Raw genomic sequence first — 72,089 nt, forward strand, 5'->3', positions numbered from 1 at the left:
CTCCTGATAATTACAAGAGCTGGTAATGGCAAGGGCGTATCTTAGGCTTCCTACTCAGTAGAAGCTATGGGAAGAAGTAGAATCATGGAATTATGGAATTGGACAGAAATTTGCGTTTGGTCATTCCAACCCTTTTATGTTTCTGAGAGGAAGATTGAAGCTTGAGAAGATGTGTCTTGCCTAAGATCATGTAGCTTTTATTAGCTCTGCAATTGCTTTGAAATCTATACAGTAAACTTTTCTTCCCAGGGCAGAGCCAGTACTGGAAGCTGGCCTACCTGCACTGTGGTAGTAACATTGGCTGATAATGAACAAGATCAGTTGCTTAGCAGATAAGACTGTACTATGTAAATGCCCAGGGAGAAGCAGGGATTCCGTCCACAGTGAGGATATCCACTCCCACCCATGGCTGTCAGAAGCTAGTAGCCCAGAAGAGACCTTCAAGTTTTCAGGGAAGGATAATAGATGTTTGGGAGAGTTTCCAGAATGGCGGTTTCTGTAACATCTGTAGCCTCAGAACTTAGGAAGAGCAAGCACAAAAAATGTGTTTTTGCAATTGTTTTTTATGGATTTAAGACTTAAGCTGTTTAACAGATTGTCCTGCTTAAAAAATATGATTGCTTTTAGCTGACAAGCTGGGTTTTTATGAACTGATTGATGCCAGCTGCCAGTTGTCAAGGCCAGTGGATGTTCAAAATTGGCAGTCCCCAAAGACCTTGCGTTGATTGGTTTAAAGGAGAGAAAGGAAGATTTGGGGGTGGAGAACATGAAGTTTTATAAAGCTAATATGACATGGTGAGACCTTTTACATGGATAAATTCTTGAGTGGTAAATATGGCAGTTGTTTGAAATTCAGTTTTTTAAATTTTATTGTGAGATCCAAGTCCATAGTTGAGCATATCAACAATGCTGTGAAGACGTTATCTCTTTATTTTATGCTTAAGGAAACTAAAGCAGGAATAGAAAGAGAAATACACTTGCACTTTTCTAGTCTGAGAGACTAGGAAAAAAGTGGTATTAATAGTAACAGAAAAGTCAGGAGGTATGTTTTGGGGAAAGAGAATGAGTAGGATTTAGATATGTTGAATGGAAGTGATTCAGTTCTATCCCTGGCATCTTTTATTTTTATGTAAATGTTTACACCTGCTTCAATTCCATGGACATTTTAGGTGACCATATAAACATATAGAAAAGGAATTTTCAAGATGGTTGGAGGCAGAAGCTGCCAGCGCAGTGGGGGAGGGGAGCAAAGCAGGGTTCAGACCTGGGGTGCGAAGGAGGGCTGCACAGGAGCAGTGGAAGAATGTTTGCAACACTTTCCCAACAGAAGTGGTAGTTCAAGTCGGGAGAGATGGCTGACACTCCAGGGGGATTCTTGGTATTTAAAAGGGCTATTTCAGGGCTAGCATTATTGAAAATCCGGTTCTATTTATGATTTTTATCGTTTTCCAAGTTCATAGGCATGAACTAGAGCCAATCCCTGTCCAGTTCTTTCTTTTTGCATGGTTTCTCGCAAATTCCCCATTGCTTGGAATCACAGCACCCATTTTTATCTGTTGCCACTGCCTAGGTTTATATAGCCAGGAATTTGATTCTACTCTTGTATCTTTAAAAGATGATTCCAGGATGCAACCAGCAGTGTTGCAGGCAATAATAGCCTTGAGCCTTAGGGGAATGTAATGTAGAATTTAGCTTTGGGGAAATGATGCTTTATGCATTTACTACTGCATTTAGAATTCACATCTAAATGACTGATGCCACATATTAGAAAAAAGTCTCTTAGATTTTATGAACTACAATAATGCTTTACGAACTGCTGGCAAATTACGTGTGTGGCAGTGACGGAGTCATAATACAGCGCCTACCATGTTGCTCTGGAACAGGTTCCCAGGAGAAAGGCTTTGGGTGACCATGATGGTGTGTATTTTCAGGAGGACTTCCCACTTCAGTCCCACCCACCACTCACCACACACGTGCTGTGACCACTTATTTCATCACGAGACAGAAATACAGCGATGCTTCTTAACAGTTTATAGGAGAGCAAGTGTTTAAGTGTGACTTTTAAGAAAGAAAACACACTGTAATGATGCCTCTGGAGACCTAAAGAGCTATGTTGAATTCCTGCCAGCACTTTCATTCTCAATCGGTGGATTTAAACACAGTGCTTTCTGTGGATGAGACAGAAATGACATTTTTTTGTTGTTGATTCTTCTTCCATCCTCTTTGCGTTAGGTAGAGTAACATTCTCTGTGCCAATATCAGCATTTCTTGAGCACTCAGTATTTGTTACCGTGTGTTAAAATGAGATAGAACACAATTGTCCTGTGGCTCCTGATCCCCTTTTGTGCATATGCCTCTTCATGGCCTGAACAATCTTTGCTTTGAGTCAATGCAATTGTTCTGATGTGTATATTAATCTGCTTAGATTCATTGTACATTCATGTTTTGCACTCACTAATTAGATTATTGGTCTGTAATAGATTATTCTACAGTATTAGAACATTACTTTGCTTGGGTACACAAAATGCAAAGCAGTATTATTAGGGCAACAATTTTCAGTAGGCTTATTTAGCCAAGTTTGTCTTTTTATAGTTTCATTTCAGTTTTGTCCTCACCCCTAAAAGTTTATAACTGAACTCAGTCATGAAAAGTGACCAAAGCAAATGAGCATGATGTTAAAGCATAGGCCTGGAGTCAGATCCTACCCCTGGAAGATGCCCCCTCTGTGGGTAGTTTTGTTGAATTTTGGCAGTTAACTTAAATGTGCTTTAGTTTCCTCCAATGTAAAATATCCATAAAATAATAAATGTTTCCATGGGTTGGGAAAAATAGTGCCTAGTATAGAGGAAGTACTAAGTGAATATTAACAAAAACAAATAAATGAGAATCTTAAGCATCATCTCGGATTCTCTCTCTGCATGAAGGTGGGATGACCATCCATGTAGGGTGCTGTATCCGTTATCATGAAAGACTGCTCCATCAGTTATCTATTTCTGCATAAAATTCACTCCCAACTTTAGAGGCTTAAAACAACAAAAATGATTTTAAAATAAAAATCTGAGATGGCAGTGTCTGTGGTCAGAAACTCAGGAGGGGCCGAGCCAGGCAGTGTTGGCTTGGGTCTACCACACTGTTGTGCTAAGATTGTGGCTGGGGCCAAGGATCACTTGAAGGCTCCTTCAGTCACTGTCAGGTGGTGAGGATGAGGGCTCTCAAAGTCTGGGCCTGGAATCGTAGGGTCCCTTGGATGTCCCTCTGTCTGCGTAGTCTCTTCTTGTGGCTTTCCCCATATGCCAGCTTCAGGATAGGCAGACTTCTTGAATGTTAGCTCTGATCTCCCAAGTGATGTATCCCAGGAGAGAGAAAAGGCAGGTGGAGACCACTTCACCTTTCATGACCAAGCCTGGGAAGTCGGTGTCTTTTTCAACATAATCTATTGGTTGAAGTAGTTACAAAGGTCACCAGGTTCAAAGCGAGGGAGCGGGGACCTCACTTCCAGGTGAAGGAGTATGGGCATCACACTGTTAAGAGTGTGGGTAGGACTCAGATTGGTGCATTTTTGGAAAAATACCATGTGGACAACTGCGAAGCCTCTGGTTTTGAGATGATTGTGTAACATGGATGGATGACTTTTAAGAATGTGGCCTCCAATTCTCTGCCACTCTGTGCTCATCAAAACCTTAGTTGTGAGAAATACTATTCAGAAAGGATTTTTAAAAAAATCCTGCTTTTTGTCTCTGGTTTAAACCAAATCATCAGGGAACTCTTTGAGTCATTATAGAAATACTTTACCAGGCTTGACCTTTGACCTTAAGTCACTGGCAGGTATTGGAGAAATGGCCTTATAAAAATCACGAATGCACTGAATATAGAAATATTTAATCACCATCACCCCCTCTCCCACCAAGGCTCATTTTCTCAGTTCTTATCCACCCACTTCCCTAGGTCACCTGTGTATATTCCTTGACCTCACACTTTACTTCATATCTAATTCATCACCAAGTTTTGATGTTCATTGTATTTCAAATCTATACCCTTCTTTTCACATATACCTAGGAATGGTCTTGTACAAGGGGAGATCAAAGCTCAATTTGGTTTTAGTCTCTCTTTGGGATTAAAATCAATGAGAGAAATGAAGAAGAAATAGCACATTTTAAGTAGCATTTATCTTTGATTGTTTTCCCAACAAATTTTTTAGGGTCTTGAACCACAGGCATAGTAATCATTGGCCTGTAATAATTACATTTGATGTTGAACTATCTTAGCATCTCTGTTTTTTTTTTCTTCCCTTTGTTTTTTTCTTAACTTTTTTCTTATATTTACATATAAGCTTTATTGATTATGACTATAATTTTTGGACTCTGGTACATAAAGCTGATATAATTAGATTTTCTAGCTCATAGCACAGTGCCATCATTGATCCATGCAAGGTTTTTGTTTTTTTAATATCTGAAATTCAAACCACTTCTATTTAAATTGAAAAAACCCCACAATTATTAAAACTGCATTAGTAGTCAAAACCCTTTGTTATAAAAACTCTAAAAACTATTTCTAGATAAGGCAGAAGTTCTAGGTTAATAAGACCAGATTTGACTTGAGACTATGCTTTAAATTGTAGAGAATGGAAAATAGGTTATTTACAGAAAACATTATCTACATATGTACCCAGGTACAAATTTGGTGACAAAAGAGACTTTAAAAAGCATGTGGAAATCTCAAACGCAGTTCTCAAAGAGCTTATAGTTTTGTTTTCTTGGATTTTAAAACTGCCTTCATCCTCGATCTTGGGAGCCAGATAGTACTTTAAATGTCCCATATCAGCAATTTTATACTCTACAACAAGGGGTACATCTGCAGACATACTGAGTGTTACTATAGAGGGGAGAGTGGAGTAGCTTTCGTAAAGAAGTTCAGATATTTCAGTACAAACGTTAACTGAACTGGCTCATTCATCTCTGGCAACAGCTTCCTCTTCTTTACCAATATTACTTGTTTGTGACAACTTAATATTTCCATTTCCAAGTTCCCCACTGGCAGAGAAATTCACTCCATGTTTTGCACAGGAAATGACAACAGCATCTCCAATATGACTGAGATCTCGGCATGTACCGCAAATTCACCAGAAGGCATCTTTCCTACACAGCTATACCCCTGTTCTGGAATTCCAAGTCGTTCAACATCCAAATCCATTAACTTCATTTCATAGTCTGAAACCTTTTCTTGGTTTGGAGCTTCAAGTACTAGCGCCAAGGTGTCCGCATGATCTTCAGCCCTTGGGGTAATGATGTCTTCGTTGCCAGCACATGTTAGTATCTTGGACATGCTGGTGAGCTTCACACCCATGGCCAGGCTGCGGTCCCAGCGGTACGTGTCGAAACCCTCAGACCGCAGAGTGAGCTGCACCAAAGAGACGTGGGCCGAGTCCCTGCTCTGCAGGTTCACGCTGCTCGAGCTCATGTCCCAACAGGCCTCACTGATGAGGTTCTCAAGCGCCTCCAGCACCTTTTTCAGGATGGAGCCCTGGACCAGGTGCTCTTCGCACGTGGTGGCAGAGTCGCAACGAGCAGCTGGAGGCGAAGTGAAGGAGGAGAAGCCGGCCGAGGCTTCACAGAGGAGCGGGCTACCGCAGCGGTGAGAGCCTGAGACCTAGGAAGATCACAGGAACGCTCCGCTTGCAACCATTTCATACCTCTGGGTCTCTGTGTTTTGTTTGTTATTTTTTTTTTGTTTTTGTTTTTTAATGTGTTATCTCTCTATTTCCATTCTCCACTCTTACTGCCTCGCTCACTCTCACAGATAGTTATTCTAATGCATTCACTGTGTTCTTTGATTTTGGTATACACTCTTACTAAGTGCTTATTGTTGTTTTGTGTACATGCATTTTACAATTACATAAATGATATTCTGCTATAGACCTTGTTCTACTTATTACACTTAAAAATTTCATTTAGGACTGTGTTTAAAATATATCCAGGTTGTTAATAAAAAAGGTTCTTTTCTTTAGCCTCAACTATTCTGATTTTTTCACAAATTAGGACAGAAGTGTGGATTTGTTGTTCTTTGTGTGTAGTTTAAACCTACAGTTAAATTGAAAACTTAAAGTTTATAACAGCTTGAAAAAGTATCAATCTTCTCTTTTCAGGTGTACTGATTTTGTGCTCATCTTTGTATTTCGAGCCTATTGTTAAAAAATAGCTATTCTTTATTCCTAAGAAGTCTTCTACTCTTCCAGACCCTTCATTTAACCCTTCTGACTAAGCAAATATTAAAAAAATGGGTCAAAAGCAGTGTTTCACTTAACACAGGGATCTGACTATTAATATCTGAAACTGATTTTTGGACTGTACTTCACAAATACTCTACAAATTTGGGTCTGGTATTTTAACTGAATATTTTTCTAATTATAGAATTAAAGCATCAGCAATGATGTGTTTATTCATTCTGACTATTTACCACCCTCTTGACAGCTGACATGGGTAAAGGGAGGTCATTTCCCCCTTTGGCTTGTCTTGGTGTGTATTTGCTGGCTTTGATTAGCAGCCCCATTGAGCAATCTGAAATAAATTAGGATCAATGGAATGGAAATCTTAGTCGTTTAAGCAGCACTGTTGTATACACAATGTGTCTGAAGCCCTACATTCCTCTCTTGGCTGCATCTCCTTGTTCCTTGTCCTTCCAAGGTTCTGTTGATAAAGTCCGAAGTACTGGACTCCTTGCAGGAGAGCTGGAAATAAAAGAGAGATCCAGCTTGGGATACAAGGATCATTTTGTTGACCTGCTGAAAGTTTAGGTCTTGGTGGGTTCACACTGAAACAGATTTGAGCCTTAAGTAAAAAATAAAATTTTCTTACTATTCATCTTACTCTTAAAAAATAATTTTTTTTGAGAGAGAGGAAGGCGTGTGTGAAATAGAGAGACATTGATTTGTTTTTCCACTTCTTTATGCACTCATTGGTTGATTCTTGTATGGGCCCTGACTGGAGATCGAACCCGCAACCTTGACATGTTGGGATGCCACTCCGACCACCTGAGCTAGCTGGCCAGGACTACTGTTCATCTTACTCTTAAGTGGTAGAATGTTACATGCATACTCTTGTATCATCCAGACAAATAGGCAGGTATTACTTAAAGACTTCATTGTGGGTAGTATATGGGCAGAATCAAATGGAAACACATTTTTTATTTTTTTATTTTTGGTCTTGTACTTGGCAAAGTTTTACTAAAAATAGGCAGGCAGATGAGCTTAGGTTTAGTACTGTTGACATGGATCCATTGTGTGTGCCCTTCATCTCCTCTCCTTCCTTCCCTGGGCAGTTTTCCATCCCTCCACTCCACCCCAGGCCTTGCTGCCTGGCATCGAACTCTGGATGGCCATCAGTGAGGGATAGGTCAAGTTAGAACTGGTCATGGTGAGGGTATTTGTTGCAAACATGAGAAGCCATAAACGCTGGGATGCTGGCAAACAAGAAGCTGATGGAAAGGAGAGGGGTGCTGTGTGTTCATTAGTGCTCTTCTTACTCAGAAAGCACGAGACCGTTGTCAAGTTAGGAAATGCACCTCCCGCCTCCTCTCTTGCCAGGAAAAACACAACCTTTGGAGAACAGGGGCATAAGAAACTGCTGGCTAAGATTTTTCTGCGCCTGCTGGCACTTGAAGTCCCCATTGCTGTGGTTAGTCTTGCTGCTCATTCTTGGTCTTAGTGCGCGTGACTTTGGCTGATTTATCTGTCATTACTCCAGAGCTACGCCACTCAGGAGGATTTGAGTACAAAAACTTTCTCCTGAGATTACTGAGAGGTCTTTTCCTTTTGAACTGAAGCAGAAATAACCTTTGAAGGCTTTTGAATTTAAACAGTACTCCCACTGTATCATAGCAGTCTCATTTTACCAAAACAACAGCAACTTAGGTCTGAAAGTGTAAGTTTAGGTTGCTTTCATTTGAATTTATATTATTTCACTTTATTTTTTAATAGGTTTTGTGATATCTATGTGAACCATGGGGCTAGTTAGAAATGGGCTCTTTCTCAGGTCAAAATGGGAGACTTTTCCCCCCAGGAAAGGCTATGCAAGAGAATATAAACATTCAAATTCTTAAATAATCAGAATCACCCATTATTAGATTTTTTTTAACCCTGTAATTTAATAAATAGGTGAAAGGACAATAAATGCCTATTGATGATGACTTTATATGAAAGCCTCATAAACTGTAACCTGATGTCAGGGAAGCTCTGCCTCTATTTCTTTTTTTAAAAAGTTTTATTTTTTATTTATTTTTAAAATATTTATCGTTGAGATTATTACAGATGTCCCTCTTTCTCCCCCCATTACCCCCCTCCCCCCCCCCCCCCGTTCCTGCCCTGCCTTAGGCCTTTGCCACCCTATTGTTTATGTCCATAGTAATGCATATATGCATATAAGATTTTTGTTTAATCTCTTCCTGCCCCCCTACCCCCCTTCTGTCTGAGAATCATCAATCTGTTCCATTTCCATGCCTTTTATTTTATTCACCAATTTATTCTATTCATTTTTTTAAAATATATTTTATTGATTTTTTTACAGAGAGGAAGAGAGAGGGATAGAGTTAGAAACATCAATGAGAGAGAAACATCGATCAGCTGCCTCCTGCACACCCCCTACTGGGGATGTGCCCACAACCAAGGTACATGCCCTTGACCAGAATCAAACCTGGGACCCTTGAGTCCGCAGGCCGACGCTCTATCCACTGAGCCAAACCGGTTTCGGCTCTATTCATTTCTTATTCATTTATTTTGGTTTTAAGATTCAATTGCTGATAGGTATGTATTTGTTGCCATTTTTTTGTTAATATTTTTTTATCTTTATCTTTTTATTCTTCCTCCTCTTCTTTAAGAATACCCTTCAACATTTCATATACTACTGGTTTGGTGGTGATTAACTCCTTTAGCTTTTTCTTGTCTGTGAAGCTCTTTATCTGACCTTCAATTCTAAATGATAACTTTGCTGGGTAGCGTAATCTTGGTTGTAGGTCCTTGCTATTCATCACTTTGAATATTTCTTGACACTACCTTCTGGCCTGCAAAGTTTCTGTTGAGAAATCAGCTGACAGTTGTATGGGCATTCCCTTGTAGGTAACTAACTGCTTTTCTCTTACTGTCTTTAAGATTCTCTCTTTGTGTTTAGCCCTTGGCATTTTAATTATGATGTGTATTGGTGTGGTCCTTGTTGGGTTCCTCTTGATTGGGACTCTCTGTGCTTCCTAGACTTGTAAATCTTTTTCTTTCACCAGGTGGGGGAAGTTTTATGTCATTATTTCTTCAAATAGGTTTTCAATATCTTACTCTGTCTCTTCTTCTGGCACCCCCATGATGCAAATGGTTGGTACGCTTGAAGTTGTCCCAGAGGCTCCTTATACTATCTTCATATTTTTGGATTCTTTTTTATTTTTGTTCTTCTAGTTGGGTGTTGTTTGCTCCCTCATATTTCAAATCATTGATTTGATTCTCAGAATCCTCTACTCTACTGTTGAATCCCTGTATATCATTCTTTATTTCAGTCAGTGTATGTTTAATTTCTGACTGGTCCTTTTCCAGGTGTTTGGCATTATCACTAAGATCCTTGAAAGTCTCACTAAGTCCCTTGGAGGTTTCCAGAAGATTCTTGAGTAACCTTATAACTGTGGTTTTGAACTCTATATGACATGTTTCTTTGTCTCCGCATTTTGACTGCTTCCCTGTGTTTGTTTCTATGTATTAGGTAGAGCTATTATATCACCTTGAGTTGGTAGAGAGGCTTTGTGTAGGTATCCTAGTGGCTCAGCCTCCCCAGTCACCTGAGCACAGTCTTGTTGTAGTTGAGACTTGATTGCTGTTTGTGTCACTGGGAGAAATTGACCTCCAGGTCAATTGGCTGTGAGGACCAACTGCGACTACAGTGGGAGAGCTGCTATGCAGGAGACACCCCTATGGAACAGGACTTGCTTTGGTGCTCACTAAGTCTGCCCTTTGAATGTGTCACTTATGGATGTGTAGAGTTGTAATCTGGTATGGTCTGACACTGATCACTGGGTACACTGGCTCTTGGGTCTCCCAGGAGGTGCAAAGTCAGCCACTGCCTGGGGCCACCCAGCAGGAGCTACAGAGAGATCTTCAGATTCCTCCTCTTTGTATTGGGTTTGGAAGTGCCCAGACATGAAGCAAGGCATGCTAGTGATGGTTCTGATGCCAGGTCTTGGGCCTTTTATTATAGGTTTGGGGCTCCCTGACCCAGCTGCAGCTTATTTGAGAGAATTTAGCTTGAGCAGTGACAGGCCATTCATGTGCAAAAGCTGCTACAGGCAGTTTGGGTGTAGCTGTAAATTAGATGAGGTGGGGTCTTAGGGAATCACCAGGGCGGAGCAAACAGAAATGGCTGCCAGTCAGCCCTGTGACCAGGGAGGTCTCAGCACAGGAACAATGATCCCTGCGAGCACCTCCATCTGGGAGAAAGCTGCCCCCAAGTTCTTGTCCCAATGCCAGACAAATTTGTCCCTCAGAGCCTCGCCCTGGTGCTGGAGCTCAGAGGAAGTGGGACTTGGTAAGTTCAGTTCGTGGTGCCGGCCTTTTAAGAGGAACAGCTGGGTCTCCAGCAGCCCCTGTGTCACTGAGCCCCCGTCTGCACTGGTTTTCCCAGCCTGTAGTTATGGGGACTTCTTTTCCCAGCTCTGGGACCCTGAGCTGGGCTTCTGGTGTGGGGCTGGGACTCCTTGCTCCTCAAGGGTGGCCTCCACAGAGAAGATCTCTCTCCTTATTAAAAAAGCGGCACAGGTGGGTGCCGGACCAGCCCGTTCTGCACCTCCTTACCTCCTACCAGTCTCAGTGTGCTTTCTTCCTGACTTTTCTAGTTGTAGGACTTCCATTCAGCCAGCTTTCCAGCAGTTCTGGATGGTGGTTGTTCTGTAGTTTAGTTGTAATTTTGATGTGGTTGTGGGAGGCGGCGAGTACAGGCATTTACCTATGTTGTCATCTTAGTTCCCTACCTGCTTCTAGTTCTTAGTAGCACCAAACTAACTGATCCCCAAAGTATGACCTTAGGGACCATAAGTATCTGATCATCAAATAGAGATGGAATTATATTTCCTGTGCTGCAGTTAATAAATCAGGAAAATAGACAAATGCCTTTATAAACATTTTTGATCCTGAGGGTTGAAATAGAAAGGATTTTTCTATGTAATTGTAACTTGACCAGAAAAATCCAATGACCTAGAACATCTCCTTCCTTGAGAATTCCAATCAATTGTGGTTTTTGAAGTATTTACATGGGGATCATGTTGCATGCACCATGTGGGATCAGACTGAACGGGGTCATGGCCTCATACGCCAGGGAACCTAAGTCTAAAGCTCAGTTTTCCAAAGGTGAGTAAGATTAAACTTCTGCCTTTGGAATCAGACCCATCTGTATAGTAACACCACCAGGATTCAGCTGTCCTTCCCCGCCTCCCAGCCCCAACCCAGCATGGGGGAAATGCCAAATCTAGCTCCAATTTAGGCTCCGTTGGCCTCTTTTCTCCAGGACTCTACATTTTCTCTCACTAGATCACTTTCTATAGAGATATTAAACCCCCAATGAAGACTGTATTAGAAACCCATTACAGGATAATGTCCCAAGAAAATTATTCTTTTGAAGTTTGATTTGAAACTTATGCTCCTCATTGATACAGGCAGCAGGAGCATGGGGAACCCATCTCTGAAAAGGACTTGTTATGAGTTGGGGAAGCAGCTTGAATCCTCAGCATCAATGTATAGACTTAAAAGCAAAGCCAGACAAGAAATGAGATCAAGCCTGGAATTCGGTATCTGTTAGTAATTTCAGAGCCACATGTCTAGAGAGTGACAGCATGCTTGTTCTCTAGCAGTTTTTGTGTTTTTTTTTTTTTTGAAAGACTGATCAGTGTAGAGTTGAAACAGGATTTTAACTTTTGATTCTTATTCTCATTTCAAGATTTTTCTTTTTCCCTAAATTTATCCATGCAGTTACCCCTGTGATATACTTGAGCCAGAGCACAACTAGCTATTTCACATATCATCAGATTCTCTCCTCGGCATGAAGAAACAGCAGAATAGGAGCAAATTCCTTTAGGGACAGAGCATGCTTTGTAGTTTTCTATTTAAAACGCAAATCATCCAGGCAGAACTTGGTTGTCAGTAAAGATGTTTGTTTTCATTGGCAATCAGCATGTTTAGTCTGAGAGTCAGGGACGTGGGGCTCAGAGGTAAGGCCTGAAGGTGCATTGTCTAAGCTGAGAGAGAGCAAAGGCAGCGATGGCTCTGGTCTCTTTCACAGAACCATCTGATGCTTACCCACTCAATTGGACTTGGTTACGAGTGTGAAATGTGCACGTGTTTTTCTCGTATCACAGGCAGAGCTTGAGGTCGAGGTGGTGAGAGGGGATACACAGCAGCTCTTGATTTGGAAGCTGCACTAGAGCTTTTCCAGAGTGGAGAATGGAGTGGATCCACACCCCTCCCCAGAACCCTTCCTGCCTTCTCTTCCCATGTTATCCATCTCCTCCCTTCCACATTTCACCCCTTTCAACAAATATTTGTTCAAACTATGAAACTCAGTTTCCCAACCACTAAATCCCAATCCCAATCTGTTAAGGCTCAGTTTTCTTGTCACTAAAATGGAGATAAAAATATTGTCTATTGCAGTGGTTATAGTGAGGATTAAATGGCATGATCCCAATTCAGCATTCAGTGCCTGGTAGATACAAAGTGCTTAATAGTTATGGTACCTGTTTATTTATGTTTAAAATTTTTATGATGAATATATCTATCTATCAATATATTGCATAATTAACTAAAATTATTATCAGTCTGAAGTATGGTTTTCCATAGAAGTGATTTTTAAATTGGGCACAGGAGGAAGAGGGGTAAGAATTTAGGTGAAACTTCTTTTGACTGGAGTTTTCTCTGGGAAATCTCTCAATGAAGAGGAATGTTAGTGGGGGAAGGTGGGGCACCAGTGCAGTTGTCCTCTGTAGACCAGGGTTGATAAGAGATACTGCTGTGGGACTGAGCACTCTAATAGTAGTGAAGGTGATTGGATTCCAGAATGGCAAAGCCAGGTGCTGACACTTAACTGTCAGAGGCAAGGTGGGCATAAATACCATGATGGACCGGTTGGCAAGAAGGCTAGGGTAGCGACCAGGAGACCTTGACCATTAGGGATCTGTGGAAATAGCTAGTATGCCATACTGTTCCTAGGAGTGAGGTACATGGACAGCCAGCAAGGGCACTGCTAACCTGTATAATAAAACAGGCAAACAGGCAGATTGACAAACTATGGGGTAGCACAGGAATAATGTTAACTACTGCAATAGGAAAAATTCAGTCCTTCACTCACATTCTTAACTTGACCCGTATTTTAGACCCGGAGCCTTTTGGATGAAGGGTGTTATCCTGCACATCAACACACTTTATATTAATGTCTCTCTCTGTCTTACTGACTTACTACTGTTGTTTGCTGGGATCATTTATATAACTCAACTATATAACTTGTACTCAAATCTTTGTTTCAATGGTGCTTCTACGAACCAGCCACTTAAGAAAATGTACCTTCATTGTGTGTGTGTGTGTGTGTGTGTGTGTGTGTGTGTGTGTGTGTACGCGCACACCAGTGAATGTGTGATTATTTGTGTTGAAGGACTGGCGTGAGTTTATGTATCCATGTGTCCTGGGTAAAGCTGATCATCCTATAATGTTGACATAAATAGTTATTATGCACTCACCAAAATTTTCCTAGCTCAAGGATTGCAAAGTCAAATGCACATAGGGAACAGTGAGGTAAGAAAAATGAAGCGGGAGTCAGTGGGAAGTAGTGGGATCTCAAATGAGCCAAAGGGTGTGTATGTCAGTTGATAGCAATCCTTCTGATTCTGCTTTCCTAGACAAATGAGAAGCATGATTTTAATGTAAATTTTTGTGATTTTTAAAAGTTGGCAACTAATTCAAAATTATAAAAATCTTTCTATTGGTCTATTCCTGGGAACCAGCCATTTGCATCCTCGGATGTCATCTAGCTAGACTTTGGGCAGATTCTCTGATACTGTATTTTGGGTAGAGTCAGCTTTTCCTGTAGTTTTCTTTTTATATTACAGCTTAATTTAGAAGTTTTAATTTAATGCAGAAAACAAAATTCATCATCTTATTTTGTTTAATTTAGGGTGTCGCAGCAAGGAAGCCAAATTTAGTAGAAACCGTCATGTAAAAACCCATGGAAGAGTTCACTGTGCATTCTTAGTCTATATGATGTACAGCTGAGAGAACAGATTGACTCATTGCTACCAATACCCTTGGAATATGGTTTAAGAAAGAGTTGATTTAAACCTCAGCTACCAATATGAACTATTGTTATACTATATAATATGTATAAAATTAGGCATTAAAATATTGACTTACTGATGACTGACTGCCTAAATCCAAGGGGTTAATTCAGAGCAGGTTCTTTATTCTGTTTCTCCACTTTTAATTGTGGGTAGGGCTTTAACTGATTTTCTTTCCTACTATGAACTAGGGCATATATCAGAAATTTTTGATTTATAATTTTATAATATTTTTTATAAATGAAAGTATATTTGACCAAGGATCCAGGAATGGCAGGCAACAATAAGCTTCAAAACTAAAATTGTTGCAGTCACTGGGCAATGCCAGGTATCTCTCATAGGATGGACCTACATTCTTCTGCCTGGTTCTCTCTGTACAAGGGCTTTCCAATAGAACAATAATGCAAGCCACATGTATAATTTTAAATTTTCTGGTAGTTACATTAAAAATACTAAAAACAAATACATGAAATTAATTTTAACAATGTTTTATTTAACTCAATATATAAAAAATAACTTCAACTTACAATAAACATAAAAATTATTGATGATATTGTTTGCATTCTTTTTTCATACTAAGTATTTGAAATGTGGGGTGTATTTTACACTTAAAGCATGTCTCAGTTTGGACTAGCCTTATGACACATGCCTAATAGGCGGCCTGCAACTAAGATATTGATCAGCTACATTTAGTTCTCTATATAGTCAGTCACATTTATCCTGTAGGTTGTAAAAATTTATTATTTTATTTTTGCACCAAGGGCATTGCCACTTTGTGTTTTATGTTAAATAATACTATGTGCTATTCAGTGAAAGTATATTTTAAATGAATATTGTGAAGTCCTTAATTAATAAAATTATTTTTTCTTTCCTTCACTGTTATCTGGGATGACAACAGAGGTTACATCTGAATCTGACTCATGGCAATTTTATAATGTTAGCTCATTACTGTTGACTTTTAACAATAGAGTAAATTTCTAGATCCATGCCTTTCATGTTCATAGAAATATCTTTTCTTTCGATTTTCTTTTTTCTCTCTCAATTGAACTTTTGCTCTATTTATATATCACTCTAGATTCCTCTCAAATCCCTTTTTTTCTCCTTAATTAAAACATCATGATGAAGCATAATGGTCTAATATATGTGTATATAAAACTCTAGCCTGGTCCACAGATAAGATTTCAGTTTAATTTCACTTACTTTGAATTCGTCATGTTTAAAATTAAAATCCAATATAGCTCATATATAACAAAGAAGAAAAATAATCCAACTTAATGGTCTCAAAACATTCACATCTAATTCAGAATAGTTAAAGCCTATTAAATTCTAAAGATCTGACAGGCTTCTTAAATTTTTTTCTCTTTCTCAGATTGTATCACCTAATGGGTTTTGTGTGTGTGTGAAGAAAGTAAGTGACACCTGGAATCTACCTTTCACGCAGGACTCAAGGATTTTATTTATTTTTTTATTACTCACACGGCAAGTATAATATGCATGGCCATATGTCTAGTATTTTGTTGCTACTTCAGTTGCTGAAGGAGATGACTGTCACCTTTGAAATACTTTCAAGGAAGGTTTCAGGCTTGATAATAAAAATCCCAGACATTTAGGAAATAGTATTGTAGTCTAAGGCCATGGTCAGCAAACTGCGGCTCGTGAGCCACATGCGGCTCTTTGGCCCCTTGAGTGTGGCTCTTCCACAAAATACCACGGCTTGGGTGAGTCTATTTTGAATAAGTGATGTTAGAAGAAGTTTAAGTTTAAAAAATTTGGCTCTCAAAAGAAATTTCAATCATTGTACTGTTGATATTTGGCTCTGTTGACTAATGAGTTTGCCGACCACTGGTCTAAGGGATGTGGAGAAAACAGAGATGAACCTAAACAAGAAATAGATTATTGTGGTCTAAGTGTCTGGTAGTGTTGATAACTGTTAATAACCTGGTTATTATTATTAGGAAAAGAGTAAAGAGAAGGTGAGATAATATAGGCATGCCATTTATACAGCTTTGCCATAAAGCTACAGTTTAATACGCTCCAAGTCTGTTCCTCACAGATTGATGGGGAAAAGGACTGGATAAGGGCAGTTTAGACACATGCCCAGTAAAATCTGGGTGATGTGGGAAGATACTTACTGATAAGTCACACCTGAGAGCAAGTCAGTGGCCAGAATAGGCATGGCCACTGCTAGGGCACACAATGAGATACTTAACTCAGGAACAAAGCAAGTTCTCTCTCTTGGCCCTTGCTCTCTTGCATTCTCGGTCCTTTTGCTCTCTGGGGACTCCTGTTGCAGGGAGGCGGGGGCACACAATGGACTGATTACAAAATCTGGCCTAATGCTACATCAGACTCAGCTTCACCATAAATGAAAACTCTGGTCATTGTCTCTGCTTTCAGCTCTGTTGGAGCCCCAGCTACATATTTTCCAGGACTGGTTTAAAGACCACGGGACTTTACAAACCAAGAAATATAATTCCATACAAATAAAAATCATTCATTCTCTGGTGCGAGTCTTAGAAAATTCCTTTTCTGAAGATATGGCAAGAATCCCACTCCCACTAGTGACAGAGGAATTCTACCCACCCACTCCTCCGGCAACAGTGTGACTAACTCTCAATTATCCATGGTATTGAGAGGTACATAGGTAATTGACATCTACTCATAATCCAGAAGCCTCGGTTTAATGAGCAGTTTCCATATCCTCTTCAATGAGAACTACTAACAAGGAGCAGAACAGGCTGTGTTTCAGCAGATTTTATTTCTCCTGCTCAGCTTTGGGTGGGGTTGCTAATGAGCAATGTGTTGTCTATAAGGCTGGGAGCCAGAGGGGAAATCAGGAGAAATCAGTGGCTAGTAGAGTCCACAATTGGATAATCAGCCTCAGAATAATATAACCTTGTGTCCACGAGGAAGAGAGAAACAAATAAGCTCCCCTATGATCCTTGATTGTTAAAAAAAATCTGCCTTCTCCTCAGCATCTTCTCATTATAGAAACATGTATTCCATGTATCCCAGTGGGTTGGAAACCAGAAATAGATCCTATGTAGTATCCTGGTGAATTTGAAGAGCCACTTACTCTTGGAGTTAGCAGCACTTGGGTTCTGCACCTTCCGTGTTCACAGCCCACATCATGGCTGGTTTGGTTTGGTTTTGAGACCCCACCATCACCACAATGAGAGTAAGTGATGCAATTTACTGTGAAGGGATTCCCTATTGGGAAGCAACTGGCGCCGGAAAGGCTTTCCTGAGCCTGGATAAAGGCAGTTAAACATTGTTTTTGCCTCAAAACAGGGTGAAATTCCAAAATACCACAGAGAGAGAAAGCCATGTTTTGCATTTAAGGGTAAGGGCAGTACTGCATAATCTGTGTACATTCAAATAAACATTTTCCACATTCGAACAACTGCTCCATAATTAAATGTAAATGCCCCATTCCCGCATAATAAGCCATGCCCGAACACACCAATAATATCCCCATGGAGCCCTCCGACATTCCCTCCTTTTCTCCATCTTAAACTGGATGAGGAACTATAAAAACATTCCTGAAGCAGTCATGCAATTATCTCAGGTCTTTGGCCTCCAGCCTGATAGAAGCGAGACCATGTCTAAATGAACTCAGACTCCAAGCAAGTAAGAGACATAGGCATTCAGGGCACGGAAGAGTAAAATCTGAATATTGAACTGCTTCACAGCCATTCAATGTAAAGTCAATACACTGGGGACTTGAGTTGAAGAATTACCAAAATCTTGAATATAAAGAGCTATTTTTTTTAGGTTTATAAGTAAAACCACACGCGCATTGAAAAACAACAACAACAACCTCTATATCCCCACAAAAGGCTGACTTTCTTGTTAAAACACAAACCATGAAGTGAACTCTGGTATGATACATAGTTTATTTTTGTGAAATTTTAATAAAATGCAAACTATCTTCAATAGAAATGCTTTATTAATCCATGTGTTTTTTGTTCCATTCACTGTTCCTTGAAAATATAATAACTTGTAATTAGAATAATTGATAATACATTTATAATGACCAAATTAAACCTGGAAGTAATTTTTTTCCAAGACTCCCCCCCAAAGAATCAATCATATAACAAAACTTTTAAAAATGGCACATTTCACATTATAGTTGGTTCTTGAGAAAGTGAAGCAGAAATAGACAAGTTTTGAAGGGCACATTTTATCTATTTGACTACTTTGTGGTCTACTGCATCACAGTGTAGAGATTTAAGTGAAGTGGATGGACTACAGAGGATGGACTACAGATGGACTACAGATGAAAAGAGGGGAAGTAGCGATGGAAAGTATAGCTCTTTTAAGAAACTTATTTGTGGAGTTTTTTGTTTTTTTTGGGGGGGGGGTGGGGGGGAGAGTAAAATATCCAGAATTCTTTTTACATTAGAAGAAACTTGCTTTTTTTTGTTTTGTTTTGTTTTGTTTTTTTAAATTTTGGGAAGTAGCTGGCATTAAAGGATAGGTTGAGTAGAGTGGAAATGAAGATTGTGTAAGGATCACTAAGGAAATATGGCAGGACATGAGATTCAAGGCCAAGGTGGGCAAGAAAAGCAAGACTGAGTGACCAAAATGATGCTGCAATGCTGGAAACGGAACATAGTCACTTGATAGTTAAGTGTGAAAAGGGAATCTGGAAGGCTGGTCAACCTTTATCGCTCTGAATGGTCAGAGCTATTCACTCATTGTTTAGTTGAGACATTGGTAGTTAAATGTGAAAAGGGAATCCGGAATGCTTTGGTCAACCTTAATCGCTCTGAATGGTCGGAGCTATTCACTCATTGTTTAGTTGAGACGCATCTCTCACCTGTTAATCATATGTAAATTTTTGCTGATTGTCTATTATTGGAATTTCCTGCCTAAAGGATATGGGTGTATCTCATAACCTCAATAAAAGGGTTAGCTAGGCCAGAGCAGTCCTCCCCCTAGAGGTGGACTCCCACCTGGCCCCCCATTTACCCAAATTAACTCTTTTCCAGTCTCTTCATTTTGATTGCGGCCTTTTCCAGAAACCGGACCTGAACAGGAACCCTGAAAGGGATCCCACACTGCAAGACCATGAAATCTCTGGAGAATGGGGTGTTTGAAGATCCATCTGAGAAAATGAGCAGGGCTGAAGTGAGGTAAGGGCATTAGGATGGTGGTAAAAGTTTAGAGCACATTACAGAGACCTAATTAGAGAAAGAGACAAAACTTTATAACATCAACTCAGGGTCTCTCTGAAACCTCGCCTGGAGGTAGACAGTTGGATTGATCTATGACAAGGGCCTTGTCGGGTAAATGTGGCAGGAGGACAAACATGATAGAACATGAGGATGCTAATTATAAAGATGTGGAGAGAGCTAAATGGGGAAGACAAAGGGAGGATTCAGGGGACTGAGTTCTCCCTGAAGTTCAAGTGGGTTTAGTGGGAGTGAAATGGCAATAGGATTGGCGATTTTCTTCCGAGTAGAACACTGATGTTTAGGAGAAGGAACTGGGTGATGACAAGGGCCAGTGCACAGCCAAGACAGTGGGTTGCTTCCATCCGCGTTCTCTCACAAACATATGGAAAAGATCAGGAAGGAGGAGCTTGACATCATCTGCTTCCGTCAAGGCTCCACGTACAGCACCCTGGAAAAGTGCAGGGAAGGCCCAAGTGGGTCCTGGCTCCGCTGCTATGCAGTTCTCGGTCCCCCTTTGACAAGGTGAGTGCGAAAATATCTGCTACACCTCTGTTTCAGGTATGGTGTGAAGAGCAAGATATGTATGTGCAGGTTCTTTGAAAACTGCAAGATTATATATACATGTTGAGTATTGCTAAGGAACACATTTTTCAAATGTAAAAGTGTCCTCACTGTGAGCTTGGGCAGTTAGGAAACCTTTTAACAAAGAAAATAAAGATCTTAATTACTGGAACTTAATTATTCGATTCTGAAACCCTGCCTGGGAAGTCCTTTGCCTGATCTCTGATTCCCTACTCAAGATCCCCCAAGTGATGGTGAAAGGCTTGTTAGTAACAAAGGGAGATCACCTGAGATTAAAACCCTACTGCCTGTTCACTTGACCCAGAGTATTGCCTCTGCCTGGAAGTTGTCTTCACAGCCCAATTGCTAGACCCTACCCCAGTACATAAAGATGTTGCCTTGGAATTGAACCCAGTTGGTTATGATAGATACGTTGGTCACTTGTATGGAACCCTTTTCAGAGACGGCTTCCCCATGCTCCTGCTGCCTGTAGCAATGTGGAGCATAAGTTTCAAATCAAACTCCTCATTATCTTCCTTAATGTCAGCTTCACAGCCCAGTTTCCAGAACTGAAGTCCCGCTCTCTCCAGGCCTCCTCCTCGGGAGGTGATCTGAAGGCTTCAGCGAGCTTTGTTGTGGTCCTGCATGGCTATGATATTAGAAAATTTAAATAGTAAAGAAACAACAACAAAAAACCAAGCCAAGGAAAAATAGCATGGATCAGTTTCCTCGAAAGGGAGAGTAAAAATTAAGGCCACAATATTGTTTTTTTAAAGTGTACATTTCAAAAACTTATATAATTAGTTTTATCTGATGTATATGTTGAGACAGATATTACTCTATTTATAGAAATAATTTTGCAATGGATGGAATATTGCAATATTGTCTTAAGGCATATTTTTCAAAGTAGTGAAAAATACCTGTTATGAGAACAAAGTTGGGATGAAATCCTAAAAAATGTTGACCTTTTATAGATGTCAATGAAAATAAGAACAATGAAATTGCTTTCTCTGACCTATTCTGTCTTACAGGCAATTTTACATTAGTTTGCAAATGTTATTCCAGAATAAACCAATTATGTTTTGTGAAACACATGTGGAAGTTGAGGCCCTGATACTCCATCTCCCTGTTTCAAGCCCCCTCTTCCCCCCCCAACTTACATACACAGAAACCACCAATATATTCCAGCTGGCTATCTGTCCTGAAATAGGCTTTCGAACTGGGATTTTCTTTTTCTGAACTTTCTAATGATCTGTTTGATAACGCCATGAATTGTCTCTCACATGCAAAAATAAATAAATTAAAAAAATTTAAAAATGGCTCAGCCAAGTTTTATGTGGATGAAGAGAAGTTTAGATATCTCTTGGACTTGCATCTAACATCAACAATACCACAATTATTAATAGCAAGACCTGCGGAGCTAAACTTTACCTCACTGTCAGCCAAGAATGTGCTTGCTGCAATGTATTAGACTTTTCTTTGACAAGTTTAAGACACCATAATGAAGCAGTTGCATGGGACAGACAGATAAAGTAATCCATCAGATAAATCAGTTCTTTATCCTATTCATGCTCGTATTCAAAAGCTAATTCCATAAGGAGAGCAGGGTTGGGAGACATTTCTTTGTTACAGTGTTCTAGACAGTTTTCTCTTTTTTATGTTCCAAGTCTTTGTATGCATTGTAGAAAGTATGATAAGGCCCAGGAAAGAGACTTGTAAACTCTAAAGTTCTTTGCAAAGATAAGTTAGGAGTAAAAAGCCATAATTAAAGCAGATTTCTGGTCCTGCTATTCAGTTCTACTATGAACTGAATTGTGTCCCCAAAAATCCTTATGTTGAAGTCCTAAACCCCAATGTGACTATATTTAGAATCATCTGTGAGGAGGTGATAAAGGTGTAATGAGATCATAGGTTGAGCTCCAATCCAACAGAGCTGTGCCTTTATAATAAGTTGAAGAGACACCAGGGCTCTCTCTGTGCACACTGAGGAAAGACATCTGAGCACGGAGAGAAAGCTCCTATCTGCAAGCCAGGATGAGAACTCTCTCCAGAAACTGAATTGGCTGGAACCTTGATTTGGGATTCAGCCTCCAGAATGAGAACAGAATATAGGTAGATATATGGCTATTAAAGGTCATTCTGGTAAGGTCTCAGAACTGAGGAACAGGTTATTGGCAGTTAATTGGAGGAAAGGCATTTCTTGTTATAAAGCAGCAAACAGCAGCTTGGCTGAACTGTGTTCTAGTATTTCATGGTAGGTAGAAGTCACAAACCATGAAAGTGGTTATTTAGTTGAGGGCATTTCAAAGCAAAATGTTGAAGGTGCCATCTGCATCATTCTGACTGCTTACACAGTAAAATGCAAGAGGAGAGAGATGAATTGAAAGAATTGTTAACTTAAAAGGACCAGAACTTAGAGATTTGGATAAAATTGAGAAGGTGTGTTTAGAAGAGAACACCAAGGGTGTGGCTGGACTATCACTTGGTAAAGAAGTTATGAATGTCTGGCCCAGTGTGTCAGGAGTTGGACTTAGGCCAGTGATGGGCAACCTTTTGAGCTTGGTGTGTCAAACTTCGCCAAAAAACTGAGCATAACTCGGGTAGTGTGTCACTTTGAGGAAAAAACTAACTCCAAGACTCTAGTCGCAAATGTTTCATCCTCAGGAGCAGCAAATGTTTCATCCTCGGCATGCGGCCGCGTGTCATCAGAAATGGCTACACGTGCAGTGCTGACACGCGTGTCATAGGTTCACCATCACTGACTTAGAGCTGTGGGCTTGATGCTGCCATCCCAGTGGGCCTGGAGGGCAGAGCATTTAAAGAAAGAGGATTGGCTCAGCTGGGTCTTGAACTTGCTTGGGAAACATCACTCCTACCATTTTTGGACCTCTCCCTTTTTGAATGAGAATATCTATTTGCCTGTCATACCATTGTATTATCTCCAGATTTAGATAATATTTAGATGAGACTTTGGACTTTAGTGTTGATGCTGGAATGAGTTAAGACTTTTGTGGTGTTAGGATGAAATTAATGTATTTTGCATATGACAAAGACATGAATTTTGGGGGGCCTGGTATGGAATGCTATGTATTAAATTGTGTCCTTCCCCCAGATTCCTATGTTGAAGCCCCCAACCTCCAGTGTGACTGTATGTGGGAAGAAGGCCTATGTGTGGGTGATAAAGTTTAAATGAGGTCATATGGGTGGGCCCCTAATCAATAGGGCTTAAATATGCCATATCTTATAGAATATTTAAATATGTCAGTATTAACAAATAAATATATACATGAGCTAAAGGAAACAGAAAAAAATAAATAACATTACTTTAAAAAATCAAGCAGTGTATAATTTAAATTAATTTCTCTTGATTTCAGATGTTAAAAATTCAATATCCCTTGCTTTGGTATTATTTTAAATCTTAAGCAGTCTTTTGCATCTAATGAAAATTTTGACCCACTAGTATAAGAACTAGTCCTCTTTCTGAGCATCAATGAAATCCTTGAAAGTAACCCAGTACTTTGAAAGAGCTCTGGATTTGATCTGTCCAGGCTTCATACTCCCTTATAATGTGACCTGGGAGAAACCTCTGGCCCTCTTGTTGCCTCAGTGCCCTTATCAAGCAATGTGATGAGTGAATAAAATATTTATAAGTCTGTATCCTCATCTCAAAAATACGCTTCTAATATCAAATGTAGTTAGAGTCCAGTCAGTTTTATCACTTTCATGGTGCTACCTTGGACAGTAGTTCTCAACCTTGGCTGCACATGGACATTACTTTGGGGAGATTTAAAATGACCAATGTTTGGTCCCACCCATAAGTATTTTTTTTTTCAGTTGCTCTGGGTTTGGCCTGAGCATTGGTATTTTTTAGAAGCTCCTTAAGAGGAGCCAAGGTTGAAAAGCACTGACCCTTGATCAAGTCACCATCTCTCTAAACTTCATTATTACAGCAGTTGCTATTGAGTTTCACAGCTTCCATTTTTCCCTCTCTAATTGCAGCCAGGATTATGTTTTTAAATTTATATGATTGTCCAATGGTTTCCCATCAGAAAGGGAAATATTACTCCTGGCCGTGGCCAACGGGATGACAAGACCTGACCTCATTAGCCATTTGCCACTTCCTCCTCTCTCACCGTCCTCAGGCTTGCCTTCTCGTGGTCTCCTGAACACACCGATCATACTACTGCCTCAGGGACATTGTGCTTGTATTTTCCAGGCATCCACATGACTCTCTCCTCATGTCATTCACATCTCTATTTTAATGTCACCGTTTTTCTCCAGAAAGGCCTTTCCTGAACACCTACTATGAATAGCTGGTTCTGATGGGAAATGGCAGGATAAAATGTTAAAATGGACCTTTCAGTTTATGTCGGTTGCCTTTCATTAATCGGAACTAGAGTCCGTAAGAAGAGTGATCTTTTATAGGTCATTCAGTATCTCTGTGCTTCAGTTTCTTTATCTGTAAAATAAGGGAAGCTTAATTCACTTTGTAAATATTTGTATGCAGTTTGCCTCCTTGTTTTCCAGTCCCCTTTCTCAGTGAAAGCCAATGGTTCAATGCTTCCTTCCATGCATCTGTGAAATAGGACTGTGTTTTTAATATTCACATAATCTAAGAATCCAATTCTTTAGTTCTGTAAGAACTATTGTGTGAGATGACTATTCCCACTGAATATGTTACCCACTTTTTTCTTCCTCATATGCTGGCCATATTGTTTTCAGGTGATTACATCAGTTATGCCATCTAGATTATAATAAGTACTATTCAGATGATGGTGGATATTGAACAACTTGAGGATGGAATGTATTGAGCCCCTAAAAACACTGAGGAACTGCTATGTATAACAAATAATGTGCTCAAGTAATATGTAAAATGTCTTTGTTTATGTGGTCAGTTTTGTCTTATTATAAGTAGGAATTTAATACTGCTATTTGGTGCTGCTATAGCAGAAATTACTTGAAATTATATTTACTTCTGATTTGGAGTCATGAAGATTTTTGTAATTCATATCAATGTTCATGTCTATCAGTGTTTCTGGGTATAATTGTAAATATAACCATAATCAGAGGGGTATTCTTTTTTTCATCTATTTATCTATTAATTCCATAAATATTGACCGAATGCCTACTGTGTGGCTCTGCTAAGTACTGCAGACACAGAAATTAAAAGGTACCATAAATAACTATAATACAGAGATGTAAATGCTGATGAATCAAGTAACTAAGTACTAGAGGACAGTGGTGTGATGACCTCCTGGAAGGAGCCAGGGTTTTGTCAGGCTTCAGAGAGGATGTAATATCTGACCTGAGTCTTGTGCAAGATGCAGGAATTTGCTACATGAAAAAAAAAATGGAAAAGAGGAGAGCAGAAGATAAAAAGCTTGTAAGAAAGAATTTGGCAGAAATGATTTTTTAATCGAAGACCTGAAAGCCTTTGGTACCAGTTTCTTCATCTGCATTTCCAATAGGAAGTCACCAACCTTGAGGACCTTACAATGAAACTCAGTATGATGTTGATGAAATGATAACTGAGCCATTACTAAGATTCATAAATATTTTCCCATGGAAAATCCCCATAAAGTCTGTTGTTTATCACAGATTCATGAGCCTGTAAAGCAAAAGGCCTATAAAGAGAAATGTTTGTGCTCATGAGTGTAAAATCTTGTACCCTCTGCTATGATTATAGCAGGTTGACATGAACCTGTTTGTATACAATAAGGGAGTGTACATGCTACCAATGTTGAGCTCCCTTTTTCAGTCCAGGAGTCTTGCCTGGTTGGTCCTTTTGTATTTGCTTTAAGTGATGTTGAAGATAGTGGATCAATGTGGGAGGGAGTACGTGTCATGTAGATTCCAGACTTTCATGCTCAAGTAATATATAAATTACTGACTCAGGCACTTTTCAAGTTGGATTTGTTATACATAGCAGTTCCTCAGTGTTTTTAGGGGCTTAATACAGGATGTTCTTTTACTAATTTTTTTTGACTCTGCTGCCAATTTTTTTTCCGAAAAAATCAATTTAATGCTTTGCAAGTAAAAATGACAGATGGCTTTATTGGCTTTATTTAGTTGTAACAGAGAGAAAAGAGCTATTATACACTGGAAATTATATTATAGTTTTGTTTCTTCTATCATAGCAAAGAAAGTTGACAACTAATGAAAGAGAAAACACTATATATTACACCTAAGTGATTCTTCTCCATATTGGTATAATTAAAGTCTTGGTAATTCTCACAAAGTTGTTTTCATAATAAATGACATTTTCCTGATGGAATTAAATGGATTTTTTAAGGTAAGGCTTAACCAATTGATCCTATGAAGAAATATTACAATCCTATAAAGTGAGAAGTTAGCAAAATGCCAAGTTAGAGAGCATAGTCCACAAGATTAGAGAGCATAGTTCTGACACCAGTTGCAAGTTTGGGGGTTCCCAGGACCTCTTTCAGGTTCAGTGATTTACTGGGACTGACAGAACTTCCCTAAAACTGTTATACTCAATAGTTGTGGTTTATTACAGACAAAGGAGACCAATAAGATCAGCAAGGGAAGAAGTACGTGGGACAGAGAGCAGGAGGGTTCCAAGCATGGAGGTTCCAGTGGTGCTCTTCCTGTGGAATCATGGGCAGCATTACTTTCCCAGCAATGCGGTGCAATAACACACACAGAATTGCTAATCAAGGAAGCTCATCTGAGCCTTAGGGTCCAGAGTTTCACTGGGGCCCCATGGTTGACTTCCCACGTGGCTGACCTTTAATCTCCATCCTTCCTAGAGGTAATGCAGTTCCTACCTGGCCCAAAGCCCCCATCATAGCTCTCACTCTTAGACTTTCAGGTGGCCAAGGGCCCAAGTAAATAAGAGATTCTTCCTGGACATCACTTCCCAGTTGAAGAGGCCAAAAGCAGACCTCTCTTTGAGTAAGGTTAATTCTTTAATACACAGAAACCAATATGAATAACTGTGAAAAGAGCTGGACATTTTGAAGGCAAACTCTTTTAAAACGTGACCATTTTTTGTTTGTTTGTTACAGAAGCTTCATGAATAGTCAAAAGTGACCTGCTAGGAACCAGATCTCAGTTCATGTGTCCTGGTTTGGGTGTGTATTAGGCATATAATCCAAAAAGTTGTTTTATTTTCCTGTGCTTTAGTTTCATGGATGATAAAACCAGAGCAATGAACCCTGTCTATTTCACTGGATCATTTTGAAACCTACATAACAAAAGGTGTGTAAAAGAGCTTCGCAGAGATTCACAGAAATGTAATTTATAACACTCAATATCTCTGAAAGAGAGCTGGCAGTTATGAGTGACCAAACTATTTGAGTTAGCAATTTTTGACTTGAAATTGTAAAGACTATTGCTAGCCAGGGACATGATTATTATAAGACAACAAATAAATGTATAAATATTTTATTTCAGATACATAGTTCCTATTAATAGACTTCAGGGAATTTTTATAGACAAATATCTTTTACTCTACAAAAGTAAATGAGGGCTAGGTCAAGAAACATAGATCAATGGAGGACAAAGTATGCATGTGATGCATTGGTCACACATTTTATGTGGCTCATGTTATCATTAACAGTGAAAGATTTAACCATGACAGGGCTATTTTATGCTGATGTATTTCATTATTTAAGAAATAATACCAAATAGAATTAGAACTAGTAGGAAGCTGCCTTTGAACAAGGCCCTGAGCTCCTTCTGTAATTAGGCATTATTTTAATTTGTGTAGTAAAATGCAGCTGCTGACAAACAACACTTGTCCTTTTCTGAGACTGTCATAATTTGAGAAGTTGAATAACCATCAGTTACATTCCAGCTCCATGCAGAACATTTCATTTAAAGAACACTTGTAGGAAAAGAAAATACATCCGTGTAACATGCATTGACTTTTGTTAGCAGTTATAATCCTGATATATTGTCCTAGTTTGTTCCTTTTGTTGAAAAAAGAAAAGGGAGGAATTTCCATCTGGCTTTTGTCCTGAAGTTGAGCCCAAGAGGGAGGTGACGTAGGGTGAAGACTTAGAGTCCTTGCACCAAATCAGTGTCCTGCTGACATCATGAAGCCAAGGTTCTCTGCACGGTCCCTGTCACCCACCTCGAACTCTTTCACACACAAGGTCTTCCAGATGTTCCTCAGGAGAATGTGCTTCTTTATAATAAAAGTTATGTTAGCCCACATATTCCTATGGCACCCATTTACAAGAATTTGTAATACATTCCCAAACATCTGCAGATAGTATCTTCTATCTGAAGATACTAATTAATTCTGAAATTACCAGCCACCTGTCAGCACAGGGATTGCTACTATGAAAGATGTCAAATGGGAATTAAGGTTTTCTTTTTTTAAAATTAGGTCACCAGCTTTTTACCATAGACATATTGTGGGCAGATAGGAGCATTTCAGCACACAGTTTTATTAGGAACGATAAATTTGGAGGCTACGTACTTTGCTGTTATTGCATATGCATATTTGCTCTGTGCATATGTATGTGGCAATAACTGAAAACCACTTAGATGGTAGTAGGACCTTGGGCTTTGAGCTTCTGATGAAAAGGAGATGTTTGGCTTCTTCATTTCTTGTACCAAAATATATTTGCTTAAAAAGCAATTGGAACTACTTAGAAAACATTATGCTGCTTTGCCTCATGGAAACGCTGTAATTTTGATTTTGTAAATGAAGAACTGTACTAGAGAGAATAACTTTTAAGACTTAGGGAGGAGAAAAGGACAGAAGAGTTGGGAAACTGAAGACTAGTTGGATGTATTTGGGGAAACAGCTATGGAGTATCTCATAGTGTCCATGTGAGAAATACGAGCAAGGAATATTGGTTTGCGTTTGGCCTCTGCTTACTTTTTCAGGACTAACAGCCAGCTAAGATTTTTAAGCTTATAATGGGATAGACCCTACTTTGAGCATTTAATATATGTTATCTCATTTAATTTGCATACCAACACTTTGAATTAGGAATTATTGTCATCATCATCATCATCTCTAGACTGAGGTTTTGAGAGACCAAAAATCAAAGATTGCCCACGGCCACATAACTAGTTGTTGTTGTTGGTGGTGAAGCTGTGGCTTCTACCATCTGCATTGGGTAATAAAAGTCCTCAATGACCTCCAGGTTGCTAAACACAATGGGCTTTTCTTGTCCTCATCTTATTGGACCCAATAATAGAATTTAAATAACATATGTACTCCTGGAAGTCTGATATTTTCCCTTTTGGCTGTAAGGACAGTGTATGCTTTCTATTTTCCTCCTTTTGGACACTCCTCCAGTTAGGTGGTACTTCCTCATCTCCCCAGAACTCAGTCCTCATATTTTCTTTACTATTTTCCCCAGTGACTGGGTCATTTCACCTAGTTACAAAGTCTACAATACCATCTCCAGGCAAATGGCTTCCCATGTAGGTCTCTTGCCAGGTCTTCACCAGACACAGGGCCACTTCTGGACTTAGCATTTCTCTGTCTCTTCCTCTCTCTGGGTGGCCAGAGAGAGAAAGACCTGAGGTTCCAGTTTGGATCCAGAGGCCCCTTAGACCTCTAGTGTAACACACAGCAAATTCTAGCTTACTAGTATAGTTTTCACTTAGGTTTAGGGCCCAACGGCCAATTAATAATAAAGGTGTTTTATTTTCTTCTCTTTTTCCTTAGCCAATTTTTCCTTTGGTCTGTTTCATTAAAACCTTATTGTGAGGGACAGCTGTGGTCTGGGGCAGGATTTGGGTATTTATGACAGAGATGGCATATAGTTAAAAAAACCTACAATATTTATTACTTGGAGTTTTATAAAAAATTTACCAACTCCTGCAATATATAATTCTAGTCTAATAAATCTGGAATATAAAAATGAAATAGAAAAAAAGTCTGGAAAAAATATGAAACACCAAATTTTTAAATAAGAAGTATGAGACTTCAAATATAAGACCAACAAATACAGAATAAATTTAGAAATATTATCAAGAAATAATTTCTAAATTAGATTCTTGATATATATTGTTTTACAGGTGATTACATTTTATATTTGATTAATCAGATAATCTTTCTGCCATAAATCATAAATAATATAACAAAATACACATATAAAATATGAATTATCCTGATGAATAGAAAATATTAAAATTATACCAGTTTGTTTTACAGAGATAGTATAATTCTGCATCTAAAATATAAAATTAAAAACAAAGTAATCTTTAAAATTAGAGGATTCAGCAGGTAAATTAGGTTGCATTAATTAGTTACATAGCCAATAAAACATAAATATAATTATACAACATGTAAATTGTTAATTATATAATGTTAAGTGAAAAAAGCAGGATATAAAATTGTATCTACTATACATTGCTTCCCTGAGTAAATACATATGGGAAACAAAAGGATTATAAGTAAACATACCAACATTGACTCTGGTCTTATTAGGAAAGTGAGATTATATAAGGCTTTGAAAAAATCTATTTGAATAAATCTTTTATAATATGACTAGAGGCCTGGTGCATGAATTCGTGCATGGGTGGGGTCCCTTGGGGTGGCCTGTGGGGATCAGGTCCTGGCTTGTGCCCCAAGCCTCGCAGCCCTGCAGCCCCGCCTGGCACCCTACCGTGGCCTGGTGCTGCCCCCTCACCTGTTCCACCATCCTGCCTGCGGGGCAATCGTTCGGGGCTGACCCCCGTCTGGCTCCCTCAGCGCCTGGGAGCCAGGCAGGGGCCCATCCCCCGCCGCTGCTGGTCACCATCTGCGGGGCAACAGGTGGGGCGATCGGGCCCCTGCTCGCACCTGCCTTGGCATGGCACTTGCCTTGGCATGGCACCAGCCGCTCACCTGCCCCACCATCCTGCCACAGTCCTGTTCTTGTCAAGGCCCATTGGAGCCAGGAGCACTTCCACTGCTGCCTGCTGTCAGCGCTGCATGGCTGACGCCTGCCATGTTCCACGCCACCCACTGATGGTCGCTTAGTGCACGTCATAGTGAGCAGTCAAACTCCTGGTCTCCTGGTAGAACGACTGCCCGAGGGGACAATTTGCATATTAGGCTTTTATTATATAGAATTGTATTCACTTTACACTAAAAGGAAATTTTTAATTAAAAAAATTTCATCTACCTAATTTTTACTAGTACATGCATTATAGATTATTCACCTTCAGATGAGATTTTGTGGGAAGTTTATTTTTGGGGCTATATGCAATATTTTACTTTCTACTAAATTCATCATGCTAATTTTAGCTATCCTTATTGCATGCTAAATATTTTTTCAATGTTGAGTCACTTATTGATATTAATTTTTAATCATTATGATATCTATACATTTGATCAATACATCTTCTATTTTGCTTTTTTCCAAATTGTTTATAAAAATATTTACACTAAAAGGAAACCACTGTCTTGAAGTTCTTGATGCACCTTCTAAATCTCAGACACAGTTGACTAATCTCAGTTTTTCTTTTCCTGTTTTATGGAGTAGGGGCTCTGCTTCCTGAAGTTTTCTGTCCACTTGAGCACAGCCTGGCCTCGTTTCCTTCCATTATTCCAACCACCTAAATGGAAGCATTTACTAGGGTTGTACATCTTCTGACCACTCCTCTTTGTTTGTTCTTTTCCTTCAGTATCTTGTCTGCTTCCAATTTTCTAAACATCGCCTCTGTGAAGACGACTCCCAATGTCTATTCCAGGTCTGTCCCTCTGAGCTCTGGATCTGTATTTCTAAATGTTTATTTGATATCTACTTGGCCGTTCTAATGGAACTTAAACTCAACATCACCCAAACTCTCTTTATTCCTTTCCATGATAGTACTTCTTGTCACCTAACTTTGAGGTCAGATTTAACCTTTCTCCACTTTCCGTTGCTCACCATCGGGTGAATACTATCTAAACAACATTCCTTGGTCTTTCCACGCAGCTGAGAGACTGTGCAGAACTGTAGGGACATGGCCTCTAGACACAGACGACTTCAAGTTCGGGCCTTCCCACAAACTAGCTGTGTGACTCTGGACAATTTTCTTAAGCTTTCTATGCCTCAGTTTCCTTATTTATAAATTGAAGATGCTAATACTCCTTTAGCATATTTTTCTAGGGTTTATTTTGAAGACTAAAAGGTAATGTATGTTATGTCCTCAGCAGAGTGCCTAGCAGAGTAGTACTCAATAAGTCTTATCTATTGAGAGCAGATTTTTGTGGATGACCTGCTGCTCTCCCATGCTGCTGTCGTTATTGGAATAAGCACTCATATGTGATTCAACCCTGTCTCTGCTAATTGGCTCAAGTAGTGACAGGCAGCACAGACCCATTGATTGTCTGGTTACATATTCTGGCAACCATGAAAGGATGTAAGCGAGAGACTCCTCTGGGTGCTGCCAGGTATTTTCCTGTTTTGAGTCCCAGCCACAGCCTCAGCAATCCCCATAGTCTCACCTAAGACAAAGGACATTCTAACCTGGCTGAGTTGTGTGCCCCTGGGACCTGGGAGTCAACCTTGGACCTGGGAGTCAACCTTGGAATGCAGTCCATCCCTAGTCAAGAACTAACTAATATCATGGAAAGATTAACAACCTTGTTGCCCAAATGATGGAGTCCCACCCCAGCTCCTCCCGAGCCCACCTTGCCTACTTCCCCATGAAATCTTTGTCTACCCTGGATAAGCAGCTGGCTTTTGGGGGGCTGCAGAGCAGATTTTTGTGGATGATCTGCTGCTCTCCCATACTGCCAGCAGTGTTGGAATAAACGCTCATATGTGATTAAAAAAATCTTATCTATTATAATTATTTCCATTGCAAGTGCTATACCACCTTACATATCCTGTTCAGGCTCTTTTTATTTCTAAGGCCAACTACTATTGTATTATCACACGATGGACATCCTGGCTTGTACACAATAGAGCTACATTATTTTTTCTACAATGCAATTTTAAAGTTTATGTGGAATATACTGAATCCTGGTAAGACTTATGCCTCATGTGACTTCTGATTAAGTGAAGGGAAAAACTGCATAATGGAAACATTGGGTTCCTGGCCTACAGTGGGGCATTTTGTGTGAGAGCAGCAGGTTAGGATGCCTCAAAAAAAAAATAAAAATCCAAAGTCAGATGCACAGTGTGGAATGTAAAAATAAAACAAAATAGGAGGTCTCACGCAACATCAACTCAGGCAAAATTAGTTTGGGGAGAATTTACGGATCAGAAAATCTCAGAACTGAAAGAAGGGAAGCTGTGGTGTTGACTCTGGATATTTAAGCAAGAATTATTTTGTGAAGCAACAACAAGTAATTCCTCTCTGTGGAGTCATCTGCTCTCTGGGTCACAGTGTACAGCAAGAGGCACAGTTCCCTGTCTGTTTTTTCTTTCATCCATAGACACTACTTTTTACCTCAATGGAGCCATTGGTCCGAATGAAAACATCATTTATATAATCGATTTACAGCTTGACTTCAAATCAATTATTTGTCCAGCCATTGATTTAGGAAAATCTCTTGTTGCCTGGTGCTTGCTGTAGAGTGACAGGCTCTTGGCTCTGGAATCTGTGTCTGACCTGAGTGCATAACTGGCTGCTGGTCATGTGACCTGTGCTTAGAAGGGACCCCCATGTGGTTTAATGCTTTGCTATTGCCATCTTGAAATTTTTATAAATTTTGAAGACATTTTTACCCTGCACTGGGTTCTACAAATCATTTAGCCAGTCCCGGCTTGAATGAACCTTCCATGCAAGGACCCCTTAAAGGACAGAGCTGGGACTTCATTAAGTCCTTACAACACGTTGAAGGAACCCTTGTATCAGCTTATTTAATGGATGTCTATGTGGGGCACAATCTGGTTTGAAACTTGCTTTACTTAGAACCCAGGAAGTTGTGGGGAGTAGCTATCTCTCCTCTCCCTTTGCTGACTATGATTTTCTACCAAAAAGTACCTAAAAGTGTACAAGGAGCAAATTGGCTTAGCTCAGTTCCCAATAGCAACATCTAGGTTTCAAGGGCTCCATGGCTCATCAAAACATAGAGAAATAAAACACCTGATACAGAACTTTTTGTGAGTCTGGTACAATTGAACTTGTGTCAGAGTATTCTTATGCTATCAGAAGGCTAAATAAAATCAAATTAATTATCGCATTAACTTCTTTTGCTAAAGGCTATAATTGTTCATTTTATCCCCCTACACCAAGCACAATATCTCTATATACAGTTCAACTGGGAATAGTAGTTAGGGTTGTTTTTTTGTGTGTGTTCTTTAAATATATTTTCATGGATTTCGGAGAGGAAGGGATAGTTAGAAACATCAATGATTAGAGAGAATTATTCATCGGCTGCCTCCTGCACACTCCCTACTGGGGATCAAGCCTGTAACCTAGGCATGTGCCCTGACTAGGAATTGAACTGTGACTTCCTGGTTCATAGGTTGATGCTCAACCACTGATCCACACCAGCCGGATTGTTTTAAAATAGAGCACAAAATCTTTGAAAGGATCAGCTCCTGGATTAGACAGTACTCCTAAACCTCAGCCTTTAGAGCGAGATTTGATTGAAAACCTTGCACGTAGAGGCCAATTATTGCCGAGGAACAGTGACTGAGGACTGGCCTGATGGTCTTACAGGGATCCTGGGAGATGTGGCAGTACTGCTAATTTTAAAAAAATTTGTGTATGCCACATTTTTTGTTCCTTTCTGTCGTGACTGTGCTTTCCCCTTTGATTTGCAGTTGGAATGTAGATATATTTTCCAAATGAATGAAAACTTATAGTTTGCAATGAGATGGCAAAGCCTCCTTCATGGAGAGGTACACCCTAGGGACTCACAGAGGCCTCTTTCAGGCTGGACTGGAAATTAGAAAAATTAAGCTTTCCGGCCTTGAAGGCACATCCTACCGACTCAAAGCTTTTAATCTGATTGTGCAAACGTATAATTCCTCTTCCTACAGAATCATTAGGGACTGTTCTCCCTGTGGGTCATGGATGTCCTCTCAAGTATGTGTTGCTTTGGTTGCCTTTAATACGTTTCACCCTCATGGAGCGAAGAGCACAGCCCTGCTCTTCCACAGAGTATTTTTAAACTGAAACAAAATTAGAGTATTTAAGAAAGTGGTTGCCCAAAAACTACCGCAGGGTCTTTTTGTTTAACGGGCACCCCAAGGCCTTTCCAGTGGTGACAGTGTGGTGACTGTGATGGAAGGGCTGGGCAGGTCTGACCTGCGCTAGGAAATGCTTAGTAGGATCCATGACTCTTTTCCCATCCCTAAGACTACCCAGCACTTGCCATGGGACTGTGGCTGGATTTAAAGGACACCCGGCATGAGCAATGCACTGTGAGCATAAGGAACTATAGGTTTTATAGAGACCTTTATTTACTGCCTATTGTGTGAGCTGTTTCACATTTGAATGAATTAGGCAAACAACAGGAAAACAAAACAAAAACTCAAGCTTCATAATTCAATGCTCTCAATTTCTTCTACTTTTTTTTTTTAATCCTCACCTAAAGATATTTTTTCCATTGATTCTTAGAGAGAAGGGAAAGGACAGAGAGAAATATTGAAGTGAGAGAAACACATCGATTGGTCGCCTCCTGCCTGCTCCCAGACCAGGGCCTGAGACAGGGAGGAGCCTGCAACCAAGGTATGTGCCCTTGACTGGAATCAAACCCGGAACCTTTCAGTCCGACGCTCTATCCACTGAGCCAAACCGACCAGGCTATTTCTTCTACTTTTGATTGGAGTTATTGTGTTGGGTTCTGGGTATTATATTAGAATAAAGTAATACTCTGGGTTTTATAGCTAGAGCTATTTTTTCTCCTTAATCAGCTTCTGTAGATATTAAATAACAACATTTTAACCTTGTGTTCTTATGTTAGTTTCGGAGGTAATCAGCACTAGGGTTTCCTTCTAACAAGCTTCCACCACTAAAATGCTACACAGTTTATTAGACCTCATTCCCAGGGCCATGCAAAGAGAAAGTAGAGTGCTTTATTTTAGATAAGGAAGGGCCACAATTTATCGTAAGAAGAACATGTCACATGTTGTAGTCAGCAATTCTAATAGCAGTAATAAATATGGCAGTAAGTTAACGTCAAACACATAATTTAATACTGGTAATTATATACCCACAAACCTCATACAAGCTAGGCTCATACTTTTAGTTCCAACAGGCACATATGCATCATTACATGACTGTGGGTTTTCAGATGTTTCACCAGAAAAGTATTTTTTATCCCATTGCTATGTGGTGTCAGGTCAGAAGACTTTCTTCAGGGGTGCGTTTTTTGTTGTGTTTTTTTTTTTTAAAGGAAACCTTAATTAATAGATTTTATGAGAAAGTCACAAAGCTGGATGTATTTACAACTCTGAACTGAGACCACGTTGAAGGAAAGAGCCAGTACTAATCACAGAAATGAGAAAGTACAGTTGGACAATATTCATGGTTTTCAAAAAAGTGTTTTTTCACCTATTATTGAAGGTTTTAGGCCTTTCTTTAAAATTGGAAAAAAAACAATAGGAGAATGTAAGGGAACAATACCATAATGGGTTTTCCTAATTGGTCATTTATATCTCTGTGGAATTCAAGACACACACAGAGAAAATTGAGGAGGGGGAGATAAATACTGCTGTTGTTTTTAAACATTTTATTGAGAAATACTTTTCAAACTCTCAGAAAAGTTGCAAAGATGGTACAAAGAAATCTTGTTTAGCCTTCATCCTAATTCCCCAGTTGTTACCATTTTAACACATTTGCCTCTTTTATGTATATATGTATGTATGTATGTATATCAGTCTCTATCATTTATCTTTTCTTTCCAGTTGATTGTATGTTGCAGATGTGATGCTTTGTTATCCCTAAATATCTGTGTCTATATCCTCCTCTTTCATAATCAGTATACACACATACATACACACACACACACACATATATCAAAATCAGAAAATTAATATTGGTTCAAGAGTACTATATAACCCCAAAAACCCGTTTAAATTTCAGTGATTGTCTCAATAATATCATTTATAGCAATAGACAAAAGGAAGTAAAGGGGAGAAGAAGGAGGAGTGGTAGGGAGGGGGAGGGGAAGGAGGAAAGCATACTATGGGAAAAAACAAAACTTCTGGTGGAGGAATCAGTTCAAGGTCAAGAGTTTCATTTAGTTGCCATATTTTTAAAATTTTCTTCAATGTGCAGCAACTTTTCAGCCTTACTTTGTTTCTTGACCTAGATATTTTAGAGGTGTACAAGCTAATTCTTTTGTAGATTATCTCTCAGTTCATCTAATGTTTCCTCATGCTTAGATTCAGAATATACTTTTTTTCTGTTTTTTGGCAGTAATGTTACAAAAAGGATGCTGTTTTCTTCACTGTACTTTATATTAGGAAACAAGTAATGTCCATTTGTGCTTGTATTAATAATGTTAATTTACAGTCTACCCCTCTAAAGTTCATTAACCACTATTTTGTACTTATTAACAATTAATTAGTAAGCATTATGTAGGAGATAATTTGAGTTCTTGTAAGTATTCTATTCCTTATTAAATCTTTACTCACTAGTTTTGGCATCTTTTGCTTATTTTTGTCTGAATAAGTTATTATAAGATTGGTGCCAAATGATGATTTTCCAATTCTATTATCCCTTCTATAATTATTACCTGGAATTTGATGGAAAGTAGATGCCTCTCCCTCTCCCTCTCCCTCTCCCTCTCCCTCTCCCTCTCCCTCTCCCTCTCCCTCTCCCTCTCCCTCTCCCTCTCCCTCTCCCTCTCCCTCTCCCTCTCCCTTTGAATTCCTAATGTAATCTATGGACTATGGATCTCATTATTTAATGCTCTGGTTATATAACCACCACCACATCAAGATAGAGAACATTTCTATTGCTTCTAAAAGTTGTCTTATGTTCATTTGTAATCAGCCCCCCTAACCCACCCTACACCTTGGCAAGCAACACTGATACATGTATCAGTTCACTCTTTTGATTGGTGAGTAGTATAGTATTTCATTATGTAAACATGCCATAGCTTAGTTATCTGTTTACCAGTTGATGGCCATTGGAGTTGTTCTCAGTTTTTGGCAGTTATGAATGATGCAGCTATAAGGGCTTGCATACAGGTTCTTTGATGGACATATGTTTGCATTGCTCTTAGCTAAATATCTAGCAGTGGAATTTTTGGTCATATGGTAAGTGTGATTACTAGTAATTTTTTGAGAAACTATACACTATTTCAAAGTGGCTGTGTCATTTTTACATTCATACCAGAAAATTATAAGAGCTCCAGTTTCTTTTCATCCTTGCCAGCTTCTGATATTGTCATTTTAAATATTAGCCACTCTAATATTTTTGTAGTGGTATCACATTGTGTTTTTCTTTTCAATTCTCTAATGATTATGATACGGAGCATCTTTTCATGTGCTTATTTGCCATTTGTAGATAGATTCTTTGGTAAAGTATCTGTTAAGATCTCATGCCCCCTTTTTTATTGAGTTGTATATTTTCTTATTATTGAGTTGTGAGAGATTTACAAAGCATTCTGGGTGGTAGGCCTTATCAGACACAGGAGATGCATTGGACGCATTGTGGGTTCAGTTCTGAACCACTGCAATAAAGTATCTCAGTAAAGCAAGTCACACAAATGTCTTGGTTTTCCAGTGCATATAAAAGTTATGTGTATACTATAATGTAGTATATTAAGTGTGCAATACCATTATATCTAAAAATGTGCGTACCCTAATTTAAAAATACTTTATTGCTAACAAATGCTAACCATCATCTGAGCCTTCAGCTGAACTTGTGTAATATTTTGATGGTGGAGGGTCTTGCCTCGATTTTTATGGCTGCTGACTGATTATAATTTTAAAAATCAATTAAAAAATTACTGATCACAGATCACCATCACAAATATGATAATAAAAAAGTTTGAAATATAATGAGATTCACCAAAATGTGACACAGAGACATGAAGTGAGCAAATGCTATTAGAAAAATGCCGCTGATAGACTTGCTTGATGCAGGGTTGTCACAGACCTTCATTTTGTAAAAAAAAAACAGTACTTATCAACCACAATACAGGGAAAACCAATAAAATGAGGCATGACTATATATACTTTGCAAATATTTTTTAAAATATATTTTTATTGATTTCAGAGAGAAAGGGAGAAGGAGAGGGAGAGGGAGAGGAAGAAAGAGATAGAAACATCAATGATGAAAGAGAATTACTGATTGGCTGCCTCCTGCATGCCTCACACTGGGGATGGACCCCACAACCTGGGCATGTGCCTTGACAGGGAATCAAACCGTGACCTCCAGGTTCATAGGTCGACCACTGAGCCATGCCAGCCGGGCAACTTTGCAAATATTTTCTCATAGCTTGTGACTTCTCTTTTTATTGCCTTAGAAATATTTTAAAGAGTAGAAGCTTTTAATTTTGATGAAGTCTAATTTATTGATTTTTTTCCTTTTATAATATACTAGTGACCCAGTGCACAGATTCATGCACATTGAAAGGAAATTAATTAGAAGGTGGCCAGCAGGGCGGGACTGGGTGAGATGGGCCAGACATGCCCTGGAGCCAACCTCTGTAGTCCCTCCTGGCCTGCCACACCTGGGGTGGCGCTGTGGCTTGAAGGATGTCTGCGGAGTGAATAGGGTCCCTCGGCCTGACTCCAGCAGGTGGGGTCCCTCGGCCTGGCCTGTGGGGATCTGGGTGAAACCGGCTCTCCAACATCCCCTGAGGGGTCCCGGAGTGCGAGAGGGCACTCTGCGAAGTTGCTCTTGTATAGGGTATGGAACGCAAATGCAAGTGTGCAGTAAACCAGATTCGGGGCTGACAGTGCCCCAGCAACAACATAACCCATGGCCAAAGGTGGAATTGCACAGCCCCGCGAGGAATCAGGCAGGGATCCCTCCTCTCTGGTTTCGGGGAGCGTCACCTGAGAACCACCACTGCCAAGTCACTGCAGCTTGGCAGCTCCTGCATTGAGCATTTGCCCCTTGGTGGTCAGTGAGAGTCATAGCTACTGGTTGGATGGACACTTAGCATATTAACCTTTCATATAGCATATAGATGTTTTCTGTGTTTTAAGAAGTTTTTGCTTAATCCAAGGTTGAAAATATTTTCTCCAGTGTTTTCTTCTATAGTTTGTTTTTAGTTTTTGTACATGGTGCAAGGGATGGGTTGAGGTTATTTACTTTTTATTTTTTATTTTATTGTATATGGATTTTCAATTGTTCCAGAATCATTTTTTTTTTAATCTTAAAGGGGAAGCATTCAGTTTTTCTATTAAGTACGATGTTAGCTTTAGGTTGTATAGGTGTTCTTTATTAAGTTGAGGAAGTTTTCTTTATTTCTAGTTTTGTTAGTTTTTATCATGAATGGGTAATGTACTTATAAAAATTCTCCTTTTGCTTCTATTGAGATCATTATTTATTTTGTTTGGTTATATTTAGTCTGTTTATATGATGAGTGTCATTGATTGATTTTCCAATGTTGAACCAACCTTGCATTACCAGCATAAACACTAGTTGGTTATGATGTAATCATTTTATATGCTACTGGATTTGACTTGCTAGTATTTTTGTTTTGTTTTGTTTTTGCATCCATGATAACAATTGATAATAATAAATAGTTTTATTGTAATATCTTTCTCTGGTTTTGGTCAAAGTGACTTGGAAAATGAGTTGGAAAGTCTTACCTTCTTTTTTTTTTCTATTTCTGGAAGAACCTGTGAAGAACTGTTATTATTTCTTTCTTAGATTTTTGATAGAATTCACTAGTGAACTACATGACAAATAGCAAAGCTCAAAGGCATTTAGAGACTCCACTCATCTTTTTCTACTTTTCTACTTGTTACTTAGAAGTATTTTGCTTGCTTATCCCTGTGTTTCCATCTCCTGGACTCTGAGACTCCATTTATGTTAATACTTCTCAAATTAACTTACAATACTTTCATTTATTCTACCTATCAGTTAGGTGCAATCAGATTATTGCTAATTACATGTTTAATACTGGTTAATTTCAGAATTCTCTACCATTTTTTAAGTTTAAGTGAATTGCTCATAATGACAGTGATTACAATGCAGGTAGTTTTTAAACATTGGACTTTAGCTCATTCCATTAGACTGTGCCATCTTTCTGATCTAGAGCTACTGAATAAGTTAAGAATTTGCTCCTCTTTGCTTGTATTGAATGATGTCTAGATTTTGCATACATTTAAGCATTTAATTTTTGGGCTGCACTTTCAGAATTAGATTTACATGTGCATTATTAAGTAAGCCTAGTTTTGTGTGTATTTCCTCATAAAACCAGTTATCCAAAAAATCAAAGTCACAGAAGAGATAACTGTGCTTTCTTGCTTGAAGTTGAGGTGTCTAATGCTTGAATGATTTAAAAGACTCCTTAAAATGAACCCATCGCTTGTTCTGGAGACTCATGATTCAATAGCAAGAATTGTAACTGTACAATGTAAAATGCAGAACATGGTGGCACTAAATGGATAAAAGTATTTCCTTCCTCATATTGTTAGAATAAACTAAAAAGTTTGCTTATTTAGTCTACATTTGAGGTTTGGCTTTGAATGAATTGCTCATGTATGTTGGAATGCATGGCCCTGCTCTTTCCTTCACCCCTCATTTTTTTTCAGTATTATAGAATGATCCAATCTATATTTTCTGGCTTGCTATGGATATGTTATTATTATCATTTTGTACTCTTGTAACTAAGAGTGAGGTAGGTGATGTTTGGCAGAATACATAACAATGACTTAATAACTAGAGCAAGTAAAAATGCCACGAAGTGATTCTTGATTAAGAAACTTGACAAATGCCCTAACCAGTCTTGCTCGGTGGATAGAGCATCGGCCTGTGGACTGAAGGGTCCCGGGTTTGATTCTGGTCAAGGGCATGTACCTTGGTTGCGGGCACATCCCCAGTGGGAGGTGTGCAGGAGGCAGCTGATGGATGTTTCTCTCTCATCGATGTTTCTGACTCTCTGTCCCTCTCCCTTCCTCTCTGTAAAAAATCAATAAAATATATTAAAAGGCGAAAGATTTATGCGATCTGAAGAGAAACCAGAGTATCAATAAAATATATTAAAACAAAAAAACAAAAAAAGAAACTTGACAAAGTCCTTGGTTTGAAAACGGTAAACAAATCCCTTTCATCAGCAAGAATTTTCATGTAATCCTTGACAACATAGGTAGATTGGCAATAAATAAGCTTGAGATAAAAAGTAAATCAAAGTGATTGTTTCTAAGGAACTGAGCCATTAGGGTGTGAACTTGGAATCTTTGTCCTCGTTTTAGGTCAATTACTAACCATCAGGGTGATATCATGATAATGCTTTGACCAAGTTCCTAACTATAAATTAAAGGAGAAGAATGAATGTTACTCTCTTTTAAATAAATGCATTTAACAAATTATTTTTAACAAATGTAAAGTATTGTTAAGACAACCAAGTCTTATAAATGTGTCTATGACCATGTGACTAAAGCAGTAATGTGAGTAGTTCTAAGTAGTTTGTAGTGGAACCTTGGGTCAATTTGTATAATGAGAAAATTCATATAGTGGATTTCAGTGCTACTTCCGAGTTATGAGAAGGGATGAGAAGCACTTTAGGTCTCTCATCCATCAGTGTGGATCTCCAGTCTCAGCCTAACGGGGAAGACGAGAAGACCCATTGTCTTCATCACTGCCTTAGAATTCTAGCCAGAGAGACGGGGCCAAGTGGGAGAAATATTTGTGTATCCCCCCAAGTTTTCTTAAGGCTCCTTAATCTTAAGCTTGGTATTACATCAGGTATACCAGATTTTCCCTATAAATAAATGTGCTTGTTTTAACCATGTCCTGAGTAAAAACCAAACAAAAGTAAGAGGAATGTACTCTTTAAACTTAACTACTGTGATAGCAACACATTTTGTGGGGGATGTGATATTATTTCTGCATATAAAAAAATAAGAAAGAAAATAAAATGGTGCTGGTGATGGTGTTTCCACCTGTATGACCTTGAGCAAGTCTCTTAAACTTTTGGTCTCCGTTTCCTCACGTGTATTCTAAAGCTTTTGAACTTCCTGATCTCTGTAGCACCCTGTGATCTGAGCATGCTGTGTTCCTGTGCTTTAAGAGCCCGGAGAACTTTAAGACACCTTGGGGATTTGAGGTGAGAGACATGGGGGTGTGACTTGGTACAAGGAATAAGACTGAATACCAAAAGGGAAATATATTGTCCACGAAAGACCTGGTTTGTGGCTGTTTTTGCTGGTCAGTAAGGGAGGAAAGTTTTACAGGGTAGGAATTTTCTTTATTTAAACCACAATATGGATGTTTTAAAAATGAAATCATGTTTGGAAGATTTATATTCTGGTGAAGAGAGAAGATCAGATAAGTACATGTGTATGATTCCAAATGAAATGTGAAAGGAAAAATTATTAAAGGTCATGTCACCTTCCCCATATATATAACAAGAAGGGCAGTACGGGAGGGGAATCCAACTGTATTTTAGGAGAAACAAATGAGAAAGAACATTCCTAGTCTCAGAGTATATAAATACGTGTAGAAGGGCTTTTTTTTTTTTTTTTTTTTTTTTTACACTTGACAGTACTACAGGGGCCTGGGTTGAGTTCATTCTTGATTGTACATAATTTAGATGTGTGAGCCTCTCTGGGAACTGGTGAAACTTGCCTGCCAGGGGCTTCTTTGTAAGATGAATTTAGGATTCTTGTGGGAAAGAACCCATCCTAAGGGAAGAAGAAGTCAGCCTGCTGAGCTGACCCAACTACAGCTCAGTCATCCAGAGAAGGGGGCTCTTTTATGTTTATTGTGGTACCCATTATGGAGATATATTCCTGAATGCAGAATAAAATGAAAGGAGCTGTTTTCACTCGTCCGTTTCTGATAAATATGGTCAATGTAGCACTAAGTGGGCTGCATCAGATGAGATATTATGCTAAAGAGGACACGTTCACCCTAAATTAACTTCCAATAGAGTGACTCCTGTCCATCTTTGGCTTCAGCAGTGGTGAATAAGCTGCAGCATTGAGGAGGTGACAAGAAATGCAGATGTGGCTTGTGGGAGTGGGAAGTCCAGAAGAGGCAGTAACTGAGGTGACTGACTGACAGGCTCAGAGGGAGTTGACGAACCTTAAAACACTAGATGCATAGAATGCCTCAATCATAAGGATCTGCAAAGTTATCTAGCTGCAAGAAAGTAACAGAACTTATGAACAGAAATAACAAAGGTTTAAAAAATGGAAAATTTATGAACATATGCTACAAGAAGTTTATAACTAGAGCTAAGACTATTAGAGAATAATAAGATTGAGCAATAATGAGAGTATTAAATGCTGAGAAGTGTGACAATAGAAAAGAAGGGAGAAGCATGGTAGGATTAAGAATGAAAACAGAATGTTAGTCATAGCCCCAAAATACAAAGGTTATAGTTTCTATGAAATATGCTGTAAGAAAGAGAATTGTACTGAAATAGAAGGCAGCAGTTGACAAGAAATTCCTAAGCACTAGGCACTATTTTAGAAACTTAAAAATATAGTGTTACCTTTTCTCATCAAGCAATTTGCCAGAAGCACAGCTACTAAACGTCAAACCTGGCTTTGAACCTAAGATGTGCTGGTTCTAAAGGCAATCTTTTCTCTCCTGCTCTTGGAGAAAGAATGTGATGTATGCTGAAGTTTCAGTCAAAGGCTACAGATAAGAAGCAGGCATCTTAGTTCAAGGAACACTCGTGTTGTGGAAGAGGGGAAGTGATTCTGGCATTAATGCTCTTGTTTCTGAGTTCAGAGAGACTTTTGAGTTTTGTCTGAACAATTTTTTGGCTGCTGTTTTCATGGGAGAAAGGTGAAACAACCAACAAAATGAAGTCAGGAGTTTTAACCAAATATATTTTTCAAAGGAAAAAGGGAGTGGATTAGAAACTAGAGGGTGATAGCATCCAACCTGGATCCTGCATTCTCTAGGAGTCTGGTTTGAGAGACAACCAGAGGGAGTAGAGCAGAGCACAGGAACCCCAGGGAGGGTTGTGCAGAGAAGGGCTGTGTGAGAGAAGGAGGTACATGTGTCTGCTCTGTGACTGCCTCCAACAGAAGTATGTAAGAAACAGTTTTCATGGAGAAATTATGTGCCCGATTATCTGCTGAAAAAATGAAGACCATACAATCAATGTAATCAGTTTTACTACAGTTAGGTAAACATTGACAATTTGATTACAAAATTTATATAAAAATACAAAGAGCAAAGAAGAGAAGAGTTAAGGAATATTAAAGGAAAAGAAAAACGTTTTAAACTTACTCTACAAAATAATTAAGGCATTGTGATATTAGTGCTAGTATAGACTAATAAACCAACAGAATAGAATAGAGAGGTCAGAAATAGACCACATGGGATTCATGACAAAACTGGCACTGAGGAAAAGTTGGGGAAAGGGCAATTCTTTATTGATTCATGTTGGGTCAATTGGATACCCGTATGGACAAAAAAGACCCTTGCATCACACCTTATAAAAATCAATTCCAGATTGATTGCTGGTCTACAAGTAAAAGGTAAAACAGCAAAGTTTCAAGAAGATAACATAGGGTATATAATCATGACCTAGAATAGGCAAAACATTTCTAAAACAAAAGCACTAACTATAAAGATTAGCAAATTAGACTACATTAAATTAAGAATCTCTATTCATCAAAAGATACCAATAAAAAATGAAAAGACAAGTTCAGATTTGCTACACATTTGACAAAGGTTGTTACACATATAACTGACAAAGGGTTAGCTATTTGTTATACATATAATTCACAAAGAATATATGAAGATTCTCATGAATGAATAAATAATATCAAACCACTGAGTAGAAAAATGGGCAAAGTATTGAACAGGGACTTTATAAAGAAGATATCGAATTGATCAAAGAACAGTGAAAAGATGTTTAACTCCTTTAGTAAACTGGGAAATGCAAATTAAAACCATACTGAGATACCTCTAGCACCTACCAGGATGGCAAACAAACGAACATAAGGCTGACAATGCCGAGTGTTGGTGAGGATGTAGAGCAACGGGAACTCTCATTGCTGTTGGTGCAACTTTTTGGAAATTCAAAGTACCCATTAAAATTAAAGACACTTCCCTATGACCTAGCAATTCTCCTGCTAGATATGGACCCAATGGAGATATATATACACCAAAAGATGAGTTAAGATTTTTCCATAGTGATATTATTCATAATAGCAAAAACTTGGAAACACCCCAGTTGTCCAGAATGTATAAATTAATGCAGTATGTATATTCATGTGGTGGACTAGCATACAGCATTAAAAGTGAATAACTACTCCTACAGGTATCAACATGGATAAATCTGAAAAACATAATGTAAATGAGAGAAGCCATTCTCTTAAGAATACATACAAGAATCCACATAAAGTTCCAAAGCGGGCACTACTAATTTATAGTATGAGAATTCAGGACAGACTTCTCTGTGGAGAAGTGCAGGGTGGTAATTGGGAAGAGATAGGCTTCCAGGGTGCTGGAAAATTCTTTTCCTGATCTAGTGGGTAGAGACCCAGGAGAAATAACACAATCCTATATAATAAAGAGCCAATATGCTAATTAGACCCAACAGCAGAACGACCATCCGGACGACCTTCTGGATGACCTTCCGGATGACCTTCAGGATGAAGCTGGGGCTGCAAGGGCCAGTCAGGGCTGCAAGAGGCAGCCGGGGCTGCAAGGGCCGAGCCCCTTGCACGAATTTCATGCATTGGGCCTCTAGTTCATTAATATTTATGCTTGTGATTTTTTGCACAATTATGGTGCTATGCTAGTTATATTATAGTAAAAACTTTATTTAATTTTTAAAGGATCTCAACAACATCCCCCATGCTTATGGGGAGGGGGAGGGAACATTAAAATGACAGAACTGATATTAACCTGTCATTCTGTGAGTACTCTGAAGTTCCCTACCAGAAAAAGTTTAAGTGAAAGTAAATATAAAGCAGGAAAAGGCTGGTTAAAATGTAGGCTGAATGTAGTTGTTTAGATATTTTCATCTGATAACAATGTAAGAAAAAGAGTGGATGCTTAAAATACATAAAGAAGGGCCACATAAAACTATAGCAACTATCAACAAAAATGTCAGAAAAGAAGGAATATATAATATTAGAAACATAAAGTAGAAGCTAGGGTAGTAAGAGTATTTGGTACATTCTTTCTGGGGTGGGGGGTTTAAGAAGATCAACTTATTGTCAGACCTTTGTTCTTTTTTATAATAAAAGGAGTGTAATTACCTTTATTTTCATAACTGTTTTGTTTCCCTTAGAGCTATCCTTTGATCCTTTACTTTGGTTGTGTCTGAGCCTGTCCAGCAGAGTAGGTTGTTTTATGTTTGGACATCTTTTTGGCTTTTGCTCACAGTGATTATAATTTACGACTGTTAGCCCAGTTTATGCCCTTGAATATTCATTCCTATTCCCCTGAGATCCCTGACCCTTGTAAACAGTTGGACCTATCTTCTCTGGTACTTCTCTTCCCAGGAGTATACTAGTGGGTCCTCCATTTTGGGGCCCGTTGGCCACTGCTAGCCAGCTTGCAGTGTTAAGAACCCTCAAATTGTATAGAGAACTCATCGCAACAGAAATAGTGCCTTTAGGGACTCTCTCAGAGTAGTAGTTTTTATTCTACTTTTAAAAACTGGTGGGAAGAGAATGGTCCACTGAAGTGAAAAGAGTTTAAAACCCGGGGGAAAAAGCGCTCCGTGGAAAAAATGGAATCAGGGGCAGGAAGGAGTGGAGGTTGCTGTCTGCAGACCTAGTGCTGGAGAGCTGGAGTGTAGAGCCAGAGATATGTCAAGGAGGCTGACAGCCTCTCCAATAAGAATGGTATTAACATAAGGCTTAAGACATCAAAAGGACATTTTAGGAACATGGAAAAAATGAAAGACTGGGGTTAAGCAGAAATGTTGTATGGGATGCTCTATTATAACAATATTTTTTTCAAACAACCACAGTCACGAATCAGGAAAGAATATTCCCCACAAAGGTATAGGAGGATCAGACATAGTCATGCCCTGTCTCTAAATGTGCCAGAGCAAGTGATATGGGAGGAAAAAAGATAAGCAATCACTTGATCTCACTCATATGTGGAATCTAATGAACCAAATAAACTGATGATCAAAAATAGACTCAGAGTCATGGAAGCATGAGCAGACTGTTGAACCTCAGAGGGAAGAGATCAACCAAAGGACTTGTATGCATATATGCATAACCCAGGGACACAGACAATGGGGTGGTGAGGACCTGGGGGGAGGGGCAGGCTGGAAGAGGTTTGTGGGGGAAAAAGGAGGACCTATGGAAAGGAGAACTTTCAACTATAAAGATGAAAAAAAAGAGGTATATTTTAATTACAAATTATTTCTTTAAAGGTAGAATAAGGAAAAATAACTATGATTTCTGGGTAGCAAAAACAGTGAAAAAATTAAAACTGATAAAGAGAAGACAATAATAAAGAGAAATGCTTTATATTTCTATAACACATAGAGCCCCTATCACATTTTTGCTTTTCATACTTTTTGGTGTTTTAGGCACGCAATCCTGCACCCCATGAAGGTTGGCTTTATAACTGTTTCTATGTCCAAAGTTAAGTGTTGGTGACGTAAGTTAGCATGTCGGTTAGAAGTCTGAACTGCCCGAGATTGAGTAATAATTCTGCTGATGTCCTAGCCTTGTTACTTTGGGAAACATAACTAACCTCTCTGTGCCTCAGTCTCTTTAACTGTGAAAAGCAGATAATAATATAACTTACTTCAGGGTTTTGTGAGGGTGAAGTGTGATTTTATTTAATTGTTAAGAGCTCAATCGATGTTAGCTGTTACTGTCCACAGCTACACTGCTCATTAATGGCATAGCTTGGTCTCAGGTCCAGTTTGTCAGCCTCCAAATCCAACGCCCTTTCCTGGGTGCCTTTTTACTTCTGCTCCCAGATGAGTTACAATCTGGGCCTCTAGCCAAGTTGAGGTCTTGATAGTCAGGGCCAAAAAGCAAGAGGGCAGTCTCTGAGGGATTGGTGCAAAGATGAAGTGTGATCCAACTTCCAAGTCAATTGATAGAGGCTAGCAAGAAACAGTCCAAAAACATAAGGCCCAGAGGGGCAGACAGAGCAAGAATCAGCTCCAAAACGTATGCTTTATAATGGAGAATAGGTAGACTGGTGGGTATTTTGAGATGGGAGACTAGTAGAAATCTCTAAGGCAATGGTGTAGATCTTTTATTATTGTTACTTTTTGGCAGTGGGGATCCATTTGTAAATGTTTATAGAATAATGATGTACTTGGCTTCTACTTCTGGCAGCTGGGACTACTTAACACCTACCTGTAGGTCCAACTTCGTCTCCAATGTCTATGCCAACTTTGGCTCTTGCCAAAGCAGTTCTTATGAGTCCACTCCCTAGTCTACTAGCATCGAGTCATTCTTTTAGGTGGATACAATCTGATGCTGTGCTTTGCCCTTCAGTACATTGATCACCTGAGGTCCATCAGTTTCCTTTAGAGTGGTCAGACGGATGCTACACCTGGATGCTGATGAAGGCCAGGTCCCACTGCTCAAAGCTGCCCCCTCTTTGAAATGGGACTCTGCACCTTTTCTGACCTGGAGCGCTGCCTATTGTCTGCTGTCCAACCCACTCTAGCACTGAGATTGCTACCTGTTGGTTACTCATTTGAATTGTGTGGTTACTCTGGCCTATTGCTTTTGGTCTATTTGCTCTTCTGGTCTGACTTTCTTGATGAGACCTGTCCTACTGCGGGTTAAAGATGTCTTTAACTATTGCATGCATGCTATCTAACACTAAACATTTCTACGTATCAGCCCTGTGCTTCATACCCATTTTTTAAATTTAATCTACTGATTATGTAAAAAGTCATTGGTCATTAGTGACTAAATGGTAATGTTCAAATAATGGCTTATGTTTCTCATGTGGCCTTGTTGGACTTATTAAAGGGAGACCCTTAAAACAAAAAAAACTAGAACAAATAATATGGTTTCTTTTGTTCAGGACCAAAAATAGTTGTTCTTAACATTTTATTTTATATTTTATTTTATTTTATTTTATTTTATTTTATTTTATTTTATTTTATTTTATTTTATTTTATTTTATTCATAAGTCACTTTGCAGATCTAATAAAATCTACATACTCTCTCCATGGGAAAATTCATAAAAATCCATATCCTCACAGAATTTATTGTACAATTTTATGTGCTACTCCGAAGCCTATTCATAGACCCCAAACTAAGAATCTTTTTGATTGGGAAGAATTCTTTTTGACTCAGGGAGAATTTCAGGGTTAGCATTAAATCCTAGCAAACATCTCTTGCCAAATGCCCTCAGATAGCTGTAGTATCGATGACTTGATTATGCACTTGTAAACAGAACGGCTGCTGCTGTTTCAGAATCTGCGGTTTCTCATAACAAGAGATAAGTTTAAGTCTCACACTCTTTTTATTTCTGTTCTTGTTCACATCCTTCTACAGATAATTATTTACCCAAATTCTGTTGAGGGATTCTGGATGGGCAAGAGATCTTTTAAAATCCGTTGTGGTGTTTTATTTTTTATTTTCATTGAAATATATGCTTCCTTTAGCCACAAAATTACTGTAGGTTGTGGTGTAGAGGCATTTTCATAGTTCAGGCAGATTTTGGGCTCTAATTCTAGTGTGGTTATCAAGCCATGGTAGGGCCTAAAACATAATACAGACTTAGGTAATCAGCCAGCCATCTCTGCCATTATTACTGTGAATGAATGCTGTGGGCATCTCTTCATAGTTATGCTGTGATCTACTCCTTGATCATTTATTGCCATATTATTCTTATGTAACTAAGTTCTTTCTATCCATTTTGTGTTTCCATTTTACATAAGACAATGAAGGCACAGATCCTATGGCACCCAAGTAAAGAGAGGAGCTATTTTGTGTTCTTTTCCAGCCTTAGATCGATTGATTCTTTCCAGTCATCTTTGGCTTTATCCTTTGTAGCCATATGAGACTGACATATAAATAAAGTTTATTCACACCTGAAAGGCTGACTTTGAAACACATCTGTATTGTTCTAGGCTAGAAAAAAAGCCTACTTTTTCCTCTTCTTTTTCCAGAATGACACGAATACAGAGGTGGGCAAAAGTAGGTCTACAGTTGTGAGTACAGGAAACATGTATTATTCTTGCATGTCTTTTTCCATACGAACAAATGTGAACCTTATTTTGCCCAGCCATATTTTACCTCCCATTTATGGATTTATCTTGATACAATAATAAAGCTGAGATTCAGTTGTTAGGTGGGAGAAAAATTTGAGTCCCTTAAAAAGAAAACTACCTTATTATAAGCAATTGCATATGCCAGCTTAGAATTAGGCTACCACGTGGGCAGGGAGATAGAGATGGATCGAGTGGCCCTTTGCTCAGTACCTGCAAAGGTTATGATAAGATGGTGAGGGCTGGGTTTGAGAATGAGAAATGCAAAGTGCAGTGGTTAGTATAACAGGGATTTGTCTCTCTATCTGAAAACTCCTATTCTACGTAATAAAAGGCTAATATGCAAATTGTCCCCTCTACTGGGAGTTCAATCGGGAGCTCAACTGGGAGTTAGACCAGGAGGTGGGGCTGACCGGCCAACTGCCCGTGGCCCCTCGCCCCAGCGATCGGGGCAGGGCCGGCCGGACCCCACCTGTGTACGAATTCATGCACCAGGCCTCTAGTATAAAATAGAAAACAAGAAAAGCCCCAGAAATTTAAATGTAGAAAATGGAATACATTTACTTTCTGTAGAGTGAGGGAAGAATAACTGCTTGAGCCATCGCCTGGGTAGGTGCTGTGTGAACATTGCCACCTGTCCATGCCAGTGACGAGGAATCTGACATCAGTGCTGGCTCTTGTTCTCCTACTCCCAGACCCCTGTTGAGAAGATACTGCCAAAGAGCTGAGTCAGATCATTGGAAAAGGGCATATGCCTACGTATATATTGTAGGTAACTCAGTAATGACACACTAGGAAGAGAGTGCAAAAATGAATAAAAATAATGCCATGAAGAGGAGGCTATGTTGACATTCTGACATTCTGAATCAGATACATCAGCTCTTGATTGGGGACATCAAGCATACTTTCCAGTATGGCCCAACCCAAGATGTATTACCAAATCTGCAGACGTGAAAGGTCACTGTGGTCACCCACTAGGACAAACACACACCCTCTGCACATGCAGTTCTAATTAGTTGGGGTTCAGGGCAGGGCACCAGCCATTTGTACTTAATGGTGATAGTTTTATGGATTCCTTGACAATTCAATGGTTCTACAGAGGATTCTAGATGGAGAAACACCTCACAGAATTAGAGGGAGAGCCCCGATCTCTGTTTGAATGAAACATATAGCCTGTTCTTTTAGGAATGCCTTACTAGTGGAGTTTGCGCAGTTGGAGTGCATTGACTGTATCTTCCATAGTAATTATATAATTGCTGTGATGAAGGGTGATCTACTACATATGGTTTTCAAAGTTGGCACTGATCCAATTTGGTAGAGTCTTCTCCCAACCTGACTGCACCTCAGAAAACAGACAGACACCTTCCAATGAGAAGTCTCTTCTCCAGCAAGTAGGTATTTTCAGGTGTATCAGAATAGGCCATGTGCATTCATATCTATAGCAAATATTTTTTTGAATTTAATTTATTGCCTTTCTGAACAATTTGAACACTGCTTTAGGGGAGAGAATTGGGATTTGAACCTGAGCCTGTCTGACTCTGGCAGACAAAATAAATAAAATCTACAAGTCAGAGAGATTTGAGTTGGAGACCCTGTCCTCTCACCAGCTATTGGTATGTTTTGGTCAAGTTATTTAAATACTGCTGAAGCTGTTCTTTTTCCTTCAAGTTTATTTGTGATAATAGCTCAAAAGCTTGCAGCTGAAATAAAGTGAGATCAGATACAGTACCTGGCATGCAAGAGGTTCTCCGGAATTAGTAGCTAATACTGCTACTTACAGAGGATCCTGTAAATATACTTGGTAATTCTGAAGGTCTTTATTTTTTGTCTCCCTATGCTTACCATATAATGAAATATTTAAAATCAAAGACTAATGTTTTCTGTTATGTAAAACCTTAAGAGATTTTAGTGATACTGAATGGTTAGTACATGTAAAACAATGAAAACTAGGCATTATAAAGATAGGAAAAAAGAAGAGAAAGAACAAAGGGTAGGACATTAAGAAAAGTGTGTTATCTTATTTCCAAAGTTTAGATTGAATAAAACTTAAGCTTTTGGAAAAAAACTTAAATAATGAAAATAAAGATTTTGGAGACATTGAATGTCATACTTCATAGGATGGGCTGTGTGCCACAGGTTCCTCTGAAAGGCCAGTGATGTTGATGGCTTCTGTTGTTTGTTCAGACTTGTTTTCATTCTGAAACTCTGCAGGGGATATTAACTAACATATCCTCTGGTACAAGCCCTGGCATTGGGCAATCTCTCTAAATAGATGCGTCCTGGTGAAGTTGAATCAGCTTTACTATTTTAGGTAGTGGAGATTCTTAGCTGACTTACTGTTTTGTTTTTCCGTAATCTACTATGTGTTGGAGTCAAACTGGCCTGTGTTTAGTTACTAATTCTATCATGTGACAGTAGTAAGACTTTGAATCAGTCACTTAACCTCCCCTAACCTGACTTGCTCCCCCTACCCCCAAATTATAAACTGAAAGTAACAATACTTATTTCCCCCCATTGCTGAGAAGATTAAATAAAATTAAAGTGGATGTGAGGAGGAGACAGTAGAGAAGTACATAGATCATTAAAGATTCATGAGATAAAGGATTAGAACTTACTCCTCTAGAATATAATCAAACTATAGAGTACCACATTACACCTGTTGTTGCTTGTTAATATAAATTGTTATCAATGTACACAATTTGTAAGTTATTCTAGAAATTGTGGTACTACAACTTTTCACATGTAAAAGCCAAGCAAGAATATTAACTTCTTGAAAGTTGTTAGGACAATTGTGCAGAGTAAAGGAAATTGTATGTCCTAATAAGATTTAAGAAGTCAGGAGACTATTGCTGTCTTCTGCTTTTCTGACCTATTTCATTTTTATGCTTAAAAAAATCTGATTCACCACAGATGACAGGCTGAACCAAAAATGATGCATTTTTGCTCTCTCATTGATGCATTATTTTAATTCACAGCCTTTAATTCCTCTGGAATACAAAAACTACAAATTGAGGATTAATATACTTTAAATTCTAGAAGACAATTTCATGCACATGTTTTTTCTTTCCTACATGGAGTTGGGGCTTTGCAGTCCTTATTCCCAGCACTTGTTTTCGACATTTCTGTGGTTTTTGCCACACTCTAGCAGACATGTGGACCAAGAAGAATTAGAAATAGTGACTATGGTGGAAGAGCCAACGGGAGAACACTCAAGTCAGGGGATTTGTGAAATGTCCTTTATCTGAATGTAGGCCTTGGGCTGGCATATAACAAGCATTGTCTGAAGTTGATGTGAATGCATCTTTTGTGTGTGTGTCATGCTCTGTTAAGCGGGATATTATAAAGGAAGTAAAAATATAATAAAATTTTCTGTTTGTTTAGGGAGTGGGCAGAAGGACTGTGTATGAGTATTTCAACCACCCTGGGGCAGGCCTTTAATGTGAGTGGGCAGAGCTGGGGTTCAGGATTGCCAATGATAACTGGGTATCTCCTTAAACACTGGAAGAATGAGAGATGGCAGGTCCCAGTTTCTTTTTAACTATTGACAACCATTCTCCAGGAAGCAAAAAATTATGCTGAAGAAAGAATTACTTTGATGTTTTAATATCGTTTTGGTCTCCATTGTTTTGTGCAATCTGATGACAGTTTTGATCCATTTGATTTAGCACTTGATTCCAAATAATCCAAACAGATTTTGGAGTGCGTTGAACTCAGGTGAAATCAAGATAAATTTATTGAAGTCTCTCAGCTGGGTGATTTTTTTTTGAATTCAGGTAGAGAAAACTGAAAAATCAAAAAGAATAAGAGAATTGTTCAAGAACACTGAGCTAGTGAATGATAAAAATTCATATTTTAATGAAAAAAATACACTATGAATACAATTCAATACATTGAAATATTGTGGAAAGAATGAATACCATACTTACTAGGTCTATGCTCCTTGAAAATCATATATACTTTTAATTACTTTCCATCCCCATTACCTCCTTTATTGTTGATACAGAAAGAAATGTTTTGTGTAAGTAATCATCTCCCCTTTATAATGGTGTGTGCTGTCCTGCAATAGAGGAAAAAGCTGATAAAGAATGAGAGTGTGTTCAATAAGATTACCATTAATGATTACTGCTGAAGTAGAGGCTGAGAATGCCCCCTCTTCATCCCAACTCCCACATTCCTGCCCCAGGAAATCAGAAGACCCCAGGTAGCCACTGAATTGCAGCGCCCCCTCTCATCCACTGTCTGACTTCTCACTCCAGAGCCTAGCACACAGCTCAGCTAACAGACTTGTAACCCAGCAGGAAACGGTTACTTAGTTCTATAAAACTATCAGGTGACTCCACCTTAGGAACTGTGGTGGCCACAGAAAATTATTACTTCCTTTCCTTTGTGGCCCTGGTGAGAACTCAGGAGGGGAATCTAAAAAATGAATGCCAGATGGCCTGAGCCAAGATGTACCTGGGGACAACGCCTGCCCAGAACTCCAGAAGGAATGCCTTTGAAGTTGTCACCTACAAGCTGGACCTTGTATAGCTCAGGGCTCTGCCCCATGGTGGCGAAAAACCTGCTCCTCCATAGTTGTCATCAGACTGATGGTTGTATTGAAAATGAGCTGACTCCGTGGAGGCAGAGTGGCACTCAGAAAAATGATTGTTGCCATTGGTGACTCAATTAGGTCTGGAAAAAGGTCTTCACCCATCAGTGAACTGACTGATTCTTCAGGACGGGAAAGACATGCTGAGGCTGAGGGCCCCAACTGTGTAAGCCAGGGAAGAGTTTATATGAAAGGTCCCTGCGTGTAGAGGCTAGCGCTGGCCCTGAAGGACAGGGTTCTTGGGGCTGAAACGAACATAAAGTTTAGCCAAAAGCAAATTTGTTGGAATTAAATAGTGTTTTTTTACCACCTCAAGTCAAGTCTCCTTCTATCACCATTTATCCCCCTTTTACCCTCTTCTGCCTCCCCCAACCCCCTTCCCTCTGGTAATCACCATACTGTTGTCTATGAGTATTTTTTTTCTTTGCTTAATCCCTTCATCTTTTTTACCCAGCCCTCCCCTCTCCCTCCCTTCTGACAGTTGTCAGTCTATTCTCTGAATTAAATGGATTGATATGAATATATGATTGAACAAATGTATGTATGTATATATTCTGGAGTATTAGTAATTTATGGAGAGAGAGACAAAGTAATTAAGAGCATAGGCTCTGGCATCAGACTAGCTGGCTCTAAATCCCACCTCTGCCATGTATGAACCAAATTGTCAATGGGGCCTTGAGTCTGTGGGTTTGAATCCCGGCTCTGCAGTATGCTAGATGTGTAACTTGGGTAAGTTACTGAGTTTCTCTGAATCTCCTTTTTCTCATTTGTACATGCAGAACCCATCGTGGAAAGCACTTAAAATTGTGCTTGTACATAGCAAATGCTCATAACTCACATGATATACTTATTTTCGTACACTTTTGGGCCAGATATTACTCTAACTACACTACATATATTATCAATACATGTAAACTGTTATTATTATCATCATTGTTATTTTTGAGGTACCCAAGATTATATTTTGAAACTATTTGGTTACTTTTAGTAATTTGTTTTCAGTCTATGGTTTTTGCTATGGCTTATTTACAGTAGTGAAGGGTTGGAATAACTGAAACATTCACGCATTGCCTATTAGTGTTGGGGTTCAGTATTTCAGAGGTGGTGTCATTTGGGTGCTGAGAATAATAAGAGCTAACAATAATTGATTATTATTATACTAGAGGCCCAGTGCATGAAATTAGTGCACTGGCGGGGGGGGAGTGTTGTGGTCCCTCAGCCCGGCCTGCACCCTCTTGCAGTCTGGGAGCCCTCGGGGGATGTCCGACTGCTGTAGAGGTGAGAGAGGCTTCTGCCACCGCTGCTGCACTCGCCAGTCATAAGCCTGGCTTCTGGCTGAGCGGCACTCCCCCTGTGGGAGTGCACTGACCACCAGGGGGCAGCTCCTGCATTGAGTGCCTGCCTTGTGGTGGTCAGTGCACATCATAGCGACTGGTCATTCCGCTATTTGGTCAATTTGCATATCAGCCTTTTATGCCTGTGGGATTGGGCCAAAACCAGCTCTCCAACATCCCCTGAGGGGTCCTGGATTGTGAGAGGGCGCAGGCCAGGTTGAGGGACCCCACCGCAGCATGATCGGGGAGGGATGTGGGATGTTGGCCAGCTAGGAAGGGACTGTGGGAGGGCCCCAGAGCATGTCTGGCCCGTCTCGCTCAGTTCCGATTAGCCTGACCCCAGCAGCAAGCTAACCTACCAGTTGAAGCGTCTTCCCCCTGGTGGTCAGTGCATGTCATAGCGACTGGTTGACTGGTCGACTGTCTGCCCCTTGGTGGTCAGTGCACATCATAGCTAGCGGTTGAGCAGTCTTAGCATATCATTAGCATATTACGCTTTGATTGGTTGAACTGATGACTGGACAACAGGACACCTAGTATATTAGGCTTTTATTATATAGGATAGCAAACACTGCCAGGTAAGTGTCTTTATCATTCCATTTAGCAAATGAGGTAATGAAAGCCTGTGTCGCTGGTTACCTGGCCACAACTACTGATGAAGCTAGAATTCCTATCCAAGAAGACTGGTTTCAGAGAGAATGTCTGTGTATGGCCATGGGACATATATCACTGAAAGAAAGAAGTGCAAGTCACTGAAGATGAAAGACCAGTGAGTGTGAAGACAGGGCTTGATGAATTGATGTCACCCAGACTGACGGTAGATCTACGGGAGGAGAAAAAGACCACAGGCGAGGGGTAAAGCCCTTGATGCCTATGTGGCATGAACCAAGAGGTTGGTTGAGTGAAGTAACAAGGAGACACGGAGGGTGATATATAACCACTAGCAAAATAACAGCAAGCCAATATATATGGAATCCTTACTATGTGCCTGGCTTTGTATGGAACTTTTGCAAAGCACTATTATTTCAAGAAATATGCATAACAATCCTTTGAACAGGATACTATTATTATTTTCATTTAATGTATAAATTAACTCAACTTTAGAAAAATTGAATACGTTGCCCCCGTCTACTGTTTCAAGTAATCCAGAATGGCTCTGTGAAATGGTTTTAAGACATCCATCCATCCATCCATCCATCCATCCATCCATCCATCCATCTACCACCCATTCATCCATTTGTTTAACAAACGTGAGGATCTGCTAGGTATTAAACTCTAGGAATGGAAAAATGCTTTAAATCCCAGCCCCTGCCTTTGATTCTGATGGGAAAGAAAGATATAGTAAGATTGTGATTTAATTATTTGTAAAATGAGAGTGCTGTGTTGCGTAATCCTTAATATTTCTTCCAACCCCACCTCTGTCATTCTAGAAACAGCAAGAAGTAATCAGTAAAAAGCAAGTTTTGTGCCACCAGCTTGGTGGTATAAAACTCGAACTGACTTAACTATTGTTAGCATACAACCATCCATTTTCTCAGTGCTATGAAGACTAGCAAGCTTGGCAGCCAAGGAGCCCCGTGTGAGGCAGCCGGGCAGGGTTTTGGGTGGGAGACTCACATTCACTGTCGGTGAAGTGTTTACAGTTTGCATGTGCACTGCAGGTGTGTGACATCACTTCCCACGACTGATGCAAATGCTGGGAACAGTGGCAGGAGACCGATAGCCTGCCTTTAACCCTTTCCAAAGGAGCCATCTTGTGGGCAGATGTCGGCCACACCTTCCTGCACATCTCTCCGAAAAACCGGGAGAGGAGCCAGTTCTTGCTGATCCGGCCTTGGCATTAGCATGCACAGCCACTGAGCTTCTTCAGGAAGTGGGAATAGGAAACCAAGTGCTTTTCTTTAATGCCCCAGGTGATGAAAATGATGGGAAAAATCAGCATTATTGTCTTGTTTAGACTACAATCAAAACTCATTACTGAGGTTGCATGATTTTGGAGGGCACGGGAGTGGAACAAGGCTTTCTGTGTAGGAGAAAGCCCCATTTAAAAACGGTTCCCCAAACTACTGGTGTAAACAAAATTGGAGAGAGGAATATTAAAACTACGCAAGGAAACAAATGTTTTCATGTTTTTCCTTGCAAATAGTCCTCTAGTTTATCCAACACAGGCTTTCCACTGACATAAAGGAAACAAACAGAATGAAAAGTTATGGTAATGAAAAATTACCTCTATGCAGTTATTAAAACAGATTATGCTCTTAGTTTATGCATACTCTGCAGTGTTAAATCGGGCATTGGATACAACATGTAAGCAATTTGGAATAACCACAGAAAAGTTGCTAGAAATTGGCTAAGACTATTTCATGTAACCCATATTACATACTTCCCTGTAGCATATGTGTACAAGTACATATAAACATAAACTAAAATGTACGTTTTATATGAATAAAAGTAACAGTACTTTATTTAAGTAGCCTGTATTTTAGACTTTCCAGCAATTTGTGTAACTTTCCCTGTAGTTAGTTCACATTATAGCAGGTTTACCAGACTGATACTTTTTATCCTACACATTTACAGTGTCTGAGGTACTGTTGCTGCTTTTACTCTTCCACACAACTTCAGGACGGGTGGTAAGAGGGTTGTTTCTTGTAGGTGATCATTGGAGAACACAGAGCACGTTCTGGGGACTTAATGTATTGTTAATCATTATTTCTGTAATCAGAAGGGCTACTATGAGCAATGGGAAGCAAATGGTGTTTGAAAATAGATCCCAGTGAAGGAAACAAACAGCCATATCCCAGCCTGCTATTCTTTTTCCCACACCAGGATCGGTACTCTGTGTGGGTCACATTATCTATGAGGTGCCTTTGAAAAAGTCATCCACTCTGCTGCAGCTGCAAGTGCTGAGCATTTTGCTTGAATCTATAGTCCTGTGATGTATTCTGGCATGCACAACTTTGGAAAACATTTAGACACAGTCTACCATTGTTTTTCAAGTCCTAGACAATTCTGGTTGAGCAGGTCTGATTAACATCAGTTTAGAAGTTTGAAGCCAAACCTTTTGCAAGGTGTCAACATTTGTAGGATGGGATCTTACTTTGAAAGAAACTAAGCTTCCTTATGTTTCAAGTTTGAAGATGAAGTGTGTCTGTTAATTTGTGACCGTTAGAGATTGTAGAGCCAGGGAAGCAGAAACTAGGATATAAATTTTTTTAAAAAAAGTGTTTTTTTTTTTTTTAAAATTGATTTTAGAGAGAGAGGAAGGGAGAGGGAGAGAGAGAAACAGTGATTGGCTGCCTTCTGCAGAACCTCTATTGGGGATTGAGCCCCAAACCTGGGCATGTGCCCTAATTGGGAATCGAACTGGTAACCTCTTGGTTCATGGGATGATGCTCACCAACTGAGCCACATTGGCCAGGGCACTATATAAAAATTAAAAAAAAATATTTCACAGTATTAAAATGGAATCTCACTACAATGTTAGAAAATTTAGATGTCAACTTCTTTTTTTCTGGTCAACTCATCCACTTCTCCTATTCACATGCTCCAAGCCGTAAAAATTAGTTTTGGAAAAATGCAAGAGAAAAATTAAAGGAAACCTCTCTATTAATACCTTAGGAAGACATCCACTTCTAAGATTTTTTCTGTGACTGGTTGTGGCTGTGAGAGCGCGAGTTTGCGACACTAATGGAGGATATCCCTCTGTCTGGCTGTGAGCTGGCACTTCTGAATACACAACTGAAAGTAGAATGACTGATGAGTCTACCTTGGAAAACTCAGAAGCCAACTGGAGACCCTGTGGCCGACAAACTCAGGCACATAATCAAAACCAGGCAACCTTTTATTTAAATCAGAAAATTAAAAATGACAGGTACCGCCTCTGCTGTGGGGCTTGGGGCCTCCCTTACTAGTAGGGGCATTTCATAGTCATGCGTCCAGGAGGGGCAGAGCAAAGGTGATTGTGACTAGTTATGTTGCACATTTTCATGGTCTTTTAAATATTTTAGGAAATAGCCTTTTTTAGGCCATGAAATTAGAAACATCCCAAAATGTACACTTTGTTAATGATTTTTAAAAATTTTATTTTGAGATAATTTTATATTCACATGCAATTATAAGAAATAATATAGAGAGATCCATCTACTCTTCACCCAGTTTTCCCCAATGGTCGCATCTTGTGACACTATAGTACAATATCATAACCAGGAAATTGACACTGTTATAATCCATTAGCCTTATTTCAGCTCATCAGCCTTATACAGACTCACTTAGATGTACGTGTGTGTGTATTTGCATTTAGTGCTGTTCCATTTGACTACATGTGCAGATTCGTGGGCTCACCATCACAGGCAAGATAGAGAAGAGTGCCATCACAAGGCCCCTTGTGCTAGCTATTAATTTTTTAAAATCCTCACCTTAGGATATGTTCATAGATATTAGAGAAAGAGGAGAGAGAGAGAGAGAGAGAGAGAGAGAGAGAGAGAGAGAGGAGAGAGAGAGAGAGAGAGAGAGAGAGAGAGGAGAGAGAGAGAGAGAGAGAGAGAGAGAGAGAGAGAGAGAGAGAGAAACATTGATGTGAGAGAGAAACCAACTGGCTGCCTCCCATAGCCATAGAGAGAGAGAGAAACATTGATGTCATCCTGACCTGGAACAAACACAAACCCAGGTATGTGCCCTGACTGGGAATCAAACCCGCACCCTTTTGGTTTATGGGATGATGCTCCAACTGTCCAGCTCCAAGCTGTTAATGTTTAATCGGGGATGTATTCAGAAGATTTATTCCTAAATTGGAATAGCTTCGCTGAGGCTATGTTGGATCTAAAATAGTTTTGAAAGAGATGACTAAGAAGACAGAAGACCTTAACCTTCACACTAATTCCAAGGACTAGACCGAAATTTGAAATTCTGGAGCTGGCCTCCCTGGGGAGTTCTTTGGGAATACAAACAATGAATTACCATGCTGCCAGAGAAAGGAGAGCTGAGCAGAGAGTGGAGAAAGATTTTAATGATATCTGGAGTAAAAATAAGGCAGGGCTTTAAGGATACAGGTTAGTAGGCCTTTAGCACAATTTTAATAAAGGAAGTTAAGAATTATAGCCTCAGATTATTTTGTGTAAAAAGGAAAAAAGCAATGTCAGCAAGAACAACAACAACAAAAAATCTTTACTGGTCCAAGCTCTGTGAAAATAGCTTTCTCCCCCTGGGAAAACAAATAAAAAATATTTGCCCCTGTATCAAATTTAGGACCACTTACCAAAATGGCAGTTTGGCAGAGGCTGCTGCTTAGCTGAGAGCTCGATTGTCCGACCCACTTGTGGCTCAGCATGAGCTTTCCTCAGAGACAATAGATATTTGTGTTCACACATTTGGAAAATGAACTTGCACAAACAAGTGCAATTTACACAGTTTCTTAAAACCATAAAACATCAACACTTTCAAACTAATGGGCTTTGGGCTACACTCAAAGTAAGGCTTTGTGTTCCTTGCTGCTATCTAGGTAATGAAGACCATCTATAAAGTGACTTGTTAATAGAGAAAACTGTGAGAAGTCAATCATAAAAGCTGCATGCTGGGTATTTTCTCCTTGTTTTGTCCCCCTTGGAATTAGAAATATTCATTTTGTTCAGAGGAGAATGTTAGTTTAGTTATAATTAAAATGTGGATCTTTTCCACTAATAGGTGGAAAAGACTGTCGGACATACTGCTAATTAAACTCCTTTTAGACTTTCCACCTCGCTGATCGGCTGCACTGGGGTTGATCTTGTCAGACCTGGGATTAACTGCTAGGCTAGATAGTAAAGGCCCAGGAAAATGGATGAGCTTGGAATACATCAAGGAGGATGCTATTTCCTTATCAAGTGCTGGGAGGACCTAAGCACAAGAAGCCGAGACTCAAAGTCTTGAAGCTCTACCCGCGGTGTTCGCTCTACCTTGTTTCCTAAGCTGGCCTCATCCCTCGCTCACAGGTCCTGCAGCCTCTACCTGCAGGCTCACGCATCCCCATTGCCCTAGGCAGGAAGTTCATCCATGATAATAGCTGCATCCATGATAATAGAGTAAATGTATACACCTTCGCAGACTTAAGATGTGAAGCCGCTCTGTGGATGGTGAGCTCCTGAGAATCTCCTCCGGCCTGGACCTGGCTCCCACTGACGAACCCTGGGTTCTGAGCTCCTCAGTGGCTGTCATGTTTCCCTCCTTATCCCCTCCCCCTCCCAGCCCCGCATTGGCCTTGTTATAGGGCACGGTCTTCTGCCCTGGTCTCTACTTCTGAGACCATTGTTTAGACTTCCAACTTAGAGGTTTTAGGAGCCCTGTCTCCTTATTTTGCCCTTTTGCTCTTCTCACCTGGATTCAGAGCCTTGCTCTGCATCCCACCAAGGGGCTAGCTTTCTTATTGGCACTTTCCCCTTAAACCAAGTATTTATAATGATACCACTTTCTAGTTCTCTATCTTGACCCTTGAACAACAAAGGACACAGGTTTTGAACTGCCCGGGTCAATTTACATGGAGATTTTTTTTTCAATAAATACCTGTACTCTTTCTCAGTCCACGGTTGGGAGTCTGAATGCAGAGGGCTGACTGTATGCATTGATCTACACCATTTTCTCTTGATATCCATGGGGGATCCTGGAACCCATTCCCCATAAGATACCAAGGAACCACTAAGTTTTGGGGGAGTCAAAAATTGTATTCAAATTTTGAAGTACATTGGGGAGGGTTTTGGTGAGGTTAGTGCCTGTAAAACACTCCCCACCCTAATTGTTCAAGGGTTAACTGCGTGTGTGTGTATGTGTGTGTATATATATGTGTGTGTATGTATATAATTTTATGTAATAGAAAAGTAAATATATCCACAGACTGTATAAAATTATCAAAAGCTAACTAGTGCTTTGAATTTCATATATGGATCTTAGAGAAGTCTGCAGAAGTCAATAATTCCTCAGTTAATTATCTTAATCTTCAAATGAAAAAATGGGGCCCTTAAGAGGTCAGAAGTGTGTCTTCCTTGATGGATTGTATAGGTTTGTGATGCTGAGAGTAGGCCTTTGCTCAGAATGCTGGGATAAGTCTCTTGACCATTAAAGGAAGCAAAAGTCTATAAACTGCCTTTTCAGTACTAAAATATCAGTACTCACTTCACTTACTTGATCTCCCTTTCTCTCTTGTATCTTTGTTTTTAGATTTTGACTTTTCCCTATACCTACGCTTTGCATTGCTGGACTGATATTTACGTGACCTCTCTTCTTTAGTCTCTCCAACCACTCCTGTTCACAGCAAAACTTTTCTCCTTACCCAAATTACTGTGGACTAAAAGTTGACCTCAGATGGGGCAGTGGCTTACCTGATAATATATTAAATCATGCACTGGGCCTCTAGTATTAATAATAATAAAATAAAAGTTTAAAAAAATGTGCTTTGGTGGATGAGATTCAGATGGTGGTGAGTAGTATCAGTCTGCTTGGCTGCCATAACAAAATACCACACATTAGGTGGCTTAAACCACAGAAACTTATTTTCTCATAGGTTGGAAGTTCAAGATAGAGTGCCAGCATGGTTGAGTTCTGGTGAGGGGTTTCTTTTTTTGGCTTTTGGAAAGCTGCCTTCTTATTGTGTCTTCACATGGGAGAGAGAGACACACACAGAAAGATCTCTGGTGTCTCTTTATTTTTAAGGGTGCTAATCCCATCCCATTATGGGGACCCCCACCCTCATGAACTCATCAAATTGAATTATTTCCCTAAGGTCTCATCTTCAAATAACATCACATTGGTAGTTAGTGATTTAACACAAAAATTTTAGGGGGACACAATTCAGTCCACAATGGCATTTCTGAAAGAGGAATATGGTGAAAGGCATGTAGTGACCAACTCTTCAAGGAAGCCCAGTCCTCCAGCTGAGGCTTGCATGTTAATAAATGTAGGGGAAAAGGGGGGGGCAGTATTTCTAGGGGTAGAATTTTACTGAACACTCACATCTTTTTGAAGAGTAATCTTTATCAGAATTCAAAGTGGATAGATTGGGGACCCAACCAGGGAAAACTCTCTTCCTCTAGAGATGAAAACTATTTTATTTTAGTAAATTGCTCCATGTTGGATTTAGGTTGAAAGTAGAAGAGCAATTCCAAGCATTGGCCTTGATTGCTATTGAACTAACAACGCAGTGAAGACAAGTGATATCTGAAAAGGTTTGTTTAATACTTTAAACCTGGATCATTCTAACAAGATGCAATTTTCTTGTAATTTACCCTGTCAGGATATACTTAATGCCTTGGAATTACGTCCTGGGCAGCCTTATTTAATGAGTTTGCTTGTACTACCATTGTGTAAGGTTTATACATCACTGGATAGCAGGGAGAATTTGTGCTGTTGAAAAGGAGAACCAAGTTTGAGTTGGCATGCTGACATTGTGATAATTTTTTTATTATTATCATGAAAATATTGACACAAAGTGATCTCAAGGCAATTGTAGACCAGAAAGCACATTGAGTGGATCCAAGGTGAGATGTTCCATTGAGTCTCAGAAGAATGGTCTTACATTCTGATTCAATTCTAGCATTTTTCTCTATGGATATTTTTTTTCATATGATGGTAGAGGCATTAGCCTACGAAGTACAATCAGGGGCTCCGACTTTCTCACAGACTCTTAGTCTCCATCACTGGGGAGGAAGTGGTTTAGAGCAGAAACCTCAGTGTCAGTTCAGGAATCAGTCTGGCTCTGCCATTTATGAGCTATTGTGAACGTGGGCAAATTACATGAACTTATCTAATTAAGCTTCAGTGTCCTAACTTGGTGCTTGTGAGGATTGGTTTGAATAATGTAAAGAAAGAGCTGAGTGCAGAATTTGGCACAGTTTAAGCTCTACATATGATAGCTCTTATCATATCAGATTGATAATTCATCAACTCGATGACTGACCATCCATGCTTGGGAAGAATTTAAAAATCACTATTAAGTCCAGTTTTGTTCCACAAAATGCATTATTGCTTTCTGATAGCTAACTCTTCCTTTCCTCCTACTAAGGGTTGTACGTGATTCTTGACTCTTTCTCAGAAGGCCAGGGAACAAAAGTAGATATGTACAACTTGCCCCCTCTTTTCCTGTAATGAAGATTCCTGTAGAGTTAAAAAAGCACCTGAAGTAGAATTCAAATGAGAAGCAGCGTACATTCCCCTTTTTGGGGAACAATTAATTGACTATCATTAAGTGTGGCTTAATTGGCCTTGAGCATACAGATCAGGGTTTATTTTTGTGTACAATCCTAAACTGATTCAAGATGGAGTCAATTCACTAGTTCTTTTTTTTTTTTTTTTAACTCAGCCTATTTAATTCTAAAATTAAATAGGGGTATGCTATCTAAATAGGTTTGAGTTATTTTTCAAGTCAGGGACTGCAGACATGAATTGAGAAACATTTCTATGTATTGACATATCGAGCTGTTTATGTCTGATGGAATAGTGTCCCACAGAGAAGGAATTAAAATCCAGGATTATGAAGAAAATGATCCCTATCTGGCTCCATGCAGAGAGCCTGTGCTTTTAATGGAATGTTTGAATAAAAGTAGTAAAGTAGGATTTTACACTGAGAGCACCAAGTAGCCAGGGCAGCCACTTCTAATAGTGGGTATTATGACTGAATCTGGTACAGTAGCCAGACCACAAGAGAGGCAAAAGTGTTCGGCTGTGAAAAAGGAAGGATAGTTCTGTTTCACTCTATCCTTTTCCTAATACTTTCTCCCATCCAGATGTGCGGCCTCAGATCAAAATTCTACTTCTGTTAGACTGTATATGAATCTAATGAGACTCAATAGCTCCATTATGCATTATTTTCTCAACATCTGTTAGCCACAGTTCCTGAACTTAACTTTAAAGCTTTCTCCTTTGCTATTAAAGTCCTATCCATTTGCAATTTTTTTCATAACCCAATAAAACCACCCCTTTGCAGCCCGAGCTTAAGTTACTTTTTGCTTGCCTGAGGCTGACAGTGCAGACAAGCTGAGTGGTCAGCTGAAGTGGTAACAGGCTATGCTAAACTCTAAATCCATAGTAATCGCCTCAAAACACTAGATGGCACAGGAGAGGCATGAATGGACTGAGGAGAGCCCAGCCTTCAAACTTGGAGGCTTTAAATAATTCTTAGGGTTAAAAAGAACAACATTTTAGGATATTCTTAGACATTATTTTCTATGTACTTTCCTATTGTTTTGAGCTTTATCTTTGGGACTGTTCAGAACTGGGTGATCTAAGGTGAAATTCTTTCTAGCTTGAAAGCAAACACTTAAAAAATTCTTGGTTGAGTTATACCGTTATTTTTCTTTATTTTATCACAGAATCACACATATGCTTGCTATATGTATAATAATGCATACATACAATAATATGTTTATATGCATATATGATTTATACATCTGTATGTTGTCTTTATGATGCATTAGACATACGCTGTTTCAGTATACTTGGGGAAAATGCACACCATGGTATGTGTAACTATGCCTGTGATTCTACTTATTGTTTTAATTATATGACTGTATAGAGCTGAATTCTCAGAAATAATTTTCTAAGAGAAAACATCTAAACATAGAAGTTGGTGCTATGTAATTTCTATTTTTCTCTCAGCTTGTAGTGACTAATGTATTCCAGGAAGTTTCTTATATAGTATGTTTATTAAACATGAGGTTAAGTTATTATTTCCTTTAGTGGAAAATGATAAGGAAAGTATATTAAGCAGTTACTGAATATTGAGACTCAAAGTTAGTACTGAGTACAGTAAGAGTATCATTAGCTTTAGTTATAAAAGTTCTACTTATTTGTAGGGAACATTATACATGTAAAATCATAAGTAGATCAATGGTTTACTATTTAGTAATTTCTCAAATTTAGTGAGGAAAACTAAAAATCATCCTCACAGCTGGTCATGCTGAAAAATGCTTGTGTAGAGAAAGCTATCATGATTATTAAAACCTGAATAGATTCTCATTTTTAAAAAGTATATCTGGCCTTACCTATCTGGATAGAACATTGGCCTGTGGACCAGAGGGTCCTGGGTTCAATTCCAAACAAGGGCATGTACCATGTTTGGGTTTCAGGCTCCTCCCCGGGCTGGGACCTGGTCAGGGCACCTAATTGATGTGTTTCTCTCACATTGATATTTCTCTCTGTCTTTCCCTTTCTCTTCCACTCTCTCTAAAAATCAATGGAAAAATATCTTTGGGTGAGGATTTAAAAAAAAAGTACATAGAAACTAAATCTGGAGTGTTTGAGTTTTTAAGAAAGTTCTTTGGGTAATTACTGATAACTTAAAACCAAGAGAGGCGGTTTAACATATTGTTTCCCAAGCTTTTCCATAGACTAATTGAGTTCATTAAACAAAACATCCTTTCTTATCTGTAATATGGAGAAAATGACATTTACCTCAAAGGATTGTTTTGAAAACTAGAGATAATACATGTAAATGTATATAAATTTAAATAGTCTCAGGTTACACAGATTAACAACTTTATTGCTGAAGTAGATAATTGAGAAAGAAATAAAACTAACCAGAAACACAGAACCATAATATCAAAATAAAAACGATGTAGGGAGTCTGACATCCCTACATTTCTGATGGCCATTTGTAAAGAATTTATTTGTAATTATTTAAAAGCTAGTGTCCTGGTGCACGGATTCATGCACATTGAAAGGAAATTAATTAGAAGAAATATTTTAATATTGCTATTCTCCCTTTCTCTATAATAGAAGTGTCAACCAAATTCATGATTAATAATGACAGATAGAAACAGACGCGTGTGATTGGCACCAGCAAGAGTTTTATATGTATTGCGCACGTGCGAGTCAACTTACCCTTTTATATATATAGAATAAACTCGTTTAATTAGACCTGCTTTCTAATGTAGCTAAACTTTTCCCAGCCCAGTGAAGCACCCCAACTTCTCTTTCAGGTAATTATTAGCAACACAGCAATAAATATCAACATGAAGTAGATTATTATTGTAGATCACACAGGGAGAACAAAGGGTAAAATATTTAACTGCAGCAGTGTTTGACTATATTCTGTGCAGCGAGAAAACCTGAAGTCTTTTTCAAGGTCCACCATTTCTTACTTCTTTTCAGTTGGGTCAAGTTTCTAAGCTTTCTAAATCTCCATTTTACAGGCTAATGAAAAGAAAATAGGTTTCCACCGAGTCTCCTACCTATCTACTCCAGGACTTCTGAGAGGATCAAATGAGATGAGGCATGGGAAAATGCTTCACAGACATTTGGCTAAAGTGTGAAATGTTTGCACCTGGCTATAAAGCAAGTCATGTTCCTGGGCTGAAGAAACTCCAAGGAGGCTAGTAGTCACTAGGGAGAGGAAGCTGGGTGTTGCTACGTGATACCATTACCTGGTGCCTACAGCCACTGTTTCCAGGCTGGGCTGGGCTGTGGGCTGCATTTTGCATCATGGGGTCTCAGCAGCATTGGCTGTGATTTGATGGGCTGTTGCTCCGGGGTGGTGGCAGGGCCTGTGTCCCACTTGGGGAAAGCTGAGTGTTGCTTTGTGGGTGCCAGGTCTGTGGTGCCATTTCTCTGTAAGTGGCCAATGTGCATTATGGCGTCTGCCCCCTGGTGGTCAGTGCACATCATAGTGACCAGTTGGACACAGCATATTAGCCTTTTATATATATAGATGGTCTATATTTTATTTTGGAAAATGTGATTTCACAGTGCATCATACAATCATACATAGCATAGTTATCATTATATCTAAAAAAATAATTATTGGGTGGAGGTATCATCCTATATTGAAGACAACAAGTTTCTGCTTTCAGAGACATTAGTTCAAATTCTGGTCCCACTACTTATTAACTAAGTAGTATTGAATATTCAATGCTCAAGGTCTTATTTTCTTATTCTTAACATGGGTTTGACATCTTTTAATCAGACAAGGTTGCTATGGTGAAGCAGAATTTCTCAATGACAGTAGCTCAGCACTTGACATTTGGGGCCAAATACTTCTTTGTTGTGTGTGTATGTGGGTGTCTTATGCCTTCATTGCACAATGTTCAGCAACATTCCTGGCTTCTACCCACTAGATACCAATAGCACATTGTAACAACTAAAAGTGTCTCCAGACACTGACAACTGTCCCCGGAGGGCAAAATTGCCCCCCCCCCCCCCACCAGTTGAGAACTATTGCTATGTAATAATTCACTCTGTGTAAAACCAAGTCAACATTCAAAAAATGATAACTATTATTACTTTTTAGCTGAGCAATCTCTCATAAGCTGTGACATTAAAGACTTCATCAGAAATTCCCAGAGTTATCCAAGTCATCTAATTTAGGGACCTTTATTTGAGATAAGAATCCAATAAAAATGTTTTCATGAAGTTACTGGTTCATACTTGTGGGTTAACTCATTAAGTCAATCCATTCAATCATATGTTAAATCAATCAATTACAAAATGTAGATGGTACTAAATAATCACTAGGGGCAAGGGGTACAATGATAGTAAATGTCACTTTTATGGAGCCAAACCCCTGAAGGACATGTATTAAATACAGGAACTATTCAGACCTCTTTATGGGCTCAGAAATCCTCTCTCTCTCTAATTACACAGCAGTCACTCATTAGGCAAATATTTATCACACTCTAATTTCAGTTCAGTATGTTAAATTCTGTGTCGAATCAATGCCACTCCTTAAGCATTATACAGGGAAGACAAACAAATAAACCAACAATTCAGTGAGATCTAAAATACAAACTATATTCTTTGGAGGGTCTCTGAACTCATTGGGAAAGTTCCCAGGGAAGGTGAAATCTGAGTTACATGGTGAAAGTGGAACAGAATCAAGTAGAATGGGAGTCAGGAGGTATGGATATTCTGTATGTGTAATAGCATGTGGGTAGGGTGTAGAGAATATGGCATAGTTTACTTTCTTCAAGGAAATAAATGTATTAGGTGAGAGTATGATAGAAGGGTCAATGGTGAGTTCATGAAATACTTCATACACATTCTGATAGGAGGGACTTATAATCTGAGAGATAGAGCATCTGAATTAATCTGAAAAGTAATCATATTATTTAAAATCTTAGAACACATATACTTATACGGGGTTAAGTTTTTCTTAAAGTTTCCTTTTCAAGGCCGGTGCGAAGCGATTAGGGAGGTGACTCAGCTGTGAATCCCGCAAGCAGAACCGATAATCATGGTCAGGCCAACCCACCAGGGGTCAAAACATCATCTCATCAACATCATCTCATCGACTGATGACTACAATAGCTGATGTCTGCAGACCCCCAGGGCGACACATAGCACCCTATCCCATTCCCCTTTATAATTCTGTCCCCTGCACCTTGCTGGAAGACAGGATTTGATCCTTGTAAGCACCCTGTCTTCTTGGTTGGCTAGCCTTCTTAATAAATGCCTAATATGATTCAACCTTGCCATCTTTATTGGACATAGCGACAGGCAGCCTGAGCCCAACCGGGGCTTTCCCAGTAACAATTCTAAGGAGTTTAGAGTTTATAAGGAAAGCTATAGTATCTATTAAATCATTATAAGATGAGGTATGACTAGGTCTGACTTCATTTAATTTTCATTTTAGATTACTCTAGTGTTGTATGTAGGAAGGACTGGAGGGGAAGGCAGGTGTAGAAATAGGGAAACTACTTAGAGAATATTGCAGTTATCCAGATAAATGAGAAAAACTTAAAAACTAAGATAATGATAATAAGAATTGAAGAAGGCAGAACCAAAACACATTTAGCAGGCAAACTTGGGAGGAGTTATTTATTGGTTGCACTGGGGAAATGAAAAAATATATTGTGCTTAGCATGACTACTATGCTTCTGGTTTAGGTTATTCAAAAATGACGTTTTCAATGTAAGAAACAGGAAATAGATGGGAAGACGCTGAGTTTGTATTGG

At 39.2% G+C, this 72,089-nt stretch overlaps 1 pseudogene across 1 annotated transcript; it reads right to left on the reverse strand.

The window, feature by feature from the left end:
• Nucleotides 1-4,633: 4,633 nt before the first annotated feature.
• LOC307099062 (proliferating cell nuclear antigen-like) lies at nt 4,634-55,803 on the reverse strand (annotated as a pseudogene). Its single transcript has 2 exons — nt 55,711-55,803; nt 4,634-5,646 (listed from the first exon to the last, which is right to left on the reverse strand). The product of its transcript is annotated as a proliferating cell nuclear antigen-like (transcript).
• Between the last annotated feature and the right edge of the window lie 16,286 nt (nt 55,804-72,089).

This window comes from Cnephaeus nilssonii (assembly GCF_951640355.1).
Source record: "Cnephaeus nilssonii genome assembly, chromosome: 5".
Classification (NCBI taxonomy): domain Eukaryota; kingdom Metazoa; phylum Chordata; class Mammalia; order Chiroptera; family Vespertilionidae; genus Cnephaeus; species Cnephaeus nilssonii.